This window comes from Salvelinus fontinalis, chromosome 18 (assembly GCF_029448725.1).
Source record: "Salvelinus fontinalis isolate EN_2023a chromosome 18, ASM2944872v1, whole genome shotgun sequence".
Taxonomy (NCBI): domain Eukaryota; kingdom Metazoa; phylum Chordata; class Actinopteri; order Salmoniformes; family Salmonidae; genus Salvelinus; species Salvelinus fontinalis.
Window position 1 is genome coordinate 27,343,895 of NC_074682.1, and position 72,089 is coordinate 27,415,983.

Sequence of the window (72,089 nt, forward strand, 5' to 3'; positions counted from 1 at the left end):
GTACTCTCACTTGTAGGAGGACCTTTCCATTGTAAAACGCTGATGTTTCATAACCCTTCTGAGCATGGCACAAATGTATATACGGTAATATGTTTTGTAGAACTTAGTTATTTTTGTTTCCACAATAAGATTTTTTAATTTGTTCCAACATTAATCCTCTCCCCACTTGGACTATCCCCTATAAAGTCACAGCAATCTAGTACATTGGTGTTATCTAAATACGTTAAAGGATGTTTACATTTTGAGGGTGTGACGATCAGGGTGTTGGGTTTAATTCCATTTCAATTCCAGTCAATTCAGGAAGTTAATTGAAATTCCAATTCTCCTCAACACTTTTCAATTATGAAGATGTGGAATTGGAATTTGGTTTACTTTCTGAATTGACTGGATTTTAAATGGAATTCACCTCTACCCTGGTGATGATCATCCTAGGTCATCATCACTTAATCTAAAGCCTTGCTTATTATATAAATGACCAGACATGACAAACGGTTTATGATAAGAAGCCCGATATGTTGATCACCTGGGAAAAGAAATGTGTTAGGGTTTGAGATTGAGGGAATTCTATTCATCTGGACTGGGCGTCCTGGTAGGCGTGTTTTGCACCATGTGAAAGTTGATTGCATTTGTTTTGGAACCGTGCTGCCTGGCATGAGCCAGGTGCCACATTCAAAGCCCACGGTGAAGTCGGCTAAAAACAAAAGTGACGTAATTTAGCATGTGGCATAATGAGTAGGATTCTGTGTTTTCACATGCAGAAGTGATTGGTTTTGATTTTTAAAAAACTTTATCTGCCTTCCCAATGAAAATTAGTTTGAAAATTGAAACATATTTTATGGGAAAGAGATTTATGTTCTGGCCGATTCACCATGCTTCCTTGTTGGCGACATGACCAAGCAGTGCAGTTACTATTTCATTTGAGAAGGGTGCTTTTTCCTCACCGCTTTTGGCCTTTCATGTCATGGGCCATAAACTGCTGCCTCAGCATAATCGAATCCGCCCATTGGCACGTCGGAAATTGGTTTGACGCTAAAACCTTCTGTTGTGCGTCTCCGATAATATTATTCTTTCTGTTAATGCATTTAACGATCAGAAAGTTCAACTAAAATGTGATTATGTGTAACACTTAAAATGTGAAGGCTAATTTAAAGAAATGTGAATGATTACCTTGTTTATCCCCGTGATTGTTGAACTCCCCCGTGATGGTCTGTCCATTTCCTGATCAGAGTTTGACAGGTGAACAGTGGGAGTGTTCGAGTGCATGGTTAATTCATGGTACGGGGTATGTTGTAGCACCTTTTATAAGTCCCTCCCGGGAATATTACATATGTATTGTAATAGTTGCCTTTGTTAATTGATCACCATTTTGTGAATGTATTCTCATTGGCCGTTGCATTATGGGTAGCGGTATTTAAACCTTGCCATTTCGTTGTTTGAGACAGGACAGAGCCAGGGAAAGGTTGGCATGCTGCTGGGTTAATTGACATTATTGTAGCCTGGATTTTTCTTTGAACAAACTCTTATGTGGAACAGTTTATGATCCTGTTGCAACCAACAGTCTATTTTGTTTTGTAAATATTGTAAAACTTTGCCCACTATTTTCTCACTGCAAATAAAAAGCCTCACCCTGAGCAGAAAATCAGCTTTATGTTGTCTTGCCGATTCCAGTTAAAAATCCAACTGCTGGGTCACCCTCAGAGAGGGGAAAGGGCTTCAGATTTGAAGACATGCTACCTTTATACCTGTAGTAGGAGGACGAACAAACCCATCAGGTCAATGATATTGGCTGAATGATTCAAGGGATAAACATGCACTACATTGTAGAAGCCCGCAATGTTGTGCCTAACAGAACCATGCATTTTTAAGCATACATGTATGTAGTTACCTTTCTTTTGTTTAGAATTATACACAATTCATTTCAGTGACTATCTTGTAGCTATACTAAAATCAGCACATATTTTGTTTCATGCAGAAGGCACCTGGTTCAAATGTTGGAGTGTCACCTCGCCAGCTCTAGTCTGTCATTACCTCTTATGTCTGTGTAGTGGGTTTGACACCACTGCATGGTGTTCTTTCTCATAAACGTGACATAGCCCCAGTCCATGTAATGCCATGCTATGTTGTTGTGAGCATCTTAGAGTGGATTGGTATACCATGCTTCTTAATAAAATGTTCTTTTTAATTAGTTTATAATTTTTATGTTTTTGTTGTAGGTTATTTTTATAGATTTGTTAGTACAGGGGCTCAAAGAAATGGAGTAGTTTCTCAACCTTTATTATTAGTCATACATCAGGTAGAGATGAGATGTAGGATATTTCACAGTGAATATATTTGTGAATATAGTGGAAAGTTACTCCACAACTTTTGCTGTGTGTTTGATTTGCATTATAGAATTGGAACACAGCCAGGTGGAGATTGTTTAGTTCAGATGCGCTACAGTTTCATTACAGCAGGCGGCGGTATAACAATTTTACCTCGTGCAGGTTCAAAAAGATAGACCGATATGGGGGGTGATTCATGCCAGAATTAAGCCTTGTGAAGCTACTGATACCTCTCACCAAGTCACCTAACGTCTTCCTAGCGCCATAAAAATAACGGCATGAATTAACATGGACTGTCAATGGAGACAAGTTTGTTTCTAAAGCGTCAAACTGCCGACGCGTTCACAACACGTGACACATACACGTCATGTAGACGTGGTGTTCACTTCGCGTAACGTGTCAGTTTGCATGTAAGTTTATTATGAATGATCTTACCATGAAAGCCTTAACGTCTACATGTGTTACATGTTAGTTTGTGTCTGTTCAGTTCATCAATTCCATTTGTCGATTTAGCTAAAATAGGCTTATCACCTCAATGCAACAATTATTAGGGTAGTTAATATTGCAGCCACCATTACTGTGTAGATATGCCTATTTCTCACATCAATAGAAACACAAGGGTTTCTTGGTAGCCTAGTGTTAGAGCGTTGGGCCAGTAACCTAAAGATTGTTAGATTGAATCCCAAAGCTGACAAGATAAACGTTCTTTGTCGTTTTGCCCGAGCAAGGCAGTTAACCCACTGTTCCCTGGGCAACGAATATGTGGATTTCGATTAAAGCATCACCCTGCAACTCTCTGATTCAGAGGGGTTGGGTTAAATGCAGAAGACACATTTCAATTGAGTGCATTCAGTTGTACAACTGAAAGGTATCCCCTTTCCTTTGTTAGAGGTAGCCTAGGTCTCTAGTGGCCCATTCAAAACAACTCGGAAGTCGGCAATCTCTGACTTTCGACTTCAGTGTGTCCAAGACAACTGGGAACTCTGGGGGGGAAAAAATTAGCTCAGACTGGGATTTTTGTTTTGTTTTGAACAGTCATTCAACTCAGAATCTCTGGCATCTTAGGCAGTAGCCTAGTGGTTAGAGCATTGGACTAGTGTAACGGATGTGAGATGGCTAGCTAGTTAGCGGGTACGCGCTAATAGCGTTTCAATCGGTTACGTCACTTGCTCTGAGACTTGAAGTAGGGTTTCCCCTTGCTCTGCAAAGGCCGCGGCTTTTGTGGAGCGATGGGTAACGACGCTTCGTGGGTGACTGTTGTTGATGTGTGCAGAAGGTCCCTGGATCGCGCCCGTGTTTGGGCGAGGGGACGGTCTAAAGTTATACTGTTACATTGATGCTGTTGACCCGGATCACTGGCTGAAAAGGAGGAGGTTGAAAGGGGGGTGAGTGTAACGGATGTGAAATGGCTAGCTAGTTAGCGGGTACGCACGGGTACCCCCCCACTTTACCAGATTAACAGACGCAATCACTGTCACCATGCAATCCTTCGTCTGTACATTTCTGTGGAAATGTCTTATGGTTAAAAGCAGGGTTTGAATTGAGGGGGTATGTGAGGATATAGGCCTTGTTATAGAGACCTAGAGAGAGAGCATAAAGCATATGCTACCACTTGTTTGCTTAGCCATAGGAAAAGCAACGGTCCAGATTTTATAAAGCGATCTAGGTTATAACAATGACGTTGGGCCAATTGTGCGCTGCCGTATGGGACTCCTAGACACAGCCTGGAAACGAACCAGGGTCTGTAGTGATGCCTCTAGCACTGTGCCATTCGGGAGTCCCAAGCATGTATTTTTTGTTGGTCCTGTCAATGTTGAGTGATCACACATGCCTCAGCACACATAGGTTACTTTGCCTGCTTGCAAATGTGTGCTAAAAGTGGGGATGTTTCATAGTATTTCTGATCATCTTAACTTACCAGCACCAATTAATTTAATTTTTCAGATATCCACGGAACCACGACTGCACTATAAGGCTACACTCAGATACAAAGGTGCTATCTATAAACTAACAGGATTCTTCCACTGTCCCCATAGGGGAACCCTTTTTGGTTCCAGGTAGAACCCGTTCTGTGTCTAAGTAGAACCCTTTTGGGCTCCATTCCACAGAGGGTTCTACCTGGAACCAAAAAGTTTTCTGTTTGAACCCCTTTCTTAAAGAGTGTACTCAACAAGTTTAGCCTGTTAAGTTTACACCATTTGATTCTGTACTCAAACATCTGCCTGGTATTCAAGATAACATGCAACAGCACCCCCACCTTTGAAGGTTTTCGTCAACCTCTGCTCAGACTTAAATCGCAGTGTTCCAAGAACCTCCACCAGGGGTGACTAGTATCCTCAAACGGAAAAAAAATTAGACAAGAGTCACCCCACACTCATTTTAGATCCCAAGGGGTCTTTATTTTCATACTGTATGCTCTCACTCTCATCACTATTTCCTTTGCCATCTTCTCAAGTCTTTACTTGGAACTCCATACACACACACACACACACATACATTTTATTATTTTTCTATTTTATTTCACCTTTATTTAACCAGGTAGGCTAGTTGAGAACAAGTTCTCATTTGCAACTGCGACCTGGCCAAGATAAAGCATAGCAGTGTGAACAGACAACAACACAGAGTTACACATGGAGTAAACAATAAACAAGTCAATAACATGGTAGAAAAAAGAGAATCTATATACAATGTGTGCAAAAGGCATGAGGTAGGCAATAAATCGAATAATTACAATTTAGCAGATTAACACTGGAGTGATAAATCATCAGATGATCATGTGCAAGAAGAGATACTGGTGTGCAAAAGAGCAGAAAAGTAAATAAATAAAAGCAGTATGGGGGTGAGGTAGGTAAATTGGGTGGGTAGTTTACAGATGGACTATGTACAGCTGCAGCGATCGGTTAGCTGCTCGGATAGCAGATTTTTAAAGTTGTTGAGAGAGATAAAAGTCTCCAACTTCAGAGATTTTTGCAATTCGTTCGAGTCGCAGGCAGCAGAGAACTGGAAGGAAAGGCGTCCAAATGAGGTTTTGGCTTTAGGGATGATCAGTGAGATACACCTGCTGGAGCGCGTGCTACGGGTGGGTGTAGCCATCGTGACCAGTGAACTGAGATAAGGCGGCACTTTACCTAGCATAGCCTTGTAGATGACCTGGAGCCAGTGGGTCTGACGATGAACATGTAGCGAGGGCCAGCCGACTAGGGCATACAGGTCGCAGTGGTGGGTCGTATAAGGTGCTTTAGTAACAAAACGGATGGCACTGTGATAAACTGCATCCAGTTTGCTGAGTAAAGTATTGGAAGCTATTTTGTAGATGACATCGCCGAAGTCGAGGATCGGTAGGATAGTCAGTTTTACTAGGGTAAGTTTGGCGGCGTGAGTGAAGGAGGCTATGTTCCGGAATAGAAAGCCGACTCTAGATTTGATTTTGGATTGGAGATGTTTGATATGAGTCTGGAAGGAGAGTTTGCAGTCTAGCCAGACACCTAGGTACTTATAGATGTCCACATATTCTAGGTCGGAACCGTCCAGGGTGGTGATGCTAGTCGGGCGTGCGGGTGCAGGCAGCGAACGGTTGAAAAGCATGCATTTGGTTTTACTAGCGTTTAAGAGCAGTTGGAGGCCACGGAAGGAGTGTTGTATGGCATTGAAGCTCGTTTGGAGGTTAGATAGCACAGTGTCCAGGGAAGGGCCGGAAGTATACAGAATGGTGTCGTCTGCGTAGAGGTGGATCAGGGAATCGCCCGCAGCAAGAGCAACATCATTGATGTATACAGAGAAAAGAGTCGGCCCGAGAATTGAACCCTGTGGTACCCCCATAGAGACTGCCAGAGGACCGGACAACATGCCCTCCGATTTGACACACTGAACTCTGTCTGCAAAGTAGTTGGTGAACCAGGCAAGGCAGTCATTAGAAAAACCGATGCTATTGAGTCTGCCGATAAGAATATGGTGATTGACAGAGTCGAAAGCCTTGGCCAGGTCGATGAAGACGGCTGCACAGTAATGTCTTTTATCGATGGCGGTTATGATATCGTTTAGTACCTTGAGCGTGGCTGAGGTGCACCCGTGACCGGCTCGGAAACCGGATTGCACAGCGGAGAAGGTACGGTGGGATTCGAGATGGTCAGTGATCTGTTTGTTGACTTGGCTTTCGAAGACCTTAGCTAGGCAGGGCAGGATGGATATAGGTCTGTAACAGTTTGGGTCCAGGGTGTCTCCCCCTTTGAAGAGGGGGATGACAGCGGCAGCTTTCCAATCCTTGGGGATCTCAGATGATACGAAGGAGAGGTTGAACAGGCTGGTAATAGGGGGTGCGACAATGGCGGCGGACAGTTTCAGAAATAGGGGGTCCAGATTGTCAAGCCCAGCTGATTTGTATGGGTCCAGGTTTTCCAGCTCTTTCAGAACATCTGCTATCTGGATATGGGTAAAGGAGAAGCTGGGGAGGCTTGGGCGAGTAGCAGCGGGGGGGGGGCGGGGCTGTTGGCCAAGGTTGGAGTCGCCAGGTGGAAGGCATGGCCAGCCATTGAGAAATGTTTGTTGAAGTTTTCGATTATCACGGACTTATCAGTGGTGACCGTGTTATCTAGCCTCAGTGCAGTGGGCAGCTGGGAGGAGGTGCTCTTGTTTTCCATGGACTTTACAGTATCCCAGAACTTTTTGGAGTTAGAGCTACAGGATGCAAATTTCTGCTTGAAAAAGCTGGCCTTTGCTTTCCTGACTGACTGCGTGTATAGGTTCCTGACTTCCCTGAACAGTTGCATATCGCGGGGGCTCTTCGATGCTATTGCAGTTCGCCACAGGATGTTTTTGTGCTGGTCGAGGGCAGTCAGGTCTGGAGTGAACCAAGGGCTATATCTGTTCTTGGTTCTGCATTTTTTGAACGGAGCATGCTTGTCTAATATGGTGAGGAAGTAACTTTTAAAGAATGACCAGGCATCCTCAACTGACGGGATGAGGTCAATATCCTTCCAGGGTATCCGGGCCAGGTCGATTAGAAAGGCCTGCTCGCAGAAGTGTTTTAGGGAGCGTTTGACAGTGATGAGGGGTGGTCGTTTGACCGTGGACCCGTGGCAGATACAGGCAATGAGGCAGTGATCGCTGAGATCTTGATTGAAGACAGCAGAGGTGTATTTGGAGGGCGAGTTGGTCAGGATAATGTCTATTAGGGTGCCCATGTTTACGGATTTAGGGTTGTACCTGGTGGGTTCCTTGATGATTTGTGTGAGATTGAGGGCATCAAGCTTAGATTGTAGGACTGCCGGGGTGTTAAGCAGATCCCAGTTTAGGTCACCTAACAGAACAAACTCTGAAGCTAGATGGGGAGCGATCAATTCACAGATGGTGTCCAGGGCACAGCTGGGAGCTGAGGGGGGTCGGTAGCAGGCGGCAACAGTGAGAGACTTATTTCTGGAGAGATTAATTTTTAAAATTAGAAGTTCGAACTGTTTGGGCATAGACTTGGAAAGTATGACAGAACTTTGCAGGCTATCTCTGCAGTAGATTGCAACTCCTCCCCCTTTGGCAGTTCTATCTTGACGGAAAGTGTTATAGTTGGGTATGGAAATCTCAGAGTTTTTGGTGGCCTTCCTAAGCCAGGATTCAGACACGGCAAGGACATCAGGGTTGGCAGAGTGTGCTAAAGCGGTGAGTAAGGCAAACTTAGGGAGGAGGCTTCTGATGTTGACATGCATGAGGCCAAGGCTTTTTCGATCACAGAAGTCAACAAATGAGGGTGACTGGGGACATGCAGGGCCTGGGTTTACCTCCATATCACCCGAGGAACAGAGGAGTAGTAGGATGAGGGTGCGGCTAAAGGCTATCAAAACTGGTCGCCTAGAGCGTTGGGGACAAGGAATAAAAGGAGCAGATTTATGGGCGTGGTAGAATAGATTCTGGGCATAATGTGCAGACCAGGGTATGGTGGGGCACGGGTACAGCGGAGGCAAGCCCAGGAACTGGGTGATGATAAGAGAGGTTGTATCTCTGGACATGCTGGTCTCAATGGTTGAGGTCACCGCATGTGTGGGGGGTGGGACAAAGGAGGTATCAGAGGTACGGAGAGTGGAACTACGGGGTCCATTGCAAACCAAAACAATGATAACTAGCCTGAACAACAGTATGCAAGGCATATTGATATTTGAGAGAGACATACAATAAGGCATAAAGTGATTGCAGGTCATGATTGGGAGAGCTAGCTAAAACAACAGGTGAGATAACAGCAGCTAGTCAGCTAACACAGCAACAGAAGGTAAAAATGGCGACGACTGGGCAGAGAGGGTCGGATTAACTACACACAGATCCTGAGTTAAGGCACAGAGCCGACAGATAAAACACAAATAAACAGAACGGAGTACCATGAATTAATGGACAGTCAAGCAGGCATCAGCTATGTAGCCAAGTGATCATAGTGTCCAGGGGGCAGCCGTAGATGGAGCAGTGAGGCCTCCACTAAGCTAGCACGCGTTTAAAGTTAGTAGCCCGGGGGGGTGTTTTCAGACGGAGGGGGTCTGCTCAGACGGAGGCCGGTTGAGGGCACCGGTTGAGGGCACGTCTGCAAACCAGACGTGGTCGTGTCGACAGAGAATCCAAGCCGGATAGCGATGGCGAAAGAGAGGTTGTGAATTGTAGAATTGTGTTTGCCAACTGGTGCTAGCTTCCTGGCTGCGCTAGCTGCAAGATAAGCTAGCAGTTAGCAGACCGGGGCAGGCAAGTTAGCCTTTGGGGGACGTCGCGATGGGGGGGGGGAGTCTGTTTTTGCCTCTTCGTGCGGTGACGTCGATAGACCAGTCGTGGAATTAGTAGGGTTCCAGGTAGCTCTAGGTAGCTAACAGGCCTAGTAGGTTAGCAGAATGGGCCTTCAGCGGGCGTCACGCCTGAGGGGCCTGTTGGAGTCCTCGGGCAGATTATGTCGGTATTCCAGTCGTAGAGGATCGGCGGGGTTCCGTGCTCCGTACCGGCAGTAAAGGGGTCCGGATATTGTAGCCCAGGAGTGGGCTTCAGTGGTAGCACAGGAGCCCTAGCCGGGCTAGCTTCAGGCTAATTGGTGCTTGCTCCGGGATGGAAACGCTAGCCAGGAGTGGTCACCCGGGATTGTGGTTAGCTAGTTGCGAAGATCCAGATGAAAATGTTCAGAGTTTGCGGTAGGAATCCGGGGATATGGAGAGAAATAGGTCCGTTATGCTCTGGTTTTAGTCACGTTGTTCGAACTAGCGAGAGCTTTCCGAGCTAAAGGTTAGCTGATGACCGCTAGCAATGGTTTGCTAACTGATAGCTGGTAGGCAGTTAGCTGGCTATCTTCAGTAGATGGATTCCAGATCAGAAGTAAATAGAAATACTTTAGAAAAAAGCAGATCCACGCCACATTGGGTGAGGCGGGTTGCAGGAGAGTATTTAGAAGTTGAGGTTTAAGAAAGTATTTTTAAAAGATATGCGAAGAAAAAGATGTAAAAAGATATATACAAGGGACACGGGACACGACAGGACAAAGACGTCTACACTGCTACGCCATCTTGGATTACTACTACATACACACATACTATAGCATCTTGCTTACATTTCAGGCATCCAGCTGAGGCCTTCGATGGATCATGTTACACTGAGATGGGCACAGGGGTATGTATGTACAGTCATTTTCAGTGTGGTGGCACAGTAGTTGAACAGGAGAAGAGGATGTGGTTACTTGTGGAGGGAGAGCAGTGAGCGTGGTGGGTTGAGCACCTGCAGTGAAGCTGATTGGTTGCTCTGGCTCATCACATCTTCTTGACTAAAAGAAAGAGATTTAGAAATGAGTTCGACATTGGCATAGTTCAACAGCTGAAAAGCCTTCATTAACATACTCCCAGAGATAGCAATGCATGCAGTATTCCCTGAATGATGTAGCCAACCCATCCCCATTTACAATTGTATTCATCAATGAAATAAATTATGCTATAGCACATTCAATTACATTACTATTGTAGGCTATAGACTACTCCTGTATCTACCTTGTACAATTGCGTAATCATTGAATGAAATAGCGTACCCAACCACATTCACAATTTAATTGATAAATTAGATCAATAATACTAGCACATACAGTTACATTGTTGTAGAATAGGTTACTACTGTATTCACACTATATTAGGATACCATTGTGATATTGTCAGGCATGATTTTAGGTCTTCGATTGAAGTTGCATGTTGTACCTCGTTTCCCTTCAGTGAAAAGTAGTTATTTCATTTACAATTGAATTAATCCATGAAATAAATAATACTATCACATCAAATTACGTTATTGTACACTAGCCTACTGCGCTATCGACACAGTAAATAATATTGCCTTCGTGCTTTTGACAATACGTTATCAACAAAAAAAATATTATTTTCAAATAAACCACATTTGCCTTAACACTGTAGCCCTAAATATTTCCTAACGATGACAACTTAAATATAGCCTACTTACTCCTCAATTGGATCAAGTACATCTGGGTAATTATTTCCATCGTCTCTAATTAAACTATCTGGGACAGACACTCAAATCGCTTCTGCCGCTTGTAAAAAAAAAAAAAATAAAAAATAAAAAAAATGAATGTCTGTGTCGCCTCGGAGCTCTCAAATACCGTGCCAGTCTCTCACTCTATCAACGGTCACTGCTATCCGGATTCCTTGGGACGTCCTTACCCTGAACCCTAAACTAACACTAAACGTAACCAATTTACATTTATACTTGATAGAGGTATGGACATCCCGAATAGCACGAACCTCTCGGAAAGTCTACGAACTGCTCTATTCGACTGAAGGGACATCCCAAGGATTCCGAATAGCACCTATGAACTCCTCTGAAAGCCGTGGTCACAACTCTGATTGGTTGTCTGATGTGGAACTGGTAACAACACAGTCTGTGATTGCTAACAACATTTAGATCTGTATACAGCTAGATAAGATAACATACCATGCCATGAGGTGTTGAGGGAAAGAGAGATTATCTATTGATTGGGCATCATCTTTTCTAGGCCATTAGCGATAACAGGAAATACACAAGCCGTAGGCTACATTATAGTTCAAGGTGGCTACTTCGGAATGTCTGCTTGCACTGAAAAATAGTACGTTTCTAACATTTATGGTTGAGATTTAATTAATATAAATGATGTACATTATGACTCTCATTAACACGCGATGTAGGCGTCACTCAGACGTTAGTAAGGCGTTGGTATCATGTCAGATGGTACGGGTGCCTAGGCTGATATATGTCCCTTATCACCCCCCATACTATAAACTGATATCTTTGACTAGGAAGCGTTTGAATTGTTTACACTGACAGGACTCTTGCATGCGCGTCACGGCAGCAACATTAACTGGATCCTATCCACATTTATACTTCCGTCTTTCGGATTTTGTCTTCAAAATAAAAGTCCGCTGTAAACAATATTTTTTTTATTTAACTAGGCAAGTCAGTTAAAACTTCTTATGGCTGCAAGGCAAAGTGTTGAGTAGCCAGTGAAATCGTGCCCATTTCAAACGGCCTCCTACTCAAATCTTGCTCGTACAATATGAATATTATTCTTCTTTTTGGATAGAAAATACTTTCTAGTTTCTAAAACAGTTGGAATTATTTCTCTGAGTGAAACAGAAGTCCTTCTGCAGCACTTTTCCTGACCAGGAAGTGAAATGTCAGAAATCGATGCTCTTTTCAACTTGATGCCTATACATGGTCTTGACACTTAGGAGTCTACTTACACTCTATACGCCTTCCTATTGGTGTAAAGAGGATGTCAGAGAATACATTTTTGTGCTCATCTTGTTCTGTAGTGGGAAAAAAACTATTTCTTTGACGTGACCGTCCACTTCCGGTACTCTGAAGGAAGTGGGATTGACTTCTGTTTTGCCTTCGTAACGAACGGCTAACATCTCCGGCTTGAATTTGTTTTGATACATGTGACCATATCATCTTAATGTATGTTTTTTCAATATAGTTTAATCAGATTATTGAAACTTTATTCTGGAGTTTTGCCGTGTTCCGTCCTCTGAATGTGTTTACGTTGGAGAAATGTATGCCACTCGGCTAGTGCCAATGCTAATTGAAGAGGGAAATTTGCCATTCTGAATCGAAACAACGACTCATCTGGACAGAGGACACCTTCTTCAACATTCTGATGAAAGATCAGCAAAAGTAAGACCCATTTTATGATGTTATTTCATATATCTGTCGTGCATGTGAACTGGCCGTGGGTGCCCAATTGTGTCTGTCTATTGTAGCTACGCTAATATAGCGATACATTTTGTTTTCGCTGTAAAACATTTAATAAATCGGAAATATTGTTTGGAATCACAAGATGCCTGTCTTTCAATTGCTGCAGACTATGTATTTTTCAGAAATGTTTTATGATGAGTAATTAGCTATTTGACGTTGGTGTCTGTAAATATTATGGCTGCTTTCGGTGCAATTTCGGATTGTAGCTGAAATGTAAACTATGGTTTATACATGAAATATGCAAATTTTTCGAACAAAACATATGCTATACAATAAATATGTTATCAGACTGTCATCTGATGAATTTGTTTCTTGGTTAGTGGCTATTTATATCTTTATTTGGTCGAATTTGTGATAGCACCTGATGTAGTAAGAAACTGATGGAGTTAGAAAAGTGGTGTCTTTTGCTAACGTGGTTAGCTAATAGATTTACATATTTTGTCTTCCCTGTAAAACATTTTAAAAATCGGACATGTTGGCTTGATTCACAAGATGTGCACCTTTCATCTGGTGTCTTGGACTTGTTAATGTGTGAAAGTTAAATATTTAAAAAAAAAATGATTTTGAATTTCGCGCCCTGCACTTTGAGCTGGATGTTGTCATAAGTGTACCGGTGTCGGGCTGCCCCTGTAAAAGGTTAAGAACAAATTCTCATTAACAATTATGGCCTACCCAGGCCAAACCTGAATAATGCTGTGCCAATTGCACTCCGCCCTATGGGACTCCCAATCATGGCCGGATGTGATACAGCCTGGAATCGAACCAGGGACTGTAGGGACGCCTCTTGCACTGAGATGCAGTGTCTTAGTCCGCTGCGCCGCTCAGGAGCCCTTAAGTGCTGTGCATGATACAAAATCAATATTTTTTTGCATGATTGCATATTGCATAATGTAAAAACAAAAATAACTCCATGGGGAAAATCTCAAGGATAATTGCTACTTTCTATAAGATAAAGAATATTATAAGGTGCAGCACATTGAGAAATAGTTGGAGCTTAAGTAAATGAATGTCAAGAACATAGTAGCCTACTAGTAAAAAAATATACAATTAAAATGAAAATGTATTTATATAATTGTATCATCTTATTATAATTAGTAGAAAGCGATGGGTTAGAAGAAGCCTACATAACTGCTACGGGTACAGGTATCCTGTGTGTGTGTATCCTGTGTGTGTATTTCTTTTCTCTCCTTCTCCCCTCACAGGTGGCAATCATCATTCACCAATCAGTCATCAATCAGAAGACACACCTCCTCCTGTTTCCATTACCTAATCACATCTCCTTTTCCTTGGTTAAAAATCCCATTCAGTTGTTCTCTCTGGAGCTCAATCTCTCTGTAATGCAATCTCTCTGTAGATCTCTTGTTTTTGCAACTACATGTCACTTTGTCCGTTACCCTGTGAGTATTGTTTTTGTTATGGTGTTTGACTGTTTGATGGTGGGAAAAGGGGGTACCAAGACAAGTCGCCCGTGGGCATACACTACTGTAGGAATACTTTGTTTAAGAACACTAGTTAGAACTGGGCGGACCATCCACTGTATTTATTTGGTTAGTTAGTTAGCTGTATCGAAGTAGGCAGTCTAACTTAGTGGTGTTTTGGGATATTTGTTTCTTTCCTTGGGCCCCTTTTCCTGCCCCCCCCCCCCCCCCCCCCCCCCGTTTTACTGTGTGTTTACCAAATAAACCATGAGTGTTTGACGGTAAATGTGTCTGTGGTTATTTGTTCTCACTATTACTTTTTCACTGTTATAATTTGCATGAGTTATGTTACGGGTCTTCTTGCCATCCCCCTAGACTGTAGAGCCAAAGGGATGCGTAACATAAGTGGGGGCTCGTCCGGGACCTGTCTGTACTGACACCCATGCTGCTCGTGCAGGTCGATAGTGGTCTAGTTGAGCGTCATAGCTGATGTAGCATTAGTGTTTGCTATTTGTTGGCTCTTGTGTATAAGTAGTATTTCAAGATGGCTACTTTTGATTTTAAATCCTTTTTGGATAACCTTTCGTGGGAGGTTTTTGACTAATGTCAGAGTTGATTTAATGACCTTGGTTGACCATTATTCAGTATCGATTCCGCAGAGTTTAGTTAAGGCGGAGGTTAAAAAGCTAGTGGTAAATGTGGTGTTGGAAGAGCAGGTGCTTGTATTACCGCTGCCTGAGCCTACCACCCCTGTAGGGGCTGTTGCTGCTCCTGTAAGCCCGTTGGTGTCTTAGAACGAGGGCGAGGCTAGAGCTCCAGCCACATTGCCCCGTTTTGATCCACTCTCCCCACAGTCAACCGGTGATGCCAGGAGGGATGTCCGTTCAATACAGTTCCAACTGGAGGCGGAAGGGAGAGCCCAAATTAGGCGAGAAAATCTCCAGTTGTAAACTTGAGGCAGAAAAAGAGAACAGCGGCATTTGGAGATGTGTAAAGTTGTTCAACTATGTCCTTTGCACCACTAATGAAGTTGCTATTGAACCATGGATTGTGAAAATATCCCCAATTCAATGCTTCAAACTGAAGTGGCCTTTTTAAAGTGAGGAGACTGTTTCACTTGGTCAGTGTAATCTCTTATGGCATTCAGAAAATACTGATGTAGTATTCAGAAACATTAAAATGGCTAACACTTTATCCACTGTGATTTGTATTTATTATTATGACAAAGCAGCAGCTACTCTTCCTGGGGTCCAGCAAAATTAAGGCAGTTTATACAATTTTCAAACATTACAATACATTCACAGATTTCATAACACACTGTGTACCCTCAGGCCCCTACTCCACCAGTACCACATATCTACAGTACTAAATCCATGTGTATGTATAGTGCGTATGTTATCGTGTTTGCGTGCGTATGCATGTGTCTGTATGTATGTGTTGCTTCACAGTCCCTGCTGTTCCATAAGGTGTTTTTTTAATCTGTTTTTTAAATCTAATTTTACTGCATGCGTCAGTTACGAGATGTGGAATAGAGTTCCATGTAGTCATGGCTCTATGTAGTACTGTGTGTCTCCCATAGTCTGTTCTGGACTTGAGGACTGAAGAGATGTCTTGTGGGGTATGCATGGGTGTCCGAGTAGTGTGTGCCAGTAGTTTAGACACACAGCTTGGTACATTCAACATGTCAATACCTTTCATAAATAAAAGTAGTGATGAAGTCAATCTCTCTTCCACTTTCAGCCAGGAGAGATTGACATGCATATTATTAATATTAGCTCTGTGTACATCCAAGGGCAAGCAGTGCTGCCCTGTTCTGAGCCAATTGCAATTTTCCTAAGTCCTTTTTTGTGGCACCTGACCACACGACTGAACAGTACTCAAGGTGAGACAAAACGAGGGCCTGTAGGACCTGCCTTGTTGATAGTGTTAAGGCAGAGCATTGCTTTATAGACAGACTTCTCCCCATCTTAGCTACAACGGTATCAACATGTTTTGACCATGACACTTTACAATCTAGTCTTACTCCAAGCAGTTTAGTCATCTCAACTTGCTCAATTTCCACATTTATTACAAGATTTAGTTGAGGTTTAGTGAGGTTTTTTTGTTCCAAATACAATTATTTTAGTTTTAGAAACATTTAAGGCCAACTTATTCATTGCCACCTACTCTGAAACTAACTGCAGCTCTATGTTAAGTGTTGCAGTCATTTCAGTCGCTGTGGTAGCTGACGTGTATAGTAGAGGTCGACCGATTATGATTTTTCTACACCGATTATTGGAGGACTAAAAAAGCCGCTACCTATTTTTATTTATTTGTAATGACAATTACAACAATACTGAATGAACACTTATTTTAACTTAATATAATACATCAATAAAATCAATTTAGCCTCAAATAAATAATGGAAAATGTTCAATTTGGTTGAAATAATGCAAAAACAAAGTGTTGGAGAAGAAAGTAAGTGCCATGTATGAAAGCTAATGTTTAAGTTCCTTGCTCAGAACATGAGAACATATGAAAGTTGGTGGTTCGTTTTTAACATGAGTCCTCACTATTCCCAGGTAATACGTGTTAGGTTGTAGTTACTATAGGAATAGGACTATTGTTCTCTACCATTTGTATTTCATTAACCTTTGACTATTGGATGTTCTTATATGCACTTTAGTATTGCCAGTGTAACAGTATAGCTTCCGTCCCTCTCCTCGCTCCTCCCTGGGCTCAAACCAGGAACACAATGACAACAGCCACCCTCGAAGCAGCGTTACCCATGCAGAGCAAGGGGAACAACTACTCCAAGTCTCAGAGCGAGTGACGTTTGAAACGCTATTAGTGCGCTATTAACGCTATTAGTGCGCTATTAGTGCGCTATTAACTAGCTAGCCATTTCACATCGGTTACACCAGCCTAATCTCGGGAGTTGATAGGCTTGAAGCACAGCGAAGAGCTTCTGGGAAAGTGCTGTTTGAATGAATGCTTACGAGCCTGCTGCTGCCTACCACCGCTCAGACTGCTCTATCAAATCATAGACTTAATTATAACATAACACACAGATATCCGAGCCTTAGGTCATTAATATGGTCGAATCCGTAAACTATCATCTCGAAAACAAGATGTTTATTCTTTCAGTGAAATACGGAACCATTCCATATTTTATCTAACGGGTGGCATCCATAAGTCTAAATATTCCTGTTACATTGCACAACCTTCAATGTTATGTCATAATTACGTAACATTCTGGCAAATTAGGCGGCCCAAACTGTTGCATATACACTGACTCTGCGAGCAATGAACGCAAGAGAAGTGACACAATTTCACATGGTTAATATTGCCTGCTAACCTGGATTTCTATTAGCTACATATGCAGGTTTAAAAATATATACTTCTGTGTATTGATTTTAAGAAAGGAATTGATGTTTATGGTTAGGTACACATTGGGGCAACGATACGCACCGCATCGATTATATGCAACGCCGGACACGCTAGATAAACTAGTAATATCATCAACCATGTGTAGTTATAACTAGTGATTATGATTGATTGTTTTTTTTATAAGATAAGTTTAATGCTAGCAACTTACCTTGGCTTCTACTGCATTCGTGTAACAGGCAGGCTCCTCGTGGAGTGAAATGTAATCAGGTGGTTAGAGCATTGGACTAGTTAACTGTAAGGTTGCAAGATTGAATCGCCCGAGCTGACAAGGTAAAAATATGTCATTCTGCACCTGAACTACAGGGCAGTTAACCCATACTTATTTCCCACCATAATTTGCAAATAAATTCATTAAAAATCCTACAATGTGATTTTCAGGATTTTTCTTTCTCATTTTGTCTGTCATAGTTGAAGTGTACCTATGGTGAAAATTACAGGCCTCTCTCATCTTTTTAAGTGGGAGAACTTGCACAATTGGTGGCTGACTAAATACTTTTTTGCCCCACTGTAAATTGAAGATGTGGCAAATAGGAGTGGCAATATTATCTGCTATTATCCTCAGTAATTGTCCATCTAGATTGTCAGACCCTGGTGGCTTGTCATTGTTGATAACTATATATATTGTTGTCTATTTCACCTCTTCCACACTGATTTTACGGAATTCAAAAGTACAATTCTTGTCTTTCATAACTTGGTCCGATATACTTGATATACTTGTGTTTGGAGAAGTATTCATACTGTGGAATGACAGAAATCTCTGATTCTGAATCAAGTGGTGTTTGTACATCATTGTAATTTGTTTGTGTGTGAGGCTCATTAACTACTTCCTAGAAATATATAACGCCTTCTGTTCTCGTGCCAACAGAAATGTGTTAGTCATCTGCTCGTATATTGGTGTCAAGGTGTCAAATTCAGATCTGCAGCCTCTGAGATTTTGCGCCTGAGTGACATATTACAGAGCTCAATCTGTACATCTGCTTCTTGTTGCCAACTGGGATTTTCAATTGCAATGGATGGAAGAACTGGGTTTCTCTTAACTCTGCCATTTTCTGCTACACGGGGAATACAAATAACAAGAATACCTGGTGTGGTGGTCCAAACAGTCTGTCTAATCAATACGCCATCACATTGACTGCAATTTGTGGGTGCACCCCCCTTTGTGATTAATTGCTTGAATAGAATATCAAGCGATGATGTGTCTGTATTTAGTTGAACCTGAAATGTTGTTGCAGTAAAGCTCATTGTGTGAGCTGCTGATCACAGCTATCAGTATGCATGGCACTGACCACTGTTTGATGCCCAATTCTTGTAACCAGGGGAGTAATTGATATATATCAATCTAGTGGGTCATTATGCTGACCTATTACCAATGATGGATTGACATGCTTTGGGCCACATATTTGCCACATACAGTATTTGAAAATAGGCTGACAACATAACATTCTAAAACGATAGCTGTCCATGGTGCTGATATGCCTCTCACTGTTCAAATGTCACATAAAGCTTCCTATAACATAGCTTTTTGTTCAAACTCACCTGTTTTGTATTTTAGGGACTCTAGGGAGTAGACTGGACACTGGTTTTATGAACACACAATTGATTGTTTTTCCTGTACAGTGCTACATTTTAACCATATAGTATCAAGGCATCCAATTTTAAGCTGTTTGACCACAGTAAAAGGCCAGCAATATTCTGTATTTTTTCAGAGCCCCATGAAATGACACTATATTTAGATTCTACAAACCCTACTGAATACTCCCCACCCCACTTTTACAAAAATAATCGTTTTTTCTCTATAAGCCAATATGAGCTGAATGCATATACAGTGATTTGACTTGGGGGCATTTATTTGAACATGTTTTAAAACCCAAATTGAATGGACATTGAATACTTACATATTAACAAATATGAACAATTGTTAATATTGACTATGTTCCATACATCATGAATAAATACAGGTTACTATTTTTTACTGTTACATAGGGACCTTTATTTTGAAATTTGTTGAAATTCCCTGACGCGGAAGTACTTTTTATTTATTTTGCTGACCAGACGCTGATAATGCTTGCTACCATTAGACACCTTGTTAGCAGCAAAACACATCTCTTCATAGTAAAACAAAGTGCACTTAGATTTCCATCAAAATGTCGAAAATTCAGCTTTTGCGGGGTTTTCTAAACGAGCGCTTAACAGCAGCGGCTGTTGAGATATTAGGGGCTGTGGAAAATACCATAGCAGAGTACAAGGAAGAAATATCCCGTTCGAAGGAGGAGATCGAACGTCTACAAAGGCTGCTGGATTTGGCTTTCAAACCCGACATAAAGTTACATATTGCAGGTTAGTAATGAGTAGCTATGACCCCGCTATAACAATCTAATTGAACCACCTAGCAGGCCATAGCTTTGTCTCGCAACTAGCTACAGTAGCCATTTAAATAATCATTTATAGTAACTTTTGACTTTTATTGTTACAGATATCATTCTGTAACATTCAAAGGAAAAGTCTAAATTGTAAATGATCATTTTAAATGGCTAGTTGCGGGACGAAGCTAGTCAGGCCACCGCTCAGTTTCTAGCTGGACCTTAACATGGTCCACCTTGTGAGTTATTTGCCCGTGCCTGTTTGGCAACTTTTCCAACGTCAGGGCATATCTGTAATCGGTAGAAGCTTCTGATTAGGAAGTCCTCGTTTGTATCACAGATCAGTGCCAAATAAATAATTAGGCCTAAATACAATTGTAGATGCTAACAACTCCATTGAAATGAAAACCAAACATAGATTTAATGTGTTCTTGCTTTGTGTGCACACCTGTGTTTCCTAGTCAGCCTCGCAATTACAGATTGATACAACAGAATGTGATTTAACCAAATCTTTTTTAAGAGGTAGGTACAGTTTGCTGTAGCCAAATATTGGACCAAACGTTGCTCCTTGGTCCAAGGACCTTACATTTTCTGTTTAAAAGGCGATTTGGCTCTGGAAGGCAAATACTAAACGTGAATCGATTCTCAATCACGGTACGGTTCTAGAAACATAAATCCCTCTACTTTCATATCACATCAAAATTATTTAACAAATGCAAAATATACTGTACACTATTTTACCCCTTAAGTTTGGCCGACAGTGTTTTTCAGTAACAACACGTTTGTGGTGTCTGTCTTCCGTTTACACACTGATGTTCACAGATGCATATGGTTAATTAGCACAGATAGTCCACTGTCTAACGTCCGTTTTCCGCAAACAAGCACTGTAATATGGCCGTGTGGGAACCCTAACCCTATAAGTGTGTATCAATTTAACAGTGTTTTTTTTTATTATTTCTTGCGGATATGACAGATAATGTCCTTATGCTTTCAAAGCCATGCCGCAAGCGGCTCTTAATAAAACTTCTTCCTACAGAAGACGCCTTCATCCATTAAATTACACATAAAAGTAATTGGAACTGAGAGACATGATCAAGGGCTATGTTTGGTGTAGCACAGAGAATTTTTGACCAGCCTTAACTTAGTAATACCATCTTCGTTATCGATTCGGCCAAACGTATCTTCTAAAATGTCAGTGTCCAGTTGCAGGTGTTGCGTTTGAATTTAGAAAATGATCCATCTGTACGCCGCCACCTTGTCTATTTCAAATCTTCTCTCATTGATTGAGACAGGTGGGTCCACCCCGAAGTACCGCATGTCACGGTGACAGTCACCTGCATTTCTTCTTCTCTGCTATTATGGTGGTCCGCAAACAAACGCCTACTGTGAACGAGGGGGAAAAAATCCATTGTGGGAAAGGGGGAAAACCCCAATATCATATACAGTACTAAAATTAATCAAAAAACCCATGCCACTCCTTCAGTCATAATCCAAGCAAGTAACATCCCTATACAGGCGCAGGGCCTTGTGAGGATGGAACGTTAGTTGACAATGTTCTTTGTAATGCCTCTGCTGTAAAATCTGAGTCCCAAAAAACATTCAGCCACACTCACAACCTAACGCTGCACTTGACACATTTATGCAATTTCTTATTCCGGTTACTAATAAGCATACACCCATTAAGAAAATGACTGTAAAAACTGTTAAATCCCCTTGGATTGAGGAGGAATTGTATGATTGAGACGCAAAAGGAATGGCAAATAAGTCTGGCATCCCAATCAATTGGCAAGCGTACTGCAAATTTAAGAAAAAGTAACTATACTATGAAACATAAGTGATATAAAGAATCACTTATTTGTGTTGGAGGACCTTTAAATTACATTTTTGGGAAAAAGGCAAACTGCTTTGTCATTCATTGAATCAGATGGCTCATTTATCAAAACCCACTGATATTGCCAACTACTTTAATGACTTTTTCAATGGCAAGATTAGCAAACTTAGGCATGTCATGCCAGCAACAAATGCTGACACTACACATCCAAGTATATCTAACCAAATTATGAAAGACAAGCATTGTACCTTTGAATTCTGTAAAGTGAGTGTGGAAGAGGTGAACTAATTATTGTTGTCTATCAACAATGACAAGCCACCAGTGTCTGACAATCTGGATGGAAAATTACAGAGGATAATAGCGGACGATATTGCCACTCCTATTTGCCATATCTTCAGTTTAAGCCTACTAGAAAGTGTGTGCCCTCAGGCCAGGAATAGTATAGCCCCCTTTACTGGCTCAAATAGCCGACCAATCAGCCTGTTACCAACCCTTAGTAATAAAATACATTTCAGTAAATAAATTGACAACAGACTTTCAGCACACTTATAGGGAAGGGCATTCAACAAGCACAGCACTTACACAAATGACTGACGATTGGCTAAGATAAATTGATGATAAAAAAATTGTGGGGGCTGTTTTTTTAGACTTCAGTGCGACTTTTGACATTTATTGATCATAGTCTGCTGCTGGAAAAACGTATGTGTATTGGCTCTACACCCCCTGCTATATTGTGGATAAAGAGTTACCTGTCTAACAGAACAGAGGGTGTTCTTTAATGGAAGCCTCCAACATAATCCAGGTAGAATCAGGAATTCCCCAGGGTAACTGTTTAGGCCCCTTTTTTCAATCTTTGCTAACGTTATGCCATTGGCATTGAGTAAAGCCAGTGTGTCTATGTATGCGGATGACTCAACACTATACACGTCAGCTACTACAGCTACTGAAATAACTGCAACACTGTCATGTTCAAAACATATTGATACAGCAGTAGCTAAAATGGGGAGAAGTCTGTCCATAATGAAGCGTTACTCTGCCTTAACAACACTATCAACAAGGCATGTCCTACAGTTCCTAGTTTTGTTGCACCGAGACTACTGTTCAGTCTGGTCAGGTGCCGCAAAGAGGGATTTAGGAAAATTACAATTGGCTCAGAACTGAGCAGCACGGCACGCCCTTAAAAGTACACGGTGAGCTAACATTAATGATATACATGTCAATCTCTCATGGCTTGAAGTGGAAGAGAGATTGACTTTATCACTACTTGTTTTTGTAAGAAGTGTTAACATGCTGATTGTACCGAGCTGTCTGTTTAAACTACTAGCATACAGCTCTGTCACCCATGCATACCCCACAAGACATGTCACCAGAGGTCTCTTCACAGTCCCCAAGTCCAGAACAGACTATGGGAGGTGCACAGTACTACATAGAGCCATGACTACATGGAACTCTATTCCGCATCAGGTAACTGAAGCAAGCAGTAGAATCAGAAAAAAAATTTAACTGTTAAATACACCTTATGGAACAGCGGGGATTGTGAAGACACACAAAGGTACAGACACACACATGCATTGTAATATTGTTGAATGGTGGTATTATACATTTTGTATGGTAGATATGTAGGGGTTTTATCTTTTGTTTAATATGTAATGTAAGTGCTCTAATGTGTTTGAAACCCAGGAAGGGTTTATATACAAATTCAACGATACCTATTTTCTCAGATTTCCTCATTGTTTGCGCTGTCAAGTTTATAACCAGTGCAAGAAACGATACGAAGTCTACCTTTTTAACATGCATCATGTCAGGATCCTGTTGGCGAGTAACATTTACGGTTGTCTCTAATCCAACTACCATGGTTTCTTCAACGTTACTCACTTCTACTCTTCTCAACGCCTCCAGATAGGAGACATGCTGGACAGCCCTTACTCTTGTCACCTCTGTCACCTTCACTCTAACAGGGCACTTCATGAATCGGGTGTTTGCTCACTACCAGAATTGCAGCATTTTGTCTCAACTGGCATACAATACTCCTGTCTACATACACTTGACACATGTCCAAATAGTTTTATCACACTTCATGGGTTTGGGCACGAAGTCTCTTACAGGGTATCTCACATAACTGAAATATACACTACCGTTCAAAAGTTTGGGGTCACTTAGAAATGTCCTTGTTCTTGAAAGAAAATACAATTTTTTGTCCATTTAAAATAACATCAAATTGATCAGAAATACAGTGTAGACATTGTTAATGTTGTAAATTACATTTGTAGCTGGAAACGGCTGATTTTTAATGGAATATCTACATAGGCGTACAAAGGCCCATTATCAGCAACTATCACTCCTGTGTTCCAATGGCACGTTGTGTTAGCTAATCCAAGTTTATCATTTTAAAAGGCGAATTGATCATTAGAAAACCCTTTTGCAATTATGTTAGCACAGCTAAAAACTGTCATTTTGATTTAAAGAAGCAATACAACTGGCCTTCTTTAGACTAGCTGAGTATCTGGAGCATCAGCATTTGTGGGTTCGATTACAGGCTCAAAATGCCCAGAAACAAATATCTTTTTTCTGAAACTCGTCAGTCTATTCTTGTTCTGAGAAATGAAGGCTTTTCCATGCGAGAAATTGCCAAGAAACTGAACATCTCGTACAACGCTGTGTACTACTCCCTTCACAGAACAGCACAAACTGGCTCTAACCAGAATATAAAGAGGAGTGGGAAGCCCTGGTGCACAACTGAGCAAGAGGACAAGTACATTAGTGTCTATGTTGAGAAATGGACGCCTCACAAGTTCTCAACTGGCAGCTTCATTAAATAGTACCCGCAAAACAACAGTCTCAATGTCAAAAGTGAAGAGGCGACTCCGGAATGCTGGCTTTCTAGGCAGAGTTCCTCTGTCCAGTGTGTGTGTGTGTTCTTTTGTCCATCTTAATCTTTTCTTTTTATTGGCCAGTCTGAGATATGGCTTTTTCTTTGCAACTCTGCCGAGAAGCCCAGCATCCCGGACTCTTCATTGTTGACTTTGAGGCTGGTGTTTTGCGGGTACTATTTAATGAAGCTGCCAGTTGAGGACTTGTGAGGCGTCTGTTTCTCAAACTAGACACTAATGTACTTGTTCTCTTGCTCAGATTTTTGCAATGATGCCATTTATCTACTTCCCCAGCATCAGATTAACTTTTGGATATCATTTTTATGTCTCTGTGTCCAGTATGAAGGAAGTTGGAGGTAGTTTTGTCAGTCAATGCTAACTAACGTTAGCGCAATGCCTGGAAGTCTGTTTCAAGTTTTAATGTAACATGCACAAGTATAGTGAAATACCTTTTTTTGCTGCCGCAGACTGGAAGTAGAATGGAGCGCACGAAAACATTCACATCCATGTTTGGTTTTAATTGGGGGGTGGGGGGGTGGGTGGTAGCATCTAACAATTGGATTTAATTATTTCCTGGGCATCACACGGTGACGCAAACAACACATTCTTTATCAGAACGGTCCACCGACCACAGATATACCCCTCGAAGTGGGAAAAGCTTTGCCAAACAGGCACAGGTCGGTAAATAAATCACACAGTGCATTGTGAGCTAGTGTTATAATGCTAGACTGAGATACAATCTTTGTCTAGAGAAGCTGGGATAGCCAGACCACTGCCACTAAACACCTGATTCTTACAATTGTTTAGCTGTAATGTTAGAACTATTTACAACTGATGAAATTGAACATTCCAATTGTAGCTTACTGTTGTTAATCTAATAGTTGGGCTCAAGGCCACGTAGAACTGGAAACTACATCTAATTGATACCCTATTCTTCTCTTCAGACTCCCAGCAGCTCACTCTCCCTGTCCCTGAAGACATTCCTCCTGAGCAGCAGGACTGGAGCCCCAGTCCGGGCCAGGAGGACCCAGAGCCCACTCCGATTAAAGAGGAACAGGAGGAGTTTGGCACCAGTCAGGAGGAAGAGCAGCTTGAAGGGCTGGAGTCTGATATCAAAGAGTTCATATTCACTCTACCCTGTGTAAAAAGTGAGTATGATCAGGACCCTCAGCCCGTATATCTCCCCCAAACCCAGACTATGGAGAACAGAGAGAGGGACTCTCTTCCCACCAAAACAACTGAACAAGACATCAAAACAGAACCTAATGGAGAGGGCTGCAGTGCATCAGAACCAACAAGTGAATCTCAACCCCTCTCTGCAGTACACCCAGACTGCTCTGCAGCTCAGATTGGGAACAGTGAAAGTGACAATGGGGTGGACTGTGGAGAACTAATGTCAGAGTTACAGCCATTTAAATCAAAGACAACATGGACAAAGAAAGGACAAAGCTCTATTAAGACCAGGGAAGCCAGTGAACTGAAAGTTCCATTGAGGGCGGCTCACTCAGGGGAGAGACCACACAGGTGTCCTGTCTGCAGGAAATGCTTTCTGAAAAGTAGCATTTTAAAAGCACATCAGAGAATTCACACTGGGGAGAAACCATATTTCTGTAATGTATGTGGCAAAAGTTTCAGTCAGAAGGGAACACTGACGGAACATATGAGAATTCACACTGGGGAGAAACCATATCAGTGCAAAGATTGTGGCAAATGCTTCAGCCGAATGAGAAACTTGGCAGGACATATGAGGATACACACTGGAGAGAAACCATATAAGTGCAGTGATTGTGGAAAGTGCTTTAGTCAGAAGATATGCCTGAAAGATCATATTATGACTCACACAGGGGAGAGATCATATATTTCCCCGCTTTTGCCATCAAACCCCTGCAATATATCCAGATCGCCGCAGCACGCCTGGTGTTCAACCTTCCCAAGTTCTCCCATGTCACACCGCTCCTCCGCACACTCTACTGGCTTCCAGTCGAAGCTCACATCTTTGAGACCCTGGTGCTTACCTACGGAGCAGGAAGAGGACCTGCCCCTCCCTAACTTCAGGCTATGGTCAAACTCTACATCCCAACCCAAGCCCTCTGTTCTGCCACCTCTGGTCTCTTGGCCCTCCCACCCCTACAGGAGGGCAGCTCCCGCTCAGCCCAGTCAGAGCTCTTCTCTGACCTGGCACCCCAATGGTGGAACAAGCTTCCCCCTAAGTTTAGTACAGCGGAGTCCCTGCCCGAAAACGTCTGAAACCCTACTTAAATAACCCTTCCTAAGAGTATAGGTTTAATCACCATGTGCAATGTCAAGCGTCGGCTGGAGTGGTGTAAAGCTCGCTGCCATTGGGCCCTGGAGCAGTGGAAACGCGTTCTCTGGAATGATGAATCACACTTCACCATCTGGCAGTCCAACGGACGAATCTGGGTTTGGCAGATGCCAGGAGAACGCTACCTGCCCCAATACCTAATGCAAACTATAAAGTTTGGTGAAGGAGGAATAATAGTCTAGGGCTGTTTTTCATGGTTCAGGCAAGGCCTCAACTGTACAGCATACAATGACATTCTAAACGATTCTGTGCGTCCAACTTTGTGGCAACAGTTTGGGGAAGGCCCTTTCCTTTTTCAGCATGACAATGCCCCGTGCACAAAGCAAGGTCAATACAGAAATGGTTTGTCGAGATTGTTGTGGAAGAATATGAATGTCCTGCACAGAGCCCTGACCTCAACTCCATCAAACAATTTTGGGATGAATTGAAATGCCGACTGAGAGCCAGGCCTAATCGTTCAACAACAGTACCCGACCTCACTAATGCTCCTGTGGCTGAACGGAAGCAAGTCCCCTCAGTAATGTTCCAACGTCTAGTGGAAAGCCTTCCCAGAAGAGTGGAGGCTGTTATAGCAGCAAAGGACAGACCAACTCCATATTAATGCCCATGATTCTGGAATGAGATGTTTGACGAGCAGGTGTCCATATACTTTTGGTCATGTAGTGTATGTACCGTATTTCATGAATTTTGATCAAACGGGGCGCCAACATCTGGCCAATCAGTGTAATTTTGTAAATGTCGGACCTCTATGGCAAGACACATCATTCACCCAAGTTTAATCAAAGCATGTGACGAACATATTAACGGACGGAGACCGATCCACAGTCCCGTCCCCGATTTCGAGGGGTACAATAAGTAGTTGAAGGATCTTTGCCTACCATCATAGGCTACCTCCTCTGTCAATAAAACCTATCCATGTTGGGAAAATATTGAGAAATTAAGGTTTTCCCTTGATGTTCAATTCCTTTTAGATTTTTTAAAATGTACACCTCAAATGTTATTCTTGCTGTTATTTACATATCAAATGATACTTTTGATGTAATAAATATGTACTTCCATGTGTCTAAAAGGGGCTGAAGTCTTTCAGAATAATTACTGTAGTTTATTCATACAAAATAGATGGAACAACACATCCAGGACAAAACAAAGGACACTGATAGCCTATTTTTATTTAACCTTTATTTAACTAGGCAAGTCAGTTAAGAACAATCAATCAATCAATCAAGTTTATTTTATATAGCCCTTCGTATATCAGCTAATATCTTGAAGTGCTGTACAGAGACACAGCCTAAAACCCCAAACAGCTAGAATGCAGGTGTAGAAGCACGAAAAACAAATTCTTATTTACAATGATGGCCTACCAGGGAACAGTGGGTTAACTGCCTTGTTCAGGGGCAGAACGACAGATTTTTACCTTGTCAGCTCAGGGATTCGATCTAACAACCTTTCGGTTACTGGCCCAACACTCTAACCACTAGGCTACCTGCCTATAAGACGATTTATGCGGTCCAGAGTTTCCGTACGGAGGGTGTGACGCAATTGCGGATGCCAAATTAAGCTCTGTACCGCATCGTCCGTATTTTGTAACGATGCAGAGGGCTCTGTATAGCTCTGCATTGATATGATTGGTTGAAGGTAGGTGGGGGCGGTACGTCCTGTGGAAACAAACTCACTTCCTTGACAGCTTCCTTCACAACAGCTCTCTGCGAACTGCAAGAAGTATGAATTCCCTGACTTCTGCAGAGGCCGCATCGCAGTAAATGCTGTACGGCCAATGCAAACTCCGGAATGACCATAATTTGGCTTTAAGTGTTCAATTATATGATATGTCCAAGAAGATGTACACTGAGTGTACAAAACATTAAGAACACCTTCCTAATATTGCGCTCAGAACAGCCAAAATTTGTCGGGGCATGGATTCTACAAGGTGTTGAAAGTGTTCCACGGGGATGCTGGATGTTGACTCCAATGCTTGGCGGCTGGATGTCCTTTGGGTGGTGGACCCTATTTCTATCCCTCTCACTCTCTCCCTCTTCTCTTTCCCTATACATTCTCCCTATAGCTCTCATATCTCTCCCTCTATCTTTATTTCCCTCTCCTCTCTCCCTATGTCTCCCCTATCTCACCCTCTCCTCGCTCCCTATGTCTCCCCTATCTCTCCCTCTCCTCTCTCCCTATGTCTCCCCTATCTCTCCCTCTCCTCGCTCCCTATGTCTCCCCTATCTCTCCCTCTCCTCTCTCCCTATGTCTCCCCTATCTCTCCCTCTCCTCGCTCCCTATATTGCTCCATATCTCTCCCTCTCCTCTCTCCATACATCTCTCCCTTTATCTCTCCCTCTCCTCTCTTTGTATCTCTCCCTCTTCTCTCCATCTCCTCTCTTCATGTATCTCTCCTTTACATCTCTCCCTTTGTCTCCTATCTCTCTCCCTATATATATCTCCCTCTCCCCCATCTCTCCCTTTCCTCCCTATATCGCTCCTCTCCCCCTCCGTGTGCCTCTCTCTACTATTGTCCTCCCCATCTCTCATTTTCTGTCACTTAGGATAATTCTTTATTAATGTGCATTACTCATTATCATAATTCACAGTTCAGCACACACATTGCTTCCACTGAAAGTGGATGGATGATTCTGTATGTGACTGTCTGGGTATGTGTTTGTTAGTGTTTGGCGGGGGAGGAGCGAGTGCGGATTTATGTGCAGGGATGCGTGTCTGTGTTAGGGGCGGCAGGGGGTAGAAATGAGCAGGGGTGGGTATGTGAGTGTGTATGTCGTGTGCACGCACACGTGTGAATGGAGGAGATCTCATACGGGATGTTTCCAGTCAAAGGAATTCTAGAGCCACATTGCAGAGAGATTAAATACAGTCCATCTCTGCCACCTCATTTGTGCACACACGCTGCCATGAAACAATTTCCTGTTCAGAGACCCATCGCTCAGAATCATAGTCATGATATCCATCTTATACTTTCTGGCATGCCATAAAACAGTATGTCAAATTAAGGTATACAGTGCATTCGGAAAGTATTCAGACCCCTTGACTTGTTCCACATTGTGTTACGTTAGACTTATTTTAAAATGTATTACATTTTTTTCCTCCCTCGTAGATCTACACACAATACCCCATAATGACAAAGCAAAAACAGGTTTTTAGAAATTGTAGCAAATTTATAAAAAAATAAAACAAGGAAATATTACATTTACATAAATATTCAGACCCTTTACTCAGTACTTTGTTGAAGAACCTTTGGCAGTGATTACAGCCTTGAGTCTTCTTGGGTATGATGCTACAAGCTTGGCACCTGTATTTGGGGAGTTTCTCCCATACTTCTCTGCAGATCCTCTCAAGCTTTGTCAGGTTGGATGGGGAGCGTCACAGCACAACTATTTTCAGGTTTCTCCAGAGATGTTCGACAGGGTTCAAGTCCGGGCTCTGGCTGAGCCGCTCAAGGACATTGAGAGACTTGTCCCGACGCCACTCCTGCGTTGTCTTAGCTGTGTGCTTAGGGTCGTTGTCCTGTTGAAGGTGAACCTTTGCTCCAGTCTGAGGCCCTGAGCGCTCTGGAGCAGGTTTTCATCAAGGATCTCTCTGTACTTTGCGCCGTTCATATTTCGTTCGATCCTGTATAGAGCTGCCACCACCATGCTTCATTGTAGGGATGGTGCCAGGTTTCCTCCAGACGGGACTCTTGGCATTCAGGCCAAAGAGTTCAGTCTTGGTTTCATCAGATCAGAGAGTCTTATTTTTCATGGTCTGAGAGTCCTTTAGGTGCCTTTTGGCAAATTCCAAGCGGGCTATCGTGCCTTTTACTGAGGAGTGGCTTCTGTCTGGCCACTACCATAAAGGCCTGATTAGTGGAGTGCTGCAGAGATGGTTGTCCTTCTGGAAGGTTCTCCCATCTCGACAGGAACTCTGGAGCTCTGTCAGAGTGACCATTGGGTTCCTGGCCAACCCCGCTGACCAAGGCCCATCTCCTCCAATTGCTGTTTGGCCGTGCGGCTAGCTCTAGGATGAGTGTTGGTGGTTCCAAACTTCTTCCCTTTAAGAATGATGAAGGCCACTGTGTTCTTGGGGACCTTCAATGCTGCAGACATTTTTTGGTACCCTTCCTCAGATCTGTGCCTCGATACTCCTGTCTCAGAGCTCTACGGACAATTCCTTCGACCTCATGGCTTGGCATTTGTTCTGACATGCACCGTAAACTGTGAGACCTTATAAAGACAGGTGTGTCCCTTTCCAAATCGTGTCCAATGGAATTTACCACAGGTGGACTCCAAGTTATAGAAACATCTCCAGGGTGATCAATGGAAACAGGATGCACCTGAGCTCAATTTCAAGTCTCATTGCAAAAGGTCTGAATACTTATGTAAAAAAGTTTTATTTTACTTTTATAAATTTGCAAACATTTCTAAAAACCTGTTTTTAATTTGTCATTTGGAATATTGTGTCATTTGGAGTATTGTGTGGAGATTGATAAGAAAAAACTATCAATTTCAGAATAAGTCTGTAACGTAACAAAATGTGGAAAAGGGGAAGGAGTCTGAATACGTTCCGAATGCGCTGTATACAAAAGTTTGTGGACACCCCTTCAAATTAGTGGATTCGACTATTTCAGCCAGACCCGTTGCTGACAGGTGTATAAAATCGAGCACACGGCCATGTAATCTCCATAGACAAACATTGGCGGTAGAATGGCTTTGCTGAAAGGCTCAGTGACTTTCAATGTGGCACTGTAGAACACTATGTCATGACGTTGGCCTTTTGGGGGAGGTTTATGACCCCCATAAATATCCACCCCCTTTTTCCTCTCTCTACTCTACCGATGTGACTATTGAAATTCCCTTTGTTAACATAGAGAGTCTGGTAACATCAAAAAGTGGGAAACGGAACCATATTTCGGTAATTCAACCAGTTGAAAATATGCGTTGGTAATTAATGAATATGATGTCAGATCAGTTGGTGTCTGAGACATTATTACGGATGATAGGACGACATAAACTGTATCTTGGAAAGTCTACACATTCTAGTTATCAGATTCACATGGAATTGTTGTGCAATTTAAATGTTTAAATATGAAACTATTTGTGAAAAGATTAAATGTAATGTTAGCTTCTAAAGGAGAGAATTGGTTGTCATAGAGTAAACTCTGCTCACTCAGAGGCCCCGCCCAAGTGAACAGACATTGGTTGTAAACTATGAAACACGCCCTTCTTTCACCAAACCCATTGACGAAAATTCGACTTTCTGTTCCAAGGAGGTGAGGACTTGCGGTCCCTGCGTTAAAAGTACAAGATAAACTTACGTGAGCGTGAGCTCTGGTTGAACGACAAGAACCTAACGAAATTAGCATTGAATTTCAACGTGTAGATGACGATCAACACGCCGAAAGGATGAATTTCGACTATACCAGCCAGAATATAGCATGAGCTTAAAGTATGGCAACTTGCTATGAACTTTGAACTCTTATTCACTAAAGAAGTGATACCTCCTAGCCGATTGAGTTAGCCGCAGCAACTGTAAACGTGGGCTAGGAGAGGACGGACAGAGTATCCATTCTACCATGCTCCAGTTAACCACTAGACATTCTTCAGAGGAGAAGAGATCCATGCTGGACAACCTGGCCTTCTATCTACCTATCTAGCCAGCAGCATACCACCCTGTATACCACTGCTGGCTTGCTTCTGAAGCTAAGCAGGGTTGGTCCTGGTCAGTCCCTGGATGGGAGACCAGATGCTGCTGGAAGTGGTGTTGGAGGGCCAGTAGGAGGCACTCTTTCCTCTGGTCTAAAAAATATCCCAATGCCCCAGGGCAGTGATTGGGGACACTGCCCTGTGTAGGGTGCCGTCTTTCGGATGGGACGTTAAACGGGTGTCCTGACTCTCTGAGGTCATTAAAGATCCCATGGCACTTATCGTAAGAGTAGGGGTGTTAACCCCGGTGTCCTGGCTAAATTCCCAATCTGACCCTCAAACCATCATGGTCACCTAATAATCCCCAGTTTACAATTGGCTCATTCATCCCCCTCCTCTCCCCTGTAACTATTCCCCAGGTCGTTGCTGCAAATGAGAACGTGTTCTCAGTCAACTTACCGGGTAAAATAACGGTAAATAAATAAATAAATCTACGACCAATCTACCAAAGCGCAGCTCAGAGTAAATATTTATTGCATTTTCATTTTCCAAATCGGCAGTTATTTAGAATGCATAAGATACTGTATTTACGATAGCATAGCTGCCTACGACCCGATAGAGACACAAAATATTTTTGTTCCTCAGTCTTCCCGCTCTTTCATTCAAAACCCAAACCCCTTTCTTTGTGTAACCAGCCGTCATATCTGTTCTGTCCGCTAGGAACGTTTTCCTTTATGACATAATTTGTAATCAATGTATGATCCACTCTGTGTAGATGTAATTCTGTGTGATTATTTAGTAAATAAATAATTAAACCAAATTTTGTATTACTTGTTAGCCAGGGTTCGTGAAGATAGCCAAGAATTTACAACTTTCAGATGAGACTGAGTAAGGTGACGATTAATAATTGACTACTACTGATGTAAAAGACTACCAGGTCTTTAAGAGTTTATTCGGAAGATAACAGCTCTATAAACACTATTTCGTGGTGCCCCGACTTTCTAGTTAATTACATTTACATGATTAGTTTAAATCAGGTAATATTAATTACAGAGAAATTATTTTATAGAATAGCATGTCATATCACTTAATCCAGCATAGCCAAAGACACGACAACTAAGTTGTAGGTAGCATTTACTGTGCTACCTACAAGGTCACATTGCCAAGCTGCCATTGGATGAACTGATCTCAGGACCTGATATATTCAAACTGATACTGTCTGCTGATAGGATCTCAGCATAACCATGGTGACCGATGGACCAACTCTGCTCTGTCATCTGTCAATCTTTCACAATCATATCTGGATACTCTCTGTAGTTGCTGGTTTTGATCAAATGGAAAATTGTACAGAATTGAAAAGAAAGATAAACCTTCTGCGATTATAATCCTATTCAAACTGAATGACACACTACAAAATACATTTTAAAATGTACTAATATTTCTTACACAGATTTGAAATATTTTCTATCATGAAAATATCTCCCCTGAAGTTTATAATATGAAGTTTATTTCCAAAATGCTATATGTACCAATTCTTCACATTTGTGTTTTTTCTCATCAGAAATGGTTGCTTATGGGTACCTTCATGGGTGTGTAAAATATTACTTCTCTCAGATTTGTATTAACAGATTTTAGATGTATGAATTTTATTAAATTGTCTATGCTAAATGCTATATATCTATTGTTTAGCTGGAATGGAACGTTTGTATCCTGTATATTTGACTGTGATATGTGGTTGTCTCACCAAGCTATCTTAAGAGGAATGCACTTACAGTACTGTAAGTCGCTCTGGATACGAGCATCTGCTAAATGACTAAGATGTCAAATGTAAATGTTTTACATACAGATTTCATACTACTATATGGATTTTTAACATTTAGGAAAAAAACATGGTTATTTGTCTCTCTGAAATGAAACCCAGTGATAGATTTTAAACAAATACTCTACATATCTGTCATTCAACAGCCCCATGCTATGATTAGATGGTAAATTAGCTTTGGTGTGTTTTTTCACTAACATTTCTGAAAATGTATATATAGTGTTTTGTCATGAAACTCTTCATATTGTTTTATATTAGTTTATTAGTCTTATCTATTGAAAATTTACGCTTTGATTAGTCTTCCATGTACAATAGTCTAATACGAATGTTTTGAATAAGCAAATACACCAACCTGCCTTTCAATAGATCTACACTCTGATATGCATGCACACATACAGAACGCACAGATACACAGTCAAAAAAACACACAACTACTTGCACTCTAAAATTCAAATGCAGAGGGATTTAATAAATAAAAGTATAAGGTACATACAGAAGTTCAAGTAACGAAGGAGGTGTTTGTACTAGGTTCACAGTTCAGATGTAACAGCATGCTCCCAACATCACCATGGCCACAAGCACAGAGACTCTCTCTAATCCAGGGTTAGGATCAATTCACTTCCTGAATTGACTGAATTCAAATGGAATTCACCCCAACCCTACTGTAAGTCCTGTATCCCTCTCCCCGACCTCCAAGTCAAACTATTTGCTGTAGAGGACACATTGATCCTGCTCCTGTAAGTCACTCTGGATAAGAGCATACGCTAAATTACAAAAATAACGTACTTCTTCTGGTTTCCTCAACCAGGTAAAAGGTGTTAATATGGAGTTAGATATCTGCCAAAGGTTGAACGCACAACATTTTGGCAGTTCTCTGACGCCATATGTTTAGCTAGTCTACGCCTGAGCTGTAGAGATGAAAGGAAGTTAATGTGTGCTGTGCTAACACGAGCTGTCCAGTACAAGTTGGGTCGTTGTGGTATAAAGAGACATATGGTTCAAACTGTATGGTCTTTTCACTTCACTGATATTTATGGCCCACATACATTTCTATTTGATCGTCTGTATTTATTTTTTATTGGACTACGTTCTACAAACATGTCATGGAGACGACACCTAGATTTCACTACCACATGCCCCACCCTGTCTTCAGAACTACATCATCAGAACAATATAAAAGTATTACAATAGACTGCTGCTGGTTGTTTGGGTTTGAAAATATCAAAGAGGAAGAGTTTAAAAACACATGAGCATCACATAAAGGTACCTGCATTGAGTAAAACATGTACAGTCTTTATTGGATTGTTTGGTGTGGAGAATGTCCATCTACACCTGCCAACCGGGTTTGACAATCAATGACTCATTTTAATTTCTAAACTTGACCCTGTGATGACCCATGGTTACCAGGAAGTAAGTGTGTGTGTGTGTGTGTGTGTGTGTGTGTGTGTGTGTGTGTGTGTGTGTGTGTGTGTGTGTGTGTGTGTGTGTGTGTAAAATGTATGAGGGAAAAAAGGTGAAATGTGTGACGGTTACATCAAAATGTACATACAGCACAAACTCACGTTACTTCAGTAAACACAGGGGTGGACTTTCACAGTAAGGGGGCGAGGTTACCAGGTGGGGTGGTGTCATGTGACATGAAACGTTTATCTGAGGGGTGGTAGAATTGGGTGGGGCTTAGGCAGAAAGGGGTGGAGCTACTTGGCGTTGGAAGAGCCGCTGAGCATCTTCCTGATGGCCTGGCAAATGGCTTCGCGGTCGATGCCGTAAATCTTGAGCAGCTCGTTGGGCTTGCCGCTGCGGGGAATGTGGGCCACGGCCAGCCGCTGTAGGGTGAAGCCCTGCTCGTTCACCACCGCTGAGCACACTGCCTCCCCTAGACCACCTGAGGAACAGCAACAATACATTAAATACGTGACATGAGAGAGGGAAGGGACAGGCAGAACCTTCTCTGTGACAGGGTTATGGTCAATTCATATTCAATTCAGTCAATTTGAAATTCGGTTTCCTTCCCGAAATTTGGTGAATTGAAATGGAATTGACCCCAATCTGAGACACTAGGATTAAGTTGAGCTCAAACACTGACCTAAGGTCAGCTTTGTGTTTATCCCTCTACACTTAAAGGTTATGCTTGTGGGTAGATAAGCTGATCCTAGATCAGTGCCCACTGCCTAAAGGTTCTACCTGTAGCCACTCGTTGCTCATTGGTCATTTGGATGAAGCCATTGATCTATTTCTGTTGCCATGCAAGCCCCCCCTATATTCTCACCCTATATCTGTCTTTCGTTCTCTGACTTTTTCTCCCATGCTATCCCTAGTTTCTCTCCCCTTAGGGGACAGAGAGGGGGATGCTACTGATTTTGGATGCCACACATCTTTGGTCCAGTCTGTCCCCTCCCCACCCCCACTCTCATCTCCTCCAGACCTAACCTACACAGGCTGGGCAGGACTAGGCATGGCTGTCTGTGTTGGACATAGCTGTCTATGTGATATCTGGGTCACAGAAAGCCCCATGGGAACACACTCCACTAAGGAAATCTGACAGCACTCTGCTTCCCTGGCGCACACACACACACACACACACACACACACACACACACACACACACACACACACACACACACACACACACACACACACACACACACACACACACACACACACACACACACAGTCTCCCTCCTCAGCAAACAAAATACACCAGAACAGAATATATCTCGCCCACCATGACAACGCCTAACATGTGGTGCCTCTCGAGCCAATGAGAACATGCCACTGCATCACGTCTCAGCCACTCATCCAATTGGAACATGCCACCACAACACACCCCAGTGTCAATGGGCCAATGAGAGGACACTGGCTGCATATTCATAAATAAATAATGGCAAAATATTTCAGGTTGCCAGGTTGTAAAAGGCCATGCAATATATATGGCTAAAACACTACAATGTGGCTAAACTACATAAAGTACCCTCGAGTGCTGGAGTCTGGTGAAGTGGTTACTTCCTGGTGTTTGGTCCCTCTCTAACTTCCTGGTGTTTGGTCCCTCTCTAACTTCTTGATGTTTGGTCCAAGGAGGTCGGAACACTGGTCAGAAAAAGCGTACCTTCGTAGTAGTGGTCCTCTACAGTGAGGATACGCCCCCTGGTCTGGCGAGCATGCTCAATGATGGTCTTGGAGTCCAGGGGTTTGATGGTGAACGGATCAATCACCCTGATGAAGATCCTTTCTGGGAAAACAACAAGGTAACATAGCGTTAATCAACAGTAGTGCAGAGGATTGCAGAATTCACAGGTTTTTCAGAAATCCTGGTTGGAAGATTCACGGAATTAGAAGTGAATAAGCAGGACATCTGGAATCCTTCAACCAGGATTTTTGGAAAACCTGAAAATTTGTTACTGGAGTTACTGGAATTGTGGATCTTTGAGTAGAGTGTTTCAGTGGAGAAACAATAACAAGACACAGGCAGCTACACAGAGAATGACTCTAAAACCTGATCCTTAAAACATTGAGAGAGCGGTAAAGCTTTCTAATCTGGATAAACTTGAACATATAGTTGAGAAAGTCTAACACTTATAGGAGAATAAGATGTTGTGCGAGTAATGGTAATGAACTGATTGAATTAAATAGCAGCGCATTGGTGCATGGAGCCAATATTAGCGTATGAAGAAAAGAGAGCATTGCCCCAGACAGGAGTAATCAAACTCAGATAAAGTTTTGTCCTGGGTTACAAGTATTTCTCCACACCCACATAGTTATATCATTGATCTGGCTGTAGTTGTACTGTACCTTTCTTGAGCATCTCAGCTGCAGCCACGGCTTCATGCAGAGTAATCCCAGCTCCGATCACGGTCACCTTGTCCTCCGTACTCTGGTGCACCACCTGAGATGGACAGGGAAGGGTTAACAGCAAGGCTCTAGCACATCTCATACAGCTCTTCCTGCTCTAGACTATTGGTTGAGAGATTAATTGTTTATCCTACTAGAAGACAACCCTGTCTGTCTGCAGGCTTGTGTTCTAGCCACTCAACCACTTGTACTGCATCCATAGTAGAAACTCTTTCAGTTGTCAGACAAAACGTTCTCAGTGAGATACAGTAGTTAATATTATGGATGCTGTACAACTGATTAAACTAATCATTTTACTAATCATAGCACGTCCTGAAGCAGGATAGCTGAGTGGTGCTCACCTTAGCCTGTCCAACATGGAAGTCCTCATTGCTGCTGTAGATGATGGGATTCTCGGGGCGGGTGGTTCTTATGTAGCAAACACCCTAAAAAAAGATAACAGTACAATCTATATTGGAATTCATTGTAAACAGGTATAACATAGTAGGGTGAGAACACAAAGCCCACCCCATGGTTTTGGGGGGGTGTGGGAGGTAGAGGGAAAACATTAATGTTGGAGGACAAATAACATATTGTGGGAGGGGATGAGAAACCAATAGCATTTTGGGAGTATGGAGATAGGGACCAATAACATTTTGAGGGTATGGGGATAAGGACCAATATCTTTTGGGGGTATGGGGATAAGGACCAATAACATTTTGGGAGTATGGAGATAGGGACCAATAACATTTTGAGGGTATGGGGATAAGGACCAATAACATTTTGAGGGTATGGAGATAAGGACCAATAACACTTTGAGGGTATGGAGATAAGGACCAATATCTTTTGGGGGTATGGGGATAAGGACCAATATCTTTTGGGGGTCTGGGGATAAGAACCAATAACAGTTTGAGGGTATGGAGATAAGGACCAATATCTTTTGGGGGTATGGAGATAAGGACCAATATCTTTTGGGGGTATGGAGATAAGAACCAATATCTTTTGGGGGGTATGGGGATAAGAACCAATATCTTTTGGGGGGTATGGGGATAAGGACCAATATCTTTTTGGGGGTATGGGGATAAGAACCAATATTTTTGGGGGTGTATGGGGATAAGGACCAATATCTTTTTGGGAACATGGGGATAAGAACCAATATCTTTTAGGGGGCATGGGGATAAGAACCAATAGCCTTTTGGGGGTATGGGGATAAGAACCAATAACTTTTGGGGGGTATGGGGATAAGGACCAATTGCATTTTGGGAACATGGGGATAAGAACCAATATATTTTTGGGGGTATGGGGATGAGGTCCAATTGCATTTTGCGGGTATGGGGATATGAACCAATATATTTTTGGAGGTATGGGGATAAGGACCAATAGCATTTTGGTGGGAGGATATAATAAGTACCTTTGTGCTGGCGGCAAGCTCCACTGCCTTTTCAATAGAAACGCCATCGCTGGGGTAGAAGATGGTTGCCGTGGGGATGGCCCTAAACATGGCTATGTCTTCTAGACCCATCTGAGACGGCCCGTCCTCTCCTGGAACATACACATACTCACATAGTTAGAATCATTTAATTCCAAAATGTTGTCAAATGTAGCAGAAAGCAAACAGTATGTTGTTTGTCAGGGACTTTAGACGTGCTTCATTGAGCGTGCCTGGTGAAAACCACATCCATCCCACACTCCAGGCAGGCTCAACAAAACCTGAATACTATTTCAACCCAATATAAAGTGAAAGGCCTGGTGGACCGACAGACATGCAGGTGTATAAGACCAGAAAGGAATGAGGACAATAGGACAGACTGACGGAGAGAGTGGCAGACAGGTGTGCAGACGGACAGACAGACAGACAGAGTGGCATGCAGGTGTGCAGACAGCGAGAGTGGCAGGCAGGTGTGCAGACAGACTGTAGAACAGAGAGAGAGTGGCAGACAGGTGTGCAGACAGACAATAGGACAGACAGACAGAGTAGCATGCAGGTGTGCAGACAGACAGTAGGACAGACAGAGAGAGTGGCAGGCAGGTGGTCAGACAGTAGGACAGACAGTAGGAAAGACAGACAGAGAGTGGCATGCAGGTGTGCAGGCAGACAATAGGACATAAAGATAGACAGAGAGAGTGTCATGCAGGTGGGCAGACTGACAGTAGGACAGACAGACAGAGAGAGTGGCAGGCAGGTGTGCAGACTGACAGTAGGACAGACAGACAGAGTGGCAGGCAGGTGTGCAGACAGACAATAGGACATAGAGACAGACAGTGTCATGCAGGTGGGCAGACAGACAGTAGGACAGACAGAGTGGTAGGCAGGTGTGCAGACAGAGTAGGACAGACAGACAGACGGAGTGGCATGCCGGTGTGCAGACAGAGATACAGACAGACAGGCAGACAGAGAGAGAGAGAGAGTGGCATACAGGTGTACAGACAGACAGTAGGACAGACAAAGTGGCAGGCAGGTGTGCAGACAGACAGTAGGACAGACAGAGAGCGAGAGAGACAGAAAGACAGAGAGAGTGGTAGGCAGGTGTGCAGACAGACACTAGGACAGGCAGGCAGATTGAGAGGGTGGCATGCAGTGTACCTGAGGGACTAACAGAGGAGAGGGATATCAGGTCCTCCGGTGAAGGTGACAGCGTCCAGGACAGACAGGGTCAGGGGTCAGGGAGGGTGAGGAGAGAGGGAGGCTAGGGAACTCAGGGGGTGAAGGAGAAGGTGAGGAGGAAAACACAGAAGTGGAGAGAGAGAAAGAAAAATAGGAACTTGGATCAAGGAGGAGGACAGTCACGTTAGGCTTTCAGAACATTTGAGGATGCGTAGACTTGAGGAGCCAATAGAAAGAGTGCAGAGTGAGTGAGGTCACTGGGGAAAGGGTGGGGTTGTGAGATGATAGGTTACAGTTCATGGGGGTGATGGTGGGAGGTTGTGTGAGTAGCATGTAGTGAGGGTGTTTGGGGTGGATGAATGGCTGACAGACAGACTCACCGATGGACAGGCCGCAGTGGGAGCCACACAGATTGATGTTGCTCTCTGAGATGGCAGCCATGCGGAGCTGGTCGTAGGCGCGGGTGAAGAAGGAGGCCAGGGTGCTGGCGTACACAACGTTCCTCTCACGGGCAGCGCAACCAGTGGCAACACTCACCTAGAGGGAGGAGGGGAAGAAGGGGTTCCATCATACTATAACAATGGCGGCTGGTGACTTTGGAAAGATTAGTTTGGGCGAATAATGGATAGAAATTCTTTTAATGAAGCCAAGGGTGACATCTTCCAAGTCACCGTCTATTCATTTACAAGGGATGCGTCCTAAATGGCCCCATATTCCCTATATAGTGTATTACTTTGTGTGCACCATGGTTAAAAGTATACTATAAAGGGAATAGGGTGCTATTCAAGATGTAGGCACAAATTCAGGAGGACCATCCTCCTCTTCCTTCCTGGATGAGCCTCCTCTGGAGCCAGGCAGTAAATCTAGTCCCTCTTGAACCCCTCGGGGACATGTCCAGTGACCTCCGCAATTATTGGGACAGTGAAGGATTTTTTATTATTTTGGCTCTATACTCTAAAGGTTTGGGTTTAAAATCAAACAACGACTGAGGGTAAAGTGCTGTCACGCTCTGACCATAGAGAGCCTTTTATTCTCTATGTTGGTTAGGTCGGGGTGCGACTATGGTGGGTAATCTAGGTTGTCTTTTTCTATGTTGGCCTGGTATGGTTCCCAATCAGAGGCAGCTGTTTATCGTTGTCACTGATTGGGGATCATATTTAGGCAGCCATTTCCCCACTGTGTTTTGTGGGATCTTGTTTTTGTGTTGATGCCTGTGAGCACTACAGAACGTCACGTTTCGTTTATTCTTTATTGTTTTTTGTGCGGGTCACATAATAAATAAATATGTCGAACCGATATCCCGCTGCGCTTTGGTCCGAGTATGCTTACGACGATCGTGACAAGTGCAGACTGTCAGCTTTAATTTGAGGGTATTTTCATCCATATCGGCTAAGCCGCTTAGAAATTACAGCACTTTTTCTACATTGTACCACCATTTTAGGGGACCAAAGGTAATGGTCCAAATTCAGTTATATGTGACAAATGTCATACCTCCAAGACATGCTAACCTCTCACCATTACAATAACAGGGGAGGTTAGAATTTTATATCATACCTCCAAGACATGCTAACCTCTCACCATTACAATAACAGGGGAGGTTAGAATTTTATATCATACCTCCAAGACATGCTAACCTCTCACCATTACAATAACAGGGGAGGTTAGAATTTATGGGAGAGTATGATATTTGTGCGTCTGTCATTTTTTCACTCATAATTATTCACGATTCAGTCAGAATTATCCATAGCATCCAGATTAATGTAGAAGTATTTAGAAACATATTATATTCTTATTTACAATAAAATTGACTCCAAAATGACACAATACATTATTTACCATCCATTTATATTGGCCACAAAATGATCTGAAACACAACCAAAACAAACAGCAAATGCATTCAACAAATTTGTAGAGTCACAAGCTTGATGTAGTCATTGCATGCTATGAATATATTAATAAATTCTAAACTTTTTACTACTTTAATACACATTTAATACACATACAACCCGCCCAAGCCCCCACCATTTCTCCTTCACCCAAATCCAGATTGCTGATGTTCTGAAAGAGCTGCAAAATCTGGACCCCTACAAATCAGCCCGGGCTAGACAATCTCTTTCTAACATTATCTGCCGAAATTGTTGCAACCCCTATTACTAGCCTGTTCAACCTCTCTTTCGTATCGTATGAGATTCCCAAAGATTGGAAAGCTGCCGCGGTCATCCCCCTCTTCAAAGGGGGAGACACTCTAGACCCAAACTGTTACAGACCTATATCTATCCTGCCCTGCCTTTCTAAGGTCTTCGAAAGCCAAATTAACAAACCGTTTACTGACCATTTCGAATCCCACCGTACCTTCTCTGCTATGCAATCTGGTTTCAGAGCTGGTCATGGGAGCACCTCAGCCACGCTCAAGGTCCTAAACAATATCATAACTGCCATCGATAAGAGACATTACTGTGCAGCCATATTCATCGACCTGGCCAAGGCTTTCGACTCGGTCAATCACCACATTTTTATTGGCATAAAAATGGTGGTTGGTTTCTCAAATGACTGCCTCGCCTGGTTCACCAACTACTTCTCTGACAGAGTTCAGTGTGTCAAATCGGAGGGCCTGTTGTCGGACCTCTGGCAGTCTCTATGGGGGTGCCACAGGGTTCAATTCTCGGGCCGACTCTTCTCTGTATACATCAATGATGTCGCTCTTGCTGCTGGATATTCTCGGATCCACCTCTACGCAGACGACACCATTCTGTATACTTCTGGCTGTTCTTTGGACACTGTGTTAACTTCTTACGTCTGGAATCCCGTTAACGGGATTGATTTGACAACAGCCAGTGAAAGTGCATGGCGCCAAATTCAAACAGAAATCTCATAATTAAAATTCCTCAAACATACAAGTATTATACACCATTTTAAAGATTAACTTGTTGTTAATCCCACCACAGTGTCCAATTTCAAAAAGGCTTTACGACGAAAGCATACCATGCGATTATGTTAGGTCAGTGCCTAGTCACAAAAAACACAGCCATTTTTTCCAGCCAAAGAGAGGAGCCACAAAAAGCAGAAATGGAGATAAAATGAATCACTTTGATGATCTTCATCAGATGGCACTCATAGGACTTCATGTTACACAATACATGTATGTTTTGTTCGATTAAGTTCATATTTATATCCAAACATCTCCGTTTACATCTCCGTTTACATTTACATTACTGAACATTGTACATGTTCAGTAATGTTATGCTTCCAAAACATCCGGTGATTTTGCAGAGAGCCACATCAATTTACAGAAATATTCAAAAATGTTGATGAAAATACAAGTGTTATGCATGGACTTAAAGATATACTTCTCCTTAATGTAACCGCTGTGTCACATTTCAAAAAAGCTTTACAGCGAAAGCACACCATGGAATAACCTGAGTACAGCACTCAGCCACCAAAACAAGCCATACAGATACCCGCCATGTTGTGGAGTCAACAGAAGTCAGAAATAGCATTATAAATATTTACTTACCTTTGATGATCTTCATCGGAATGCACTCCCAGGAATCCCAGTTCCACAAAAAATGTTTGTTTTGTTCGATAAAGTCCATAATTTATGTCCAAATACCTCCTTTTTGTTCGCGCGTTTAGTTCACAAATCCAAATTCACAAGACGCAGGCACTTGGTCCAGACAAAAAGTCAAAACAGTTCCATTACAGTTCGTAGAAACATGTCAAACGATGTATAGAATCAATCTTTAGGATGTTTTTATCATGAATCTTCAATAATATTCCAACCGGATAATTCCTTTGTCTTTAGAAATGAAAGGGAACGCAGCTCGCTCTCAAGGCTGCGCGCGTGACTTAGCTCATGGCATTCTGCCAGACCTCTGGTTCAAACAGCTCTTATTTGCTCCCCCTTCACAGTTGAAGCCTGAAACATTTCATCTGAACGTGAATATAGCGCCCCCAGCCATAAGAAGTTAACTAACCTCCAATGCCATACAACTCTCCTTCCGTGGCCTCCAACTGCCCTTAAGTGCAAGTAAAACTAAATGCATGCTCTTCAACCGATCGCTGCCCACACCTGCCCGCCCGCCCAGCATCACTACTCTGGACAGTTCTGACTTAGAATATGTGGACAACTACATATACCTAGGTGTCTGGTTAGACTGTAAACTCTCCTTCAAGACTCACATTAAGCATCTCCAATCCAAAATTAAATCTAGAATCGGCTTCCTATTTCACAACAAAGCATCCTTCACTCATGCTGCCAAACATACCCTTGTAAAACTGACCATCCTACCGATCCTCGACTTCGGCGATGTCATTTGCAAAATAGCCCCCAACACTCTACTCAACAAATTGGATGCAGTCTTTCACAGTGCCATCCGTTTTGTCACCAAAAGCCCCATATACTACCCACCACTGCGACCTGTACGCTTTCGTTCGCTGGCCCTCGCTTCATACTCGTCGCCAAACCCACTGGCTTCAGGTCATCTACAAGTCTCTGATAGGTAAGGCCCCGCCTTATCTCAGCTCACTGGTCACCATAGCAGCACCCGTAGCACTCGCTCCAGCAGGTATATCTCTCTAGTCACCCCCAAAGCCAATTCCTCCTTTGGCCGCCTTTCCTTCCAGTTCTCTGCTGCCAATGACTGGAATGAATTGCAAAAATCACTGAAGCTGGAGACTCTTACCTCCCTCACTAGCTTTAAGCACCAGCTGTCTGAGCAGCTCACAGGTCACTGCACCTGTACATAGCCCATCTGTAAAAGCCCATCCAACTACCCCATCCCCATACTGTATTTATTTATTTATGTTGCTCCTTTGCACCCCTGTATCTCTACTTGCACAATCATCTTCTGCACATCAATCACTCTAGTGTCTAATTAGTATATTGTAATTACTTCGCCACCATGGCCTATTTATTGCCTTACCTCTCTTATCTTACCTCATTTGCACACACTGTATATAGATTTTCTTCAACTGTATTATTGACTGTATGTTTTGTTTTTTCCATGTGTAACTGTGTTGTTGTATGTGTCGAACTGCTTTGCTTTATCTTGGCCAGGTCGCAGTTGTAAATGAGAACTTGTTCTCAACTTGCCTACCTGGCTAAATAAAAGTGAAATAAAAAAATGAAAAGATAAGTGAATTTGTCCCAATACTTTTGGTCCCCTAAAATGGGGGGGAATATGTACAAAAAGTGCTGTCATTTTCTAAACAGTTCACCCAATATGGATGAAAATACCTTCATCTTTAAGCTGTCAGTCCTCACTTTAACCTTTAACCCCAGTCATTGATTTTTTTTTCATCCAAACTTTTGGGGTATAGAGCCAAAAGAAATCCCTCTCTGTCCCAATAATTACAGGGGGCACTGTACTTCATTTGTATGGTGGTCCTGCACCTGCAGAGTCTTAGACATGTAGGAAGTTACTGAACACAAATCAGCTGCAGATACAGTACTTCTGAAGTTCAGTAGAACCACAAAATTACATAGAACAATATTTATTGTATCTCTATGACCTGAGGATCCAAAGGGTCAAGTGAGGTCTCCATGGGAACGATAACTGCTGAGCCAATCACAATCAGAGGTTCATGCCTCCAGAAGATATGTAAAAGTCAGTGAGAAGTCAGTCAGTCCAAAAGCACAGGAGCTTACAGTACCATATGGTCAGAATCACTCTCATGCATTGTCATTTCCTGTTTCCTGTCTCCAGAGCCCTCCCCAATCCCCCTGCTCCTCTCCTCAATGTAATATGGACTCATTCATATTCTATAGCAGTACCAAACAGAGGAACTATTATCCCATGTCCCTATTCTCCACTACTTTGAATCTGGACAAAGAGGACAGAACTCCTGTTATTGACTCCTGTCATTGTATAGAAGAGAATTTAATTAGTCTCCTTTTCTGTATCTCTTTCGCAACATATATTTTTTTATTTTCTGTTTACCAAAAACAGTGGCGGGGTGTCCACTGTGTGATTATTTGAATTGCAGCTTGCACCTTTGATACAGTATTCACAAACACATGACATAATGCAGTCATAAATCAGTCATAACATTAACACCGGTGCCTCTCTGATTTTCTCATATCAATATTAATGATTCCTCATTAGAGAATCTGTCTGTCTCATTTGAACCTGTCATTCTGGCTCTTTTCTGCACATCGTCTTTATGATAATAGTCTAGCAGCAAGCGAGCCAGCCAGTCAGTCAACCAGTCAGTCAGTCTGTCAGTTAGTCAGTCAGCCAGGCAGTCACCTACTCAGTCAGTCAGGCAGTCAGTCAGCCAGTCACCCAGTAAACCAGTCCGCCAGCCAGTCAGTCAGTGAGATCAGCCAGACGGCCACACCCACCCTCCTCTCTGATGAATATTTCACCTCTCAACTCAGCATGACTGACTTGTTATAACGGCTGCTCAAACACAGCCCTGACCTACATCTGAACAGACTGCCAGGAGGAACCAGACAAATGGCCAGGCAGCTACTGTATACAGTACAGCCAGGCCTGAATGGCTGACTCTTCCAAAATGTTAATGTATGGGCAGATTGCAATGAGAGGGTGAAATAAGTGGGGAGGGGAGAGAGAGAAACAGAAACGATACAGATACATTTTCCTATTTATTTTATATATATATATATATTTTTTAATTCAGTTTAGTTACTAAATATTTTGTTAACACTTATTTTTCTTAAAACTGCGTTGCTGGTTAAGGGCTTGTAAGCAAGCATTTCACTGTAAAGTCTACACCTGTTGTGTTCGGCATGTGACAAATACAATTTGATTTGATTTTGATTTTAAAGAGAGAGAGACCTACAAAGACAGACAGAGATAGAAAGAGAGAGAGAGAAATAGACAGAAAGCGAGTGGTGGGCAGTATACTGTATGAGAGGCTACAGAGCCATAGGCAGCAGCCAGCTGTGTGTAGGGAGGGAGGGAGCATGGCGAGGCATCGGAGGAATGGAGGGAGGGAGGGAGCATGGCATACTGTAAGTAGGTCATGTCGCAGCCTCTCAGCCTCTCTCTACAGTCCCAGTGTTACATTATGGATGGACCCACATCTCAGCCTCTCTCTACAGTCCCAGTGTTACATTATGGATGGACCCACATCTCAGCCTCTCTCTCCAGTCCCAGTGTTACATTATGGATGGACCCACATGCATTATTCACCAGACCAGCCTCAGTAACACTGAGAGAGAACATTTTTTGATTCAGCCAATCAGACCTTTAAAAAATTGTATTTAATGAGAAAGGACAGTGAAGAGAAGTCTAAAAATCCCACATATCTCCCACCTCAACCAGGCTAGAGCAAATTCTCAAAGGATCTAAAATATTTAAAATAATATTCAAACCCAGGTCTGGGGTCAGGGCATTCTGTTCAAACCCAGGTCTGGGGTCAGGGCATTCTGTTCAAACCCAGGTCTGGGGTCAGGGCATTCTGTTCAAACCCAGGTCTGGGGTCAGGGCATTCTGTTCAAACCCAGGTCTGGGGTCAGGGCATTCTGTTCAAACCCAGGTCTGGGGACAGGGCATTCTGTTCAAACCCAGGTCTGGGGTCAGGGCATTCTGTTCAAACCCAGGTCTGGGGACAGGGCATTCTGTTCAAACCCAGGTCTGGGGTCAGGGCATTCTGTTCAAACCCAGGTCTGGGGACAGGGCATTCTGTTCAAACCCAGGTCTGGGGCCAGGGCATTCTGTTCAAACCCAGGTCTGGGGCCAGGGCATTCTGTTCAAACCCAGGTCTGGGGTCAGGGCATTCTGTTCAAACCCAGGTCTGGGGTCAGGGCATTCTGTTCAAACCCAGGTCTGGGGTCAGGGCATTCTGTTCAAACCCAGGTCTGGGGACAGGGCATTCTGTTCAAACCCAGGTCTGGGGTCAGGGCATTCTGTTCAAACCCAGGTCTGGGGACAGGGCATTCTGTTTAAACCCAGGTCTGGGGTCAGGGCATTCTGTTCAAACCCAGGTCTGGGGACAGGGCATTCTGTTCAAACCCAGGTCTGGGGTCAGGGCATTCTGTTCAAACCCAGGTCTGGGGTCAGGGCATTCTGTTCAAACCCAGGTCTGGGGTCAGGGCATTCTGTTCAAACCCAGGTCTGGGGTCAGGGCATTCTGTTCAAACCCAGGTCTGGGGACAGGGCATTCTGTTCAAACCCAGGTCTGGGGTCAGGGCATTCTGTTCAAACCCAGGTCTGGGGTCAGGGCATTCTGTTCAAACCCAGGTCTGGGGTCAGGGCATTCTGTTCAAACCCAGGTCTGGGGACAGGGCATTCTGTTCAAACCCAGGTCTGGGGACAGGGCATTCTGTTCAAACCCAGATCTGGGGACAGGGCATTCTGTTTAAACCCAGGTCTGGGGTCAGGGCATTCTGTTCAAACCCAGGTCTGGGGTCAGGGCATTCTGTTCAAACCCAGGTCTGGGGACAGGGCATTCTAGCATCAGAGCGAGAGACGTAAGTAGAGGAGAGAGGACAGCTAAACTGAGCCACTAAATGCTGCTGCAATTGTATTTCTTATTTTAATCTGAGTACATCTCTATGTTTCAGGATAGATTCTTATTTAATTTTTTACACAAATATTTGTTTGGAGGACAGGTCATCTTTTAAAAGCTTGTTGAGGTTAGAGAAAGTGTTTGTCTGTGTTTATAGAGTGGTCATACTTAGTTCCAATAGGTTTCTCCTGACCCTGACAGCATCACCTGTGACCAGGACCAACTCAAGAGGGTTTCATTTCCTACCATGTTCTGTTGAGCGATGTAACACTCCACAAAGCGGTTGGGATGTTCGTTCTTGAAGATCTCAGAGTAGGTGATGTTGTTTGTGTCTCCGTCCAGGACCACCACGCGCTCGTTGTAACGACCCAGTTTAGCCAGGGCCATGCCATAGGCTTTCCTGGTGGAAACCTGTAGAAAGACAACCATTCAATCAATTAATCAACCAATAAACTAATCAATCAATCAATCAACCAGTCATTAATAATAATAAGAAAGCAATAAGTCAATAAGCCAATGAGTCTACCTGTTATTTATGCATCATTATACGACATTCTAGTTGACAGTACTCAAAGTTGTGACAGTTTATTTTATGATATCTTGTTTGGGACTGTGGGCTGAGTCCCTAGTGTCAGTGCAGTCAATAATGTTGACACCTCTGTGATTGGGATGAGAGCACAATCCCAGATGTACTGTAAATGGTGAGGTGCAATGGAGGCTGCTGAGGGGAAGACCACTAGCCTGTCCTCCTGTGGTGAGGTGTGTGTTCTATGTGTTACCTTCTCTCCCTGCTTGTAGGCGGGTGCGCTGGGCATGCGGATGTTGCACAGGCTGACTGGCGGGGCGTCCTCCATGGGCGTGGCAGGGTACAGGCGCTTGCTGCTGTTCATGATGCGCGCCTGCAGATCCTTCACGACTCCCTCAGCCATGTCTTTGGGCAGGGGCTTGGCATGCCAGCCCATCTTATCCTCCACAGCTGGCAAGCGTGGACAGCAGAATACACAACATCAAAATACATACATTATACTCAACATTATATTGTATACGCATACATAGGCCCAGGAGTTTTTCCTGATCATGTGACCTGACCAGTAAAAAGGTCACATGGTCACATGGTCAGTAAAAAGTCCTTTGCGACACATTATACAGTAGTGACTTGTGTGTGCATATACTGAGATAGAGGGTAGCCCATCACTGAGATAGAGGGTAGCCCATCACTGAGATAGAGGGTAGCCCATCACTGAGATAGAGGGTAGCCCATCACTGAGATAGAGCGTAGCCCATCACTGAGATAGAGCGTAGCCCATCACTGAGATAGAGCGTAGCCCATCACTGAGATAGAGGGTAGCCCATCACTGAGATAGAGCGTAGCCCATCACTGAGATAGAGGGTAGCCCATCACTGAGATAGAGGGTAGCCCATCACTGAGATAGAGGGTAGCCCATCACTGAGATAGAGGGTAGCCCATCACTGAGATAGAGGGTAGCCCATCACTGAGATAGAGGGTAGCTCATCACTGAGATAGAGCGTAGCCCATCACTGAGATAGAGGGTAGCCCATCACTGAGATAGAGGGTAGCCCATCACTGAGATAGAGGGTAGCCCATCACTGAGATAGAGGGTAGCCCATCACTGAGATAGAGGCCTAGTATGAGTAATATAATGTAACCAGTAGTCATGTGAGGCTGAGAGTACCTGGGATGCCCTTGCCCTTGGTGGTCTTGGCGATGATGGCAGTGGGCTGGTGGCGAGCCTGGCTCAGAGCCTTACACAGCTCCTCCACACTGTGCCCATCCACGATGATGGCATGCCAACTGTAGAAACACGTCAGAAAACCCATTTCACATATGGAAACACATGAACACACTTTCTCTACTCATACACACATAAACAATACATTCCACATATGCCCACTAATGTTGACATATGCCTTCACACATTCACAGACTCGTTCTCCCAGCACATTCACAAAGATGATCACTCTCTCCCCGTAAACCCACTTTCACACACACACACTCACCCGAAGGCCTCACAGCGTTTCTGATACTTCTCCACGTGGTGCTGCAGGGGAGCAGGGTCGGTTTGGCCCAGACGGTTGATATCCAAGATGGCCACCAGGTTGTCCAGCTGGTAGTAGGAGGCAAATGACATGGCCTCCCACACTGCCCCCTCAGACAGCTCCCCATCCCCCATCAGACAGAAGACACGGTAGCTGGGAAGAGAAAGGGACGGATGGGTGAGACAGGGGTGTGTGTGTGTCTGACTGGGGGCTGGATGGTAACCTTTACACCTCTCTCTTTCTATAACACCTACACCTACTCTGTTCCCTCATATCTTCACTGAGGCTTCTAGCCACACAGGCTCCTATGAACAGAACAAACGCTCATCTTTTAATCAAATGGTTTGATAATCTGCTTATGTTATGAGTTTTAACCACTGTCCACACAAAATCCTTTTCCAGTACAAATCTATCTAGGGCACATTTTGGAGACTGGCAATATCAGCATTCTGCATATCGGAGATCCACATTCCGAGACAAAAGCCAAATTAGATTGAGGAATGTGAGTGTGGTTTTGAACAATAGACTGAGTGATGAATACTAATGTAAACCTGGTCCAATCGGATTCTGAGACAGAATCTTACTGGATGGTAAAAAAGAACAGAGTTGTGTCTGCTAGGGCTGTGGTAATTAGAGCAGAACAATTGGGATAGCAGAGCATGCAGCCCCTGTACACCCAGAGAACCTTCAAAAACCTCACTATGCTCTAAAGCAGGGGTGTCAAACTCATTCCACGGAGGGCCTAGTGTCTGCAGGTTTTTGGTTTTTCCTTTCAATAAAGCCCTAGACAACCAGGTGTGGGGAGTTCCTAACTAATTAGTGATGTTAATTCATCAATCAAGTACAAGGGAGAAGCGAAAACCCGCAGACACTCGGCCCTCCGTGGAATGAGTTTGACACCTGTGCTCTAAAGCAATGTTTCCCAACACTGCTCCTTGAGTACCCCAACAGTACACATGTGTATTGTAGCCCTGGAGAAGCACACCTGATTCAACTTGTCAACTAATCATCAAGCCCTTAATGAGTTGCATGAGGTGTGTTTGTCCAGGGCTACAACTAACCTGTGTTCTGTTGGTACTGGAGGACCAGGGTCGGGGATCACTGCTCTAAAGACCTCTAAAATACCACAGTATGAACTAGAGTCCACGCTTAACACTTTAGAATTCAGAGGCATGCAAAGACGTAAAATCTGTGCGTGCATGTATGTGAACTCTTACCTAGACTTGTCAAAGTACTTCCCGGTGTAGGCCATCCCACAGGCCACACCCAGGCCCTGACCCAGAGAGCCAGTAGCCACATCCACAAACTGCTGCTTCTGAAACTCCAACGCATACACAGGAACAGGACTGTTACTATCACCATAGAGAGCAGGGATGTGTTCAGTAGGTGGAAAACTTTGATGTATTATTATAAGTTACAAGTTATTGGACAAGTTTAGTGAGGCACTACCTGAACTTGTCCAATAAGAACACAGATTTTTGTTTACAGTTGCAAAACTTTTTGCTACTGTGTGTCCTTCGGAATATGACCCAGGTTTAGAGTTGTTGTGTGATGATATCTGTCTGTTCCTAATTGAGGCTGTTAAAGGTGATGGGTAGGTTAACTGTTAGGCCATTAAAGGTGAGGAGTAGGCTAAGGTCGCGTTCCCCTGCTCTGATGTTGCTGGCATCAACCAATGGTTGGGGGCCACATTGACTGTGCAGTCGGGCACCACATTGCTGTAACATATGATATGGTATGGTTAGCTGATACGTTAAATACCTATCCAGGCGTTGTAAGATCTGGCATGGTCATCAATGTCTGAGCAGGAGAACATGACCTAACTGTTAGGCTGTTAATGGTGAGGTGTAGGCTAACTCTTAGGCTATTAAAGGTGAGGTGTAGGCTAACTCTTAGGCTACTAAAGGTGAGGTGTAGGCTAACTCTTAGGCTATTAAAGGTGAGGTGTAGGCTAACTCTTAGGCTATTAAAGGTGAGGTGTAAGCTAACTCTTAGGCTATTAAAGGTGAGGTGTAGGCTAACTCTTAGGCTATTAAAGGTGAGGTGTAGGCTAACTCTTAGGCTATTAAAGGTGAGGTGTAGGCTAACTCTTGGGCTATTAAAGGTGAGGTGTAGGCTAACTTTTAGGCTACTAAAGGTGAGATGTAGGCTAACTCTTAGGCTATTAAAGGTGAGGTGTAGGCTAACTCTTAGGCTATTAAAGGTGAGGTGTAGGCTAACTCTTAGGCTATTAAAGGTAAGGTGGAGGCTAACTCTTAGGCTATTAAAGGTGAGGTGTAGGCTAACTCTTAGGCTATTAAAGGTAAGGTGTAGGCTAACTCTTAGGCTATTAAAGGTGAGGTGTAGGCTAACTCTTAGGCTATTAAAGGCCCAATGCAGATGTTTTATATCAATATCATATAATCTCTGTGTAACAATTAAGTAACTTACTGTAATATATTTAATGGGTAAAAATAGCTCTTTATCAAAAAACTATTTCTCAACAAATTATTTTGCTAGGACTGTTTAGGAGTGGTTTGAGTGGGGAGGGGAAAACTGAAAACTAGCTGTTATTGGCAGAGAGGTTTGGAACACTCTTTGTTATTGGTCTATTGACCAATTTACCTCATGGTGATGTCACCATGGCAAGCTGAAACTCCCGTCCATGCAAAACCTGCTGATTATAAGGTTCTGTGTAGACTGTATTTTCAACCAGCAACTATCAGGAAATAACACTGATCATTTTTTGGGGCACTTTTACAATGTTAGTTTCAACAGCTGTTGTACAATATGATACAAAACAGAGGAAAAACATAATTTAGTGCTAAGCTATTAAAGGTGATGTGTAGTAGTTATCAATTACAGGTGTGGGGTGTCCCTCCAGGTTGGACTCCACCTGGCACAGAGAAAGCAGCTCACTCTCCTTCAGGAAGCCAGTCTCTGTCCACATGGAGTACAAGGCCGGGGCGGCATGACCCTGAGGAGAGGAATAGACATCTTACTATAGTACTAGTATATGATACTATAACAAAACCTATAACACAACCACAATATAACTGTACAGGAAGAGTAAAATACACTGTTGCTGCTTGCCTGCCAAATAATCGTACATATGCCTATGACAATTGCAGACCAACTGTAATATCTATGAAAAATCTATTACAAGCCACAACACAGCCATAAAGAAGCAGATGTTGACCGTTATATGACTTTTATCCAACCAAAACAGTTTCTGGTGGTCAAATCAATTAAATAAAATGTAAAACTTTAATTCAATAGAACTTTGTTAATCTACGGTGTCTCACCTTAGAGAGGATGAAGCGGTCATTGTTGATGTTCTTGGGGTCCTCTGGGCGGTACTTCATTGTGTTGAAGAACAGGACAGACATGATTTCTGCCACGCTGCAGCATGATGTAGGGTGTCTGGGAGACCAGGGGTATATAGGAGCAGGGAGAGAGGTTACAACAAGTTAGACACAGACTGATTTTCTCTCTCACACTCACACTCACTCTCACACACACACACACACGCACGCACGCACACACACACACACACACACACACACACACACACACACACACACACACACACACACACACACACACACACACACACACACACACACACACACACACACACACACACACACACACACACACACACACACACACACACACACACACACACACACACACACACACACACACACACACACAAAGAGCAGACAGACCACTTTACAAACTCATAAACATTCAGAATTGACACAGAGCCTCCAACTGGATTCGAAGTGGCACAGTCTAAAGTCTGAGCTTGCCAATCAAATCTTAGGGCACAATGGGGAAGGATGGGTAACACTATTTAGAGTGTACTAGTCTATCCAAAATACTAATGAGGGGGCCATGCTCAAACCGAGATGCCCTATTGGCTCTCTCTCACAAGAGGTTTGGTGGCACCTTAATTAAGGAGTAGGGGCTCGTGGTAATGACTGGAGCATTAACAGTGCAATGGTATCAAATACATCATGACGGCATTCCATTTCCTCTGTTCCGGCCATTATTATGAGCCATTCTCCCCTCAGCAGCCTGCTCTCTCTTTACCCCAATTACAGTGACGTCAACATCAGAGGAGTAAACCCGCCCCTTGCAGCGCCAGTTCAGGTCACGGTCACAACACAGACCTATCCCTGCTACAACGAGACTAACCGGAGGCTGGGGAGAGATGGGGACCATTTTGGCTTCTGTGCGCACGGAGTCAGACGATCAGTCAGAGGGCGCCATTTGAAGTCACATTCATCACCGGGCCTATAACGGTTACCTTCCATCTCCAGCCAGCGAAATACTTAACATAACCACTGAGGCATAATCTAAAAATCTTCTGTTGAAGGAATAGATGCTCTTTAAAAAATGTGTAAAGAACTGCGTAAAACTAAAAGTACCGATCAAATGCTCTAAAAACTCAACAAAACTCAGTAATGCTGGCAAGTAGCCTAGCCCAACCAAAAAAACACACTTGACTTTCCCCAGTAACGAAATGCGTAGAGGTGTTTTCTCTCAATCATCGACTGCATGGCTGTTGCTTATATTGTCTAGGCTGTGTACGCTCTTGGGCTATTCGTGGATAGGCTACGGTCAAAGGATGGAGCCACAATAGAATTCATGGATGCGGTAGTTTGTGTATGTGCAATATATAGTGATTGATAGCTTACTCAAATAGATTTGTGATTTCCCCCACAAAAATCTAAATTAAATTCAGTTTGGTGCACTTGTTTGCACACGGGATGTTTATTCATTTAGCTATAATAATGCACTTCAAGTGGGTGTTCACACAATAAGATGAATTGCTGACTATTTATTATGAATATTTACTGACCCACATCCCAGACAGGTTCATCACCATGAGCTTTGTCTTGTGCTAACAAACTCCGAGGCGCTCCTCCGTCACTTACTCGCACGGTTAGACAGATAAAGACACAATATAATTTCCCGATTTTGTTCACAATAGAATATTTCTAATAACAAAAGAATTGAGCCACAATGGCCATAAAATCAATCTTGTTCAATAGACATAAATAAATAATGTGTATAAGTACACAGTTTTCTGCAATTTCAAGATATTAATCAGATTAAGTGTCAGAACTTTCTCCGAAGGACTCATATCATACATCCTGTTTCTGTTTCATTCATTCATTCTCCATAGCTCAAACAACAAAGAGAGAACATGCGCTTCACTTTGCATTTCACATGGATGTGTGTGTGTGTGTGTGTGTGTGTGTGTGTGTGTGGACCTGTTTAACCAGAAGTCCCCACTAGTATAGTAAACAAGGACAAATTTGACCAACTGGGTACATTTTGCCAGTCCCCACAAGGAAAATGCTATTTCTAGGGGGGGTTAGAATTAGTGTTTGGGTTAGAATTAGGGTTAAGGGTTAAAGGTTAGGTTTGGAGTTAAGGTTAGGTTTTAGAGTTAAGGTTAGGGTAAGGGTTAGGGGAAATAGGATTTAGAATGGGAATCAAATGTGTGTCCCCACAAGGTTAGCAAAACAAGCCTGTGTGTGTGTTTTGTGTGTGTGTGTGTGTGTGTTATTACTTTTTCATGTGTTTATGAATGAGTCTTTATACACTCTTCCCTACATTTACGACTGTGTAATCTGTGTGTGTGTATTTGTATGTGTGTGTCTGGGTCTTACCCGCTGCCCGTTGCGGTGGTAGCTTTGATGCAGTTGATTCGGAGGCGGTTGGCGATGTTCCTGAGCGCCTGCACTGTCTGCTGGTCGGGTTTGTGGTAGTCCTCCATGAAGGTAAAATGTCAAAGCACCAAAAGAACCAATGTGGACTAGACTGCACAGAGGCTGGGCTGTGTGTGTATTTGTATGGGAGTGAGGTTTGGCAGAGGGAGCCCTGCTCGTGTGTGTGAGTGGCAAAGAGAAGAGGGAAAGAAAGGAGGAGAGGCAGGATTTATCCCTAGTGAGTGTACACACACACACACACACACACACACACACACACACACACACACACACACACAGAAGAAGGAGGAGAAAGAGGACAGGGCACATGCATGAGTGTGCAAGGAAGGGTTGTGTTAAGGGTGTGCGTTAGAAAGAGGGTTGTGTTAGGGGTGTGTGTTAAAAAGAGGTGTGTGTTAAGGGTGTGTGTTAGAAGGAGGGTTGTGTTAGGGGTGTGTGTTAGAAAGAGGGTTGTGTTTCTGAAAGAGAGGGGGGGGGGGGGGGGGGGGGGGGTTGCCCACAGTTGAACCATCTGCCCATAAATGTCTTAGGCTTCAGTGTCTAAACTCATTACCAGACTTGAGATATGTGAGTCTTGTCCTTTGTTCCTGTCAACCTCAGTGTGCGCCTCGTCGATCGTGCCTTTGTTTTGTGTGCTTCATGTCACAGAGATAAAGATGTATCTTTGTCTATGTGTGTAGAGAGAGAGAGTAACAGAGCGAAAGAGCGAGAGAGAGGTAGGCTACGCTATAGAGAGAAAGTTAAATAATTTCAGTGGCACGCCAAGGTTTAAAGGTTTAATTTGTTTGTTTGAGAGAGAAGGGGGCGAGAGAGAGACAGAGAGAGAGAGAGAAAAAAAGAAAGAAAGAAAGAACGAAAGAAAGAGGATGAAAGAGAGTGAGAGAATTGTTTTATTTCTCTTGTCTCACTTCACACACATCACTGAGCACTGGCCTGGTGTCATCCACACACACACACATCACTGAGCACTGGCCTGGTGTCATCCACACACACACACACACACACACACACACACACACACACACACACACACACACACACACACACTCACACATTACTGAGCACTGGCCTGGTGTCATACACACACACACACACACACATCACTGAGCACTGGCCTGGTGTCATCCACACACACACACACACACACACACACACACACACACACACACACACACACACACACACACACACACACACACACACACACACACACACACACACACACACACATCACTGAGCACTGGCCTGGTGTCATCCACACACACACACACACACACACACACACACACACACACACACACACACACACACACACACACACACACACACACACACACACATCACTGAGCACTGGCCTGGTGTCATCCACACACACACACACACACATCACTGAGCACTGGCCTGGTGTCATCCATACACACACACACACACACACACACACACACACACACACACACACACACATCACTGAGCACTGGCCTGGTGTCATCCACACACACACACACACACACACACACACATCACTGAGCACTGGCCTGGTGTCATCCACACACACACACATCACTGAGCACTGGCCTGGTGTCATCCACACACACACACACACACACACACACACACACACACACACACACACACACATCACTGAGCACTGGCCTGGTGTCATCCATACACACACACACACACACACACACACATCACTGAGCACTGGCCTGGTGTCATCCATACACACACACACACACACACACACACACACACACACACACATCACTGAGCACTGGCCTGTCATCCACACACACACACACACACACACACACATCACTGAGCACTGGCCTGGTGTCATCCACACACACACACACACACACACACACACACACACACACACACACACACACACACACACACACACATCACTGAGCACTGGCCTGGTGTCATCCACACACACACACACATCACTGAGCACTGGCCTGGTGTCATCCACACACACACACACACATCACTGAGCACTGGCCTGGTGTCATCCACACACACACACACACACACACACACATAACTGAGCACTGGCCAGGTGTCATCCACACACACACACACACACACACACACACACACACACATCACTGAGCACTGGCCTGGTGTCATCCACACACACACACACACACACACACACACACACACACACACACACACACACACACACACACACACACACACACACACACACACACACACACACACACACACACATCACTGAGCACTGGCCTGGTGTCATCCACACACACACACACACACACACACATCACTGAGCACTGGCCTGGTGTCATCCATACACACACACACACACACACACACACACACACACACACACACATCACTGAGCACTGGCCTGGTGTCATCCACACACACACACACACACACATCACTGAGCACTGGCCTGGTGTCATCCACACACACACACATCACTGAGCACTGGCCTGGTGTCATCCACACACACACACACACACACACACACACACACACACACACACACACACACACACACACACACACACACACACACACACACACACATCACTGAGCACTGGCCTGGTGTCAACCATACACACACACACACACACACACACACACACACACACACACACACACACACACACACACACACACATCACTGAGCACTGGCCTGGTGTCATCCACACACACACACACACACACACACACACACACACACACACACACACACACACACACACACACACACACACACACACACACACACACACACACATCACTGAGCACTGGCCTGGTGTCATCCACACACACACACACACACATCACTGAGCACTGGCCTGGTGTCATCCACACACACACACATCACTGAGCACTGGCCTGGTGTCATCCACACACACACACACATCACTGAGCACTGGCCTGGTGTCATCCACACACACACACACACACACACACACACACACACACACACACACACACACACATCACTGAGCACTGGCCTGGTGTCATCCATACACACACACACACACACACACACACATCACTGAGCACTGGCCTGGTGTCATCCATACACACACACACACACACACACACATCACTGAGCACTGGCCTGGTGTCATCCATACACACACACACACACACACACACACATCACTGAGCACTAGCCTGTCATCCACACACACACACACACATCACTGAGCACTGCTCTGGTGTCATCCACACACACACACACACACACACACACATCACTGAGCACTGGCCTGGTGTCATCCACACACACACACACACACATCACTGAGCACTGGGCTGGTGTCATCCACACACACACATACATCACTGAGCACTGGCCTGGTGTCATCCACACACACACACACACATCACTGAGCACTGGCCTGGTGTCATCCACACACACACACACACACACACATCACTGAGCACTGGCCAGGTGTCATCCACACACACACACACACACACACACACACACACATCACTGAGCACTGGCCTGGTGTCATCCATACACACACACACACACACACACACACACACACACACACACATCACTGAGCACTGGCCTGGTGTCATCCACACACACACACACACACACATCACTGAGCACTGGCCTGGTGTCATCCACACACACACACATCACTGAGCACTGGCCTGGTGTCATCCACACACACACACACACACACACACACACACACACACACACACACACACACACACACACACACATCACTGAGCACTGGCCTGGTGTCATCCATACACACACACACACACACACACACACACACACACACACACACACACACACACACACACACACACACACACACACACACACACACATCACTGAGCACTGGCCTGGTCTCATCCACACACACACACACACACACACACACACACACACACACACACACACACACACACACACATCACTGAGCACTGGCCTGGTGTCATCCACACACACACACACACATCACTGAGCACTGGCCTGGTGTCATCCACACACACACACATCACTGAGCACTGGCCTGGTGTCATCCACACACACACACACATCACTGAGCACTGGCCTGGTGTCATCCACACACACACACACACACACACACACACACACACACACACACACACACACACACACACACACACACACACACACACACACACACACACATCACTGAGCACTGGCCTGGTGTCATCCATACACACACACACACACACACACACATCACTGAGCACTGGCCTGGTGTCATCCATACACACACACACACACACACACACACACACACATCACTGAGCACTGGCCTGGTGTCATCCATACACACACACACACACACACACACACACACACACACACACACACACACACACACACACACACACACACACACACACACACACACACATCACTGAGCACTGGCCTGGTGTCATCCACACACACACACACACACACACACACACATACACACACACACACACACACACACATCACTGAGCACTGGCCTGGTGTCATCCACACACACACACACACATCACTGAGCACTGGCCTGGTGTCATCCACACACACACACATCACTGAGCACTGGCCTGGTGTCATCCACACACACACACACACATCACTGAGCACTGGCCTGGTGTCATCCACACACACACACACACACACACACACACACACACACACACACACACACACACACACACACACACACACACATCACTGAGCACTGGCCTGTCATCCACACACACACACACACATCACTGAGCACTGCTCTGGTGTCATCCACACACACACACACACACACACACACATCACTGAGCACTGGCCTGGTGTCATCCACACACACACACACACATCACTGAGCACTGAGCTGGTGTCATCCACACACACACATACATCACTGAGCACTGGCCTGGTGTCATCCACACACACACACACACATCACTGAGCACTGGCCTGGTGTCATCCACACACACACACACACACACACACACACACACACACATCACTGAGCACTGGCCTGGTGTCATCCATACACACACACACACACACACACACACATCACTGAGCACTGGCCTGGTGTCATCCATACACACACACACACACACACACACACACACACACACACACACATCACTGAGCACTGGCCTGTCATCCACACACACACACACACATCACTGAGCACTGCTCTGGTGTCATCCACACACACACACACACACACACATCACTGAGCACTGTTCTGGTGTCATCCACACACACACACACACATCACTGAGCACTGGGCTGGTGTCATCCACACACACACATACATCACTGAGCACTGGCCTGGTGTCATCCACACACACACACACACACATCACTGAGCACTGGCCTGGTGTCATCCACACACACACACACACACACATCACTGAGCACTGGCCAGGTGTCATCCACACACACACACACACACACACACACACACACACACACACACACACACATCACTGAGCACTGGCCTGGTGTCATCCACACACACACATCACTGAGCACTGGCCTGGTGTCATCCATACACACACACACACACACATCACTGAGCACTGGCCTGGTGTCATCCACACACACACACATCACTGAGCACTGGCCTGGTGTCATCCACACACACACACATCACTGAGCACTGGCCTGGTGTCATCCACACACACACACACACACACATCACTGAGCACTGGGCTGGTGTCATCCACACACACACACACATCACTGAGCACTGGCCTGGTGTCATCCACACACACACACATCACTGAGCACTGGGCTGGTGTCATCCACACACACACACACATCACTGAGCACTGGCCTGGTGTCATCCACACACACACACATCACTGAGCACTGGCCTGGTGTCATACACACACACACACACATCACTGAGCACTGGCCTGGTGTCATCCACACACACACACACACACACACACACACACACACACACACACACACACACACACACACACACACACACACACACACACACACACACACACACACACATATCACTGAGCACTGGCCTGGTGTCATCCACACACACACACACACACACATCACTGAGCACTGGCCTGGTGTCATCCACACACACACATCACTGAGCACTGGCCTGGTGTCATCCATACACACACACACACACACATCACTGAGCACTGGCCTGGTGTCATCCACACACACACACACACATCACTGAGCACTGGCCTGGTGTCATCCACACACACACACACACACACACACACACACACACACACACACACACACACACACACACACACATCACTGAGCACTGGCCTGGTGTCATCCACACACACACATCACTGAGCACTGGCCTGGTGTCATCCACACACACACACACACATCACTGAGCACTGGCCTGGTGTCATCCACACACACACACACATACACACACACACACACACACACACACACACACACACACACACACACACACACACACACACACACACACACACATCACTGAGCACTGGCCTGGTGTCATCCACACACACACACATCACTGAGCACTGGCCTGGTGTCATCCACACACACACACATCACTAAGCACTGTCCTGGTGTCATCCACACACACACACACATCACTGAGCACTGGCCTGGTGTCATCCACACACACACACACATCACTGAGCACTGGCCTGGTGTCATCCACACACACACACACACACGATTGTTTTACTATCCTTGTGGGGACTAAACAATTGTGACTCCTTTCTGGAAACTAGGTATATGTCGCGCATCACTACTTCACAGGAGAGCCATTTTAATGTAAACTTTTTTTTTAAATCTAAATGATTTTTTGGGCAGAAATGCCTTTTGGAACATGTGAAATTTAATGTGCCTTAATAACAAATGTGTATGCCATCTGTACATATGAATAGAATTGTTAAATTATGAGCCCAGTTGGTTTAGCCACTGAAAAAGTCAGCAACCTTCCTGCTAGCCATGATAATGAGTGGGCTGTCTATAACATAGGACAGTGTGTTATTTTCCCAAACACATCCATGCAGCATAACCTCAATGAACTGATTACTACGTAATCTGCACAGTGCTACCCCAGCCACTAACCTTTTTTTTTTGTTTGGCCAAAGTCAAAGCTCTGGAGGCCGGCTAGGTTGTCTGTCTGGCCAGGCTTTCTGCTCTTTATACCAGGGCCTTTGTCAAAGCTTCAGCCGTTCCTTCCCTGCTCGTTTCGCATTCAACAACCCGGTCGCATTCCGCTTCGCTCCACAGGTAGTATCACACTTTCACTTCATTTCATTACAGTACAACGGTTTGATTTGTTTGATCTTAGCTAGCTACATAGCCGTCTTTGTATCAAAGATAATTGTGTAGTTTAGAGCGATTTTCTAGGTTAGCTAGCCAGCTATTTTCGTCCTTTTAACGTAACGTAATCAACACTGCTAGCTAGCTAGCTAGCTACCGAATAGCAGCACTGTAGAATCTACTACATTCAACGGAACGACTTGATTAGTGTAGTGTTAGCTAGTTACACAGTTGTCTTTGCTGTCCTTGTATCTAAGATAACTGTGGAGTCTAGAGTAATTTTCGGTTAGCTAGCCAGCTATTTTCGTCCGCCGCGCTGCCGTTCCCCTACCTAGTCAATACTGCTGGTCAACACCGCTAACACCGCTAACACTGCTAGCTAGCCAACTTCTACCGAATAGCAGCACTGTAGAAACTATTACATTACAACGGAACGATTTGATTAGTGTAGTGTTAGCTGGCTAGTGTTAGCTAGCTACATAGTTGTCTTTGCTGTCCTGGTATCTAGGACAATTGTGTGGTTAGACTAATTATCTGGCCAGTTACCGAGGTTACCTAGCCAGCTATCGAGGCTACCTGGCCAGCTACACTTCAAACAAAGTCAACAACGCAGCCATTGCTAGCCAGCCTACTTCAGCAGTACCGTATCATTTTAATCATTTTAGTCAATAAGATTTTTCCAACGTAAGCTTAACTTTCTGAACATTCGAGACGTGTAGTCCACTTGTCATTCCAATCTCCTTTGCATTAGCGTAGCCTCTTCTTTAGCCTGTCAACTATGTGTCTGTCTATCCCTGTTCTCTCCTCTCTGCACAGACCATACAAACGCCTCACACCGCGTGGCCGCGGCCACCCTAACCTGGTGGTCCCAGCCCGCACGACCCACGTGGAGTTCCAGGTCTCCGGTAGCCTCTGGAACTGCCGATCTGCGGCCAACAAGGCAGAGTTCATCTCAGCCTATGCTTCCCTCCAGTCCCTCGACTTCTTGGCACTGACGGAAACATGGCTCACCACAGATAACACTGCTACTCCTACTGCTCTCTCTTCGTCTGCCCACGTGTTCTCGCACACCCCGAGAGCTTCTGGTCAGCGGGGTGGTGGCACCGGGATCCTCATCTCTCCCAAGTGGTCATTCTCTCTTTCTCCCCTTACCCATCTGTCTATCGCCTCCTTTGAATTCCATGCTGTCACAGTTACCAGCCCTTTCAAGCTTAACATCCTTATCATTTATCGCCCTCCAGGTTCCCTCGGAGAGTTCATCAATGAGCTTGATGCCTTGATAAGCTCCTTTCCTGAGGACGGCTCACCTCTCACAGTTCTGGGTGACTTTAACCTCCCCACGTCTACCTTTGACTCATTCCTCTCTGCCTCCTTCTTTCCACTCCTCTCCTCTTTTGACCTCACCCTCTCACCTTCCCCCCCTACTCACAAGGCAGGCAATACGCTTGACCTCATCTTTACTAGATGCTGTTCTTCCACTAACCTCATTGCAACTCCCCTCCAAGTCTCCGACCACTACCTTGTATCCTTTTCCCTCTCGCTCTCATCCAACACTTCCCACACTGCCCCTACTCGGATGGTATCGCGCCGTCCCAACCTTCGCTCTCTCTCCCCCGCTACTCTCTCCTCTTTCATCCTATCATCTCTTCCCTCTGCTCAAACCTTCTCCAACCTATCTCCTGATTCTGCCTCCTCAACCCTCCTCTCCTCCCTTTCTGCATCCTTTGACTCTCTGTGTCCCCTATCCTCCAGGCCGGCTCGGTCCTCCCCTCCCGCTCCGTGGCTCGACGACTCATTGCGAGCTCACAGAACAGGGCTCCGGGCAGCCGAGCGGAAATGGAGGAAAACTCGCCTCCCTGCGGACCTGGCATCCTTTCACTCCCTCCTCTCTACATTTTCCTCTTCTGTCTCTGCTGCTAAAGCCACTTTCTACCACTCTAAATTCCAAGCATCTGCCTCTAACCCTAGGAAGCTCTTTGCCACCTCCTCCCTCCTGAATCCTCCTCCCCCTCCCCCCCCCCTCCTCCCTGTCTGCAGACGACTTCGTCAACCATTTCGAAAAGAAGGTCGACGACATCCGATCCTCGTTTGCTAAATCAAACGACACCGCTGGTTCTGCTCACACTGCCCTACCCTGTGCTCTGACCTCTTTCTCCCCTCTCTCTCCAGATGAAATCTCGCGTCTTGTGACGGCCGGCCGCCCAACAACCTGCCCGCTTGACCCTATCCCCTCCTCTCTTCTCCAGACTATTTCCGGAGACCTTCTCCCTTACCTCACCTCGCTCATCAACTCATCCTTGACCGCTGGCTACGTCCCTTCCATCTTCAAGAGAGCGAGAGTTGCACCCCTTCTGAAAAAACCTACACTCGATCCTCCGATGTCAACAACTACAGACCAGTATCCCTTCTTTCTTTTCTCTCCAAAACTCTTGAACGTGCCGTCCTTGGCCAGCTCTCCTGCTATCTCTCTCAGAATGACCTTCTTGATCCAAATCAGTCAGGTTTCAAGACTAGTCATTCAACTGAGACTGCTCTTCTCTGTATCACGGAGGCGCTCCGCACTGCTAAAGCTAACTCTCTCTCCTCTGCTCTCATCCTTCTAGACCTATCGGCTGCCTTCGATACTGTGAACCATCAGATCCTCCTCTCCACCCTCTCCGAGTTGGGCATCTCCGGCGCGGCCCACGCTTGGATTGCGTCCTACCTGACAGGTCGCTCCTACCAGGTGGCGTGGCGAGAATCTGTCTCCTCACCACGCGCTCTCACCACTGGTGTCCCCCAGGGCTCTGTTCTAGGCCCTCTCCTATTCTCGCTATACACCAAGTCACTTGGCTCTGTCATAACCTCACATGGTCTCTCCTATCATTGCTATGCAGACGACACACAATTAATCTTCTCCTTTCCCCCTTCTGATGACCAGGTGGCGAATCGCATCTCTGCATGTCTGGCAGACATATCAGTGTGGATGACGGATCACCACCTCAAGCTGAACCTCGGCAAGACGGAGCTGCTCTTCCTCCCGGGGAAGGACTGCCCGTTCCATGATCTCGCCATCACGGTTGACAACTCCATTGTGTCCTCCTCCCAGAGCGCTAAGAACCTTGGCGTGATCCTGGACAACACCCTGTCGTTCTCAACTAACATCAAGGCGGTGTCCCGTTCCTGTAGGTTCATGCTCTACAACATCCGCAGAGTACGACCCTGCCTCACACAGGAAGCGGCGCAGGTCCTAATCCAGGCACTTGTCATCTCCCGTCTGGATTACTGCAACTCGCTGTTGGCTGGGCTCCCTGCCTGTGCCATTAAACCCCTACAACTCATCCAGAACGCCGCAGCCCGTCTGGTGTTCAACCTTCCCAAGTTCTCTCACGTCACCCCGCTCCTCCGCTCTCTCCACTGGCTTCCAGTTGAAGCTCTCATCCGCTACAAGACCATGGTGCTTGCCTACGGAGCTGTGAGGGGAACGGCACCTCAGTACCTTCAGGCTCTGATCAGGCCCTACACCCAAACAAGGGCACTGCGTTCATCCACCTCTGGCCTGCTCGCCTCCCTACCACTGAGGAAGTACAGTTCCCGCTCAGCCCAGTCAAAACTGTTCGCTGCCCTGGCACCCCAATGGTGGAACAAACTCCCACACGACGCCAGGACAGCGGAGTCAATCACCACCTTCCGGAGACACCTGAAACCCCACCTCTTTAAGGAATACCTAGGATAGGATAAAGCAATCCTTCTGACACCCCCCCCCCCTTAAAAGATTTAGATGCACTATTGTAAAGTGGCTGTTCCACTGGATGTCATAAGGTGAATGCACCAATTTGTAAGTCGCTCTGGATAAGAGCGTCTGCTAAATGACTTAAATGTAAATGTAATGTAAACCTTCTCCATCAGACTATCCTGTGTGTTTGTAGTCAGAGCAAAAGTCATGGAGTAGTAACAGGGTCCCGCTGTTAGACAATCTTTGCCACATTTTTTTCTATTGATCTAATTAGGACATGTGATTAGGAAACATCTTCTCTTCCCTACAGTCAAATCGATAGCTTTTCAAACTAGTTAAAAACAAGTAAATGCAATAGGAGTGCAATGTATTTGCTCAACTGTAAATGGAAAGAAGAATAGATCATTTGTTATACAAAGTTATTAGAACTTTTGCTTTTCTCAGAGTGTAACATTTATCATTTCTGATCTCCTATTGCATGTGAACTAATATGAATTACAATTACATTGAGCTATTGGTTGATTTATTATATATTTTGAAAGTCAACTATACGTTTTGATTCCCTCATTTTCTATATATGCGGTGATATTGCAGTTCCTGGTAAGGTGGGGATTGGGAGGCTGTGTACTATACCCAGCTGTCGACAGGTGATGTGCGTGGTGGGTTATACTTCCACCTGGTGGACAGACTGTAGAAGTACACCTGACCTGTTTCTGACGGGCAACGTCCACTGCAGCTGCGTGCTTCTCTAAATCAGTCAGGGTTTTCCAAACTCGATCCCCGAGCCCCCCTTGGATGCACGTTTTGTTTTATACAGATGATTCAAATAACCAACTCATCATCAAGCTTTGATTTTTGAATCAGCGATGTAATGCTAGGGTCAAAACCAATACACTGCTTTATATGACAACACGTGAGGTACAATGACTTCAATAAACCATATAAAATGTATGTGCAAAATATAGTGTGCTTGTGTGTCTGAGTGTGTCTAAGTAAGTGTATGTGTGTGCGTATCTCTGTGTCCATCTTCACATAATTATCTTTGTGCGTGCCGTGTGTAACAACGTGTGTATGTCAAATGCATCAGAGCTAGTGGCGGACTGAAGCAACTGCACACAAAGATTAGAGTTGACTCCATCTGGAGTCTGCTTCATGGTAAAGTCCAGAACAGACCACTGAGCAACAGGGAAGAGGGGTAATCCAAAATTAGATTTGTAGGAGAAAAAAAAAAATGTTGGTGAATAATTACAAACCTATTTTATCAATCCAGACATAATGTAAAGCATCAGTTTACAAACAAAAATAATAGTATAAATGCATGTGTATAAAAATTCTGTTTACACAAATAAACTCTCTCTCTCACACACACACACACCACACACACACACTGCGTAATATTAACCACCAGAGGCCACTGTCTCCCCATAAGAGTCTGCTATGTGCTACAGAGACACCTAGAGCCAGTTCTTCAGACCCAGATTAAACCTAGTCCTGGACTAAAAAGTATTTTCAATGGAGATTCTCCATTGTGTCTGGGAAACCAGTCCCTAGAGTATGAACCTACCACATGAAAGTAGGTGTATGGCTGCCCATAGATAGTAATAGATTGATATACAGTACTCTGTGTCGATATGTCTGGTTTACGTTTCATCAGGAAGGACAGAAAAGGATCGATGATTAGGTAGACAGGGGTGTCTGTGTTTTTAACTGGGGCTCGAATCACAAGGGTGTGACAGTGCAATGGCACAAGTCAGTTTGGAATTTGAGCACCACATACAATTGTGCTGGGTAAGCATAAGACTTGATGCTACTTTTCTATTTGTAAAGAAAAGGTCCTGCGGTTGAGCAATGAGCAGGTTGTTATGGCTGTGCTCCTGTTATATATTATATGTTTCCTCTTCTGTCACTAGGATCACTGGAGCCTGACTCTCTGTCCCTCCAGTGTCCAGATCCCGGCTCAGCACTGCTCCAGGTCCCAGCTGTCATCACCCTGTGTCCCCTGCCCTCTGCAGCCAGCTGTAATGTCATCACCCTGCATCCCCTGCCCTATGCATCCAGCTGTGATGCAATCACCCTGCATCCCGAGCCCTCTGCTACCTCAGAGCCACAGGGATGCCTCCCTACACACACACACACACACACACACACACACACACACACACACACACACACACACACACACACACACACACACACACACACACACACACACACACACACACACACACACACACACAGACAAAAATGTATTAACGAATGAATGCAGGCACACACATGTACACACACGCACACAAACACACCACCACCACCCTGCACCATCACTCCTTCAGCCCCCACCACTCTCCACCCGTACTGCTTCAGCCTTCACCACTCTCCACCCTCACTGCTTCAGCCCCCACCACTCACCACCCTCACTGCTTCAGCCCCCACCACTCACCACCCTCACTGCTTCAGCCCCCACCACTCACCACACTCACTGCTTCGGCACCCACCACTCACCACCCGTACTGCTTCAGCCCCCATCACTCACCACCCTCACTGCTTCAGCCCCCACCACTCACCACACTCACTGCTTCAGCCCCCACCACTCACCACACTCACTGCTTCAGCCCCCACCACTCACCACCCTCACTGCTTCAGCCCCCACCACTCACCACACTCACTGCTTCAGCCCCCACCACTCACCAAACTCACTGCTTCAGCCCCCACCACTCACCACACTCACTGGTTCAGCCCCCACCACTCACCACCCGTACTGCTTCAGCCACCACCACTCACCACCCGTACTGCTTCAGCCACCACCACTCACCACCACTGCTTCAGCCACCACCACTCACCATCACTGCTTCAGCCACTACCACTCACCACCACTGCTTCAGCACCCACCACTCACCACCCGTACTGCTTCAGCACCCACCACTCACCACCCTGCACCATCACCGCTTCAGCCCCCACCACTCTCCACCCTCACTGCTTCAGCCCCCACCACTCACCACACTCACTGCTTCAGCCCCCAACACTCACCACCATCACTGCTTCAGCCCCCACCACTCTCCACCCTCACTGCTTCAGCCCCCACCACTCTCCACCCTCACTGCTTCAGCCCCCACCACTTTCCACCCTCACTGCTTCAGCCCCCACCACTCACCACCCTCACTGCTTCAGCCCCCACCACTCACCACACGCACTGCTTCAGCCCCCACCACTCACCACCCTGCACCATCACTGCTTCAGCCCCCACCACTCACCAAACTCACTGCTTCAGCCCCAACCACTCACTACACTCACTGGTTCAGCCCCCACCACTCACCACCCGTACTGCTTCAGCCACCACCACTCACCACCACTGCTTCAGCCCCACCACTCACCACCCTCACTGCTTCAGCCCCCACCACTCACCACCCTCACTGCTTCAGCCCCCACCACTCACCACCCTTAACCATCACTGCTTCAGCCCCCACCACTCACCACCCTCACTGCTTCAGCCCCCACCACTCACCACCCTGCACCATCACTGCTTCAGCCCCCACCACTCACCACACTCACTGGTTCAGCCCCCACCACTCTCCACCCGTACTGCTTCAGCCTCAACCACTCATCACCCTCACTGCTTCAGCCCCCAACACTCACCACCCGTACTGCTTCAGCCCCCACCACTCTCCCCCCTCACTGCTTCAGCCCCCACCACTCTCCACCCGTATTGCTTCAGCCCCCACCACTCTCCCCCCTCACTGCTTTAGCCCCCACCACTCACCACCCGTACTGCTTCAGCCCCCACCACTCTCCACCCTCACTGCTTCAGCCCCCACCACCCGTACTGCTTCAGCCCCCACCAATCTCCACCCGTACTGCTTCAGCCCCCACCACTCACCACCCGTACTGCTTCAGCCCCCACCACTCTCCCCCCTCACTGCTTCAGCTTCACCACTCTCCCCCCTCACTGCTTCAGCCCCCACCACTCACCACCCCTACTGCTTCAGTCCCCACCACTCACCACCCGTACTGCTTCAGCCCCCACCACTCACCACCCGTACTGCTTCAGCCCCCACCACTCTCCACCCGTACTGCTTCAGCCCCCACCACTCTCCCCCCTCACTGCTTCAGCCCTCACCACTCTCCCCCTCACTGCTTCAGCCCTCACCACC

General features: G+C 44.9%; 3 protein-coding genes across 5 annotated transcripts in view; 2 read left to right on the top strand and 1 right to left on the bottom strand.

Moving 5' to 3' along the window:
• LOC129815242 (zinc finger and SCAN domain-containing protein 20-like) overlaps nucleotides 1-1,648 on the top strand; it is a 4,502-nt gene extending 2,854 nt beyond the window's left edge. Inside the window, exon 2 of the mRNA XM_055868854.1 lies at nucleotides 1-1,648. This exon is cut by the window's left edge and continues 1,206 nt beyond it. The gene's annotated coding sequence lies outside the window, so the exon portion shown is untranslated.
• A 9,484-nt stretch (nucleotides 1,649-11,132) lies between these two features.
• Nucleotides 11,133-35,713, top strand: LOC129816005 (zinc finger and SCAN domain-containing protein 2-like). Its single transcript, XM_055870205.1, has 3 exons — nucleotides 11,133-11,189; nucleotides 19,534-19,738; nucleotides 25,407-35,713. The coding sequence occupies exons 1-3, from the start codon at nucleotides 11,133-11,135 to the stop codon at nucleotides 26,723-26,725; spliced, it is 1,581 nt and encodes a 526-aa protein (XP_055726180.1). The 3' UTR covers nucleotides 26,726-35,713.
• LOC129815241 (transketolase-like) lies at nucleotides 34,678-57,273 on the bottom strand. 3 transcript variants are annotated; one of them, XM_055868853.1, is made up of 14 exons: nucleotides 56,867-57,273; nucleotides 54,485-54,602; nucleotides 54,043-54,156; nucleotides 52,418-52,515; nucleotides 51,162-51,353; nucleotides 50,837-50,955; nucleotides 49,922-50,118; nucleotides 49,389-49,553; nucleotides 41,048-41,204; nucleotides 39,474-39,604; nucleotides 38,425-38,508; nucleotides 38,024-38,117; nucleotides 37,341-37,463; nucleotides 34,678-36,119 (listed from the first exon to the last, which is right to left on the bottom strand). In XM_055868853.1, the coding sequence occupies exons 1-14, from the start codon at nucleotides 56,971-56,973 to the stop codon at nucleotides 35,932-35,934; spliced, it is 1,887 nt and encodes a 628-aa protein (XP_055724828.1). In that variant the 5' UTR covers nucleotides 56,974-57,273; the 3' UTR covers nucleotides 34,678-35,931. The 3 variants fall into 3 exon arrangements, with proteins under 3 accessions (XP_055724828.1, XP_055724826.1, XP_055724827.1); XM_055868851.1 differs by having other exon boundaries at nucleotides 52,418-52,529; nucleotides 54,042-54,156; XM_055868852.1 differs by having other exon boundaries at nucleotides 52,418-52,521; nucleotides 56,867-57,272.
• Nucleotides 57,274-72,089: the final 14,816 nt, after the last annotated feature.

What these genes read in the sequence shown, in the direction of transcription:
- LOC129815241 (XM_055868851.1), bottom strand. Translation starts at nt 56,973, where the DNA reads ATGGAGGACTACCACAAACCCGACCAGCAGACAGTGCAGGCGCTCAGG. An exon ending in GGAGGGACACCCCACACCTG is followed by an intron (nt 52,530 to 54,041) that starts TAATTGATAACT and finishes TTCCTGTGTATG; the next exon opens with CGTTGGAGTTTCAGAAGCAG. An exon ending in CCTACAAGCAGGGAGAGAAG is followed by an intron (nt 49,554 to 49,921) that starts GTAACACATAGA and finishes GTCTTTCTACAG; the next exon opens with GTTTCCACCAGGAAAGCCTA.
- LOC129816005 (XM_055870205.1), top strand. Translation starts at nt 11,133, where the DNA reads ATGAACTCCTCTGAAAGCCGTGGTCACAACTCTGATTGGTTGTCTGAT. An exon ending in GGTTGTCTGATGTGGAACTG is followed by an intron (nt 11,190 to 19,533) that starts GTAACAACACAG and finishes AAGTGCACTTAG; the next exon opens with ATTTCCATCAAAATGTCGAA. An exon ending in CATAAAGTTACATATTGCAG is followed by an intron (nt 19,739 to 25,406) that starts GTTAGTAATGAG and finishes TCTTCTCTTCAG; the next exon opens with ACTCCCAGCAGCTCACTCTC.